The sequence below is a fragment of the Symphalangus syndactylus genome, chromosome 10 (genome assembly GCF_028878055.3).
Source record: "Symphalangus syndactylus isolate Jambi chromosome 10, NHGRI_mSymSyn1-v2.1_pri, whole genome shotgun sequence".
In the NCBI taxonomy this organism is placed as follows: domain Eukaryota; kingdom Metazoa; phylum Chordata; class Mammalia; order Primates; family Hylobatidae; genus Symphalangus; species Symphalangus syndactylus.
The window spans coordinates 122,670,764-122,742,852 of NC_072432.2; the positions used below are offsets into that span (position 1 = coordinate 122,670,764).

General features: G+C 42.0%; 1 protein-coding gene across 1 annotated transcript; it reads left to right on the plus strand.

Annotated features, from left to right (window-relative positions):
* The first annotated feature begins 3,509 nt into the window (after positions 1–3,509).
* Positions 3,510–52,113, plus strand: LOC129491797 (uncharacterized). The gene is made up of 4 exons (XM_055296334.2): positions 3,510–3,551; positions 48,324–48,444; positions 48,909–48,949; positions 49,485–52,113. The coding sequence occupies exons 1-4, from the start codon at positions 3,526–3,528 to the stop codon at positions 49,726–49,728; spliced, it is 432 nt and encodes a 143-aa protein (XP_055152309.2). The 5' UTR covers positions 3,510–3,525; the 3' UTR covers positions 49,729–52,113.
* Positions 52,114–72,089: the final 19,976 nt, after the last annotated feature.

Genomic DNA, 72,089 nt, shown 5'->3' on the forward strand with positions numbered 1-72,089 from the left:
TAAGTAGTGATTTTACTTGTTTTGTTAATCTTTCTGAAACGTATGTATAGCTCACATTTATTTAAATGTTTAATATTAGCAGTGTTTTCATCTTTATTTAGAATTTTGGTGATGTTTTTGTGACCAGAAATATACCATAGGAACTTCACTCATGTTTATATCAGTCCATGGGAAAATTGGTGTCAGCATATGTCATTTCACTTAAAGTCACAGTTTCCAAGAGCCTATCTATGATTTTAAGTGAGGACCTGGGGGACCTACCTTACTTTTCAACGATAACCTGGCTGTAAGGGCTGAAATGCAAGAGTGGACAGATATCCTCAAAGAAAGACCAAACCAAAACAAAAGAAAACAAAGAAACCCAAAACCAATTACTCTCAACAACAACAACAACAACAACAACAACAAAAGCCTGGTCACCCATCTGAGACAGAGATAAAGCCTTCAGGAATTTTTATCAAGGATGTTATTCAAATAAAAACATTTTGCACTAAAGAAATTATCATGGGAGAAAATCTTTTCCTGTGTCTGTCAGAATCTGACTCCCATTATGCAAAATGCCAATCTGAAGTTTTTCCATTTTATTTAATTTCTTGGTAAGTGACCTTCCCGCCAAATATGCATCTCAAATAAAAGAGAGTTATTTTCCACATTAATAAGGCAGTTTGCAACAAACAAGTATCCAATACTGGAAAGAAAATTATACAATAAATGCATTGTTTTAGTTTTGTATTTTCTTCTGGTTGTCTAATTACCTTAGCTGAGGTCCCTATTCTTGAAGACAATAGCAAAAACGGCAACTACTTTTACACCAACCTAACAATAGCTATCATTTTCAGTGTCCCTTCCAGGCCCTGGGTTAGATGATTTAGTGGATCATCTCCAGCCTTGTGGTTCTAAGGGATAGACACCATTATCCTCATTTCACAAATCCTGAGTGCCAGAGAATTTCGTATCTCACTCAGGGTCACACAGCTTTAAGAAAAAAAAAAAAAAAAAGGCAGTTCTGGAACCTAGATCTGCAGGAACTGGAAGCCCATTTTCTTTTCCTAACCAGGCTCTCTCCTAAGTGTTTTTAATTCATAAACAGGGCTGTTGACTCAGGCTCCCTGGTGTAAGATTCAAGACTCATAAATTTAAACCTAGTTGGGAATTGCAAACACACTTTCATTTATTGCTGCTATAATCAAAGAGGAGGCTTTTACTTAAATATTAAGGTTTGGGGATAGTAGCATAAATAGAAACAATTAATAAATATTCTAATTGTCCTTCTGTCCCCACTTACATTAACCTGCACTAAAGTTTTAGTTGAGCCATGTTCCCCCAAGTGCTATCCTTACACTTTACAGATGTTGCTTCTAATTTCAATAATAAGCTAATTTCCAACAATAACTACCCTTGGTTAAATGTCACCCCTAAAGAGCATCTAAAGTTCAAGTTAAGAAAAACAAAAAGTCACCCTGGGACTGCTTGTACGGTTCTTTTCACAATTGAGATTTACCAAATTGCACTGATACACTAAATTGTTCCCATCTCAAGAGGTATTTTTTAAAGTATGTATGTCCAAGAAGTATATTTAGATGTGATATAATTTCATTGGTTAAAGTGCCTATTAACTTCTCTGTGTCTGGATATTCTTCTCTGGGTCAAAGTGAGGATTTTGTTTTTGTTTTTGTTGTTGTTGTTGTTTGTTTGTTTTTCATAAAAAGTCAACTTCCCAAGTTCAGAAAAGACTACTTTTGCTACATGAGATTTTAACTTAACATTTAATTTATTTAAGATATATATTCAAAACCTTAGTCTTCTTTAGTCCTTGAATTTAATTTAAAATTATTACAATTCTATATCTAAATATAGCAAATTTCAACAGTCACTTTCAATATGGCCTTTGATTAATGTTTGATCAACTCAAGTTGAACAGCTAAAACTTATTCAAATAACTGGTACCTAAACTCTATATAAATTTAGTATATTCAATCTCCTTTATAGGCTCTTCAAATGTCTACCTTTTAGCCAAAATTGAAAGAATTGAGTTTCCACAAACTCAATTATTATAAATTTAATGAGTGAAGTTTATAAATATAATACATTTTAAATTATCTTAAACAATAAACACACAAAGATTATTTCAATTTTCTTAAACCTAACATGAAGGTAATAATACTGTGGATTTCATTTATTTTATTTCCTCTAACCTCAATTTTAAACCTTCCTGGAGTTAAAAGACTCTCAGCTTCATGTTCCCAGTGAATTGTAGCAATTGTCCCAAGAGAAATGAAGCAAGTAAAAGAAACGTAATGACTACAGATTCAAGACGAGGAAAAGAAACCTGGGGGCTTTGTACACCTAGGAAAGTTCTCTCCACCCACTGATAGATACATGGATTCATTTTTGTGTTGTTGCAGTAATAGAGGATTGAAAGTCATTACTATTCAAGTGAAGCTGGTTTTACTGATGTCTTCTGAGGCAAGGTACACTATTACCTAATTATTTCATCTACACTTATCTACACTGTTTGAGTACAATTTCTTTCAATAATGTCTTTACTGTCTCTTTGAATCCTGCTTTGATTTTTATTGTTTAAATTTTATTTTATCTGTCTTATCTGACAGGGCACAACTCCTTAGGTCAGATGCTACATATCTCTCATACCTTCAACTAGTCCTTTAGTTATGATGCCAAAGTCATGCTAATGACAATCTGACTACTTCAGTACCTCACTCACAGGACTATTTTGAGAGTCAAATAAGCTAACTGAATACTAAATTTTTTAGCACAGTGCCTAGAGCATAATAGGCACTAGACAAGCTACTATTATTTTGGGGTGTTTTCACTTACATGGACTTTTATCCAGTTGTTGAATTTTAGTTATAACAACATATAATTGTAGTTTAAAAAATTATATGTTCTATTACATCCACTTCCTGTCAAAGTCCCATTAAAGCAGCAGTTAAAAATATATTTAAAACATAATAAGCCTATAAGCACAGAAAAAAAAGTATAAGAGCTAGTAGCTCAGGAAACCAAGAAACAAAACAAAACAAACAAAAACAAGCAAACAAAAAAACAACCTGAACCTAAGCAGATGATGGGAAAAGCTGAGAAGCAACTTAATTTACACTGAATTTTCACTAAAGACACTGAAACTTTACCTGAAAAGGCTCAAGAATTGTCAGTGATAGTTGGGGTGACAATGGGGCAAAATAATAGAAGAATTAATTCAAAATTATCTTTAAGAAGCACTGATATAGTTTGGTTCTGTGTCCCCACCCAAAGCTCATGTCAAAATGTAATCCCCACCTATTGGAGAAGGAGCCTGGGGGGAGGTGATTCAATCATGGGGGCAGACTACCCCCTTGCTGTTCTCATGATAGTGAGTTCTCATGAGAACTGGTTGTTTGAAAGTGTGTAGCACTTCCCCTTTCACTCTCTGTCTCTCTCTCTCTCTCACTGGCCATGTGAAAATTTCCTTGCTTGCCCTTCACCTTCTGCTATGATTTTAAGTTTCCCGAGGCATCCCCAGCCATGGCTCCTGTACAGTCTGCCGAACTGTGAGTCTATTAAACCTCCTTCCTTCATAAATTATCCAGTCTCAGGTAGTTCTTTAGAGCAGTGTGAGAATGGACTGATACAGAAAATTGGCACCAGAGAAGTGGGGCATTGCTTTAAAGATACCTGAAAATGTGGAACTGGGTAATGGGCAGAGGTTGAAACAGTTTGGAGGACTCAGAAGGAGACAGGAAGATGAGGGAAAGAAAGACTGGCTAAATTGTTGTGACCAAAATGCTGATAGTGATATGGACAGTGAAGTCCAGGCTATGGTGGTCTCAGATGGAGATGAGAAACTTATTGGGAACTGGAGTAAACATCACTTGCTTTGCTTTAGCAAAGAGACTGGCAGCATTGTGCCCCTGCTTTAGGGATCTATTGAACTTTGAACTTGAGAAAGATGATTTAGGGTATCTGGCAAAAGAAATTTCTAAGCAGCAAAGTGTTCAAGGTGTGATCTGGCTGCTTCTAAAAGCCTGTGCTCATCTGCATAAGCAAAGAGATAATCTAAAACTGGAACTTACATTTAAAAGAGAAGAAGAACATAAAAGTTTGGAAAATTTGCAGCCTGACCATGTGGTAGAAAAGAAAAATCCATTTTCTGGGGAAGAATTCAAGCTCAAGCCAGCTGCAGAAATTTGCATAAGTAAAGAGGGACCAAATATTAATAGCCAAGACAATGGTGAAAATGCCTCAAGGGCATTTCAGAAACCTTTGCAGCAGCCCCTCCCATCATAGACCTGGAGACCTAGAAGGGAAAAAAAATGGTATCATGGTCTAGGCCTAGGGCCTCGCAGTTCTGTGCAGCTTCAGAACATGGCATGCTACATCCCTGCCACTCTAGCTCCAGCAGTGGTTAAAAGGGGCCAAGGTACAGCTAAGGCCATTGCTTCAGAGGGTGCAAGACCCAAGCCTTGGCAGTTTCCATGTGGTGTTAAGCCTACGGGTGCACAGAGTGTGATAGTTGAGGTTTGGGAGCCTCCACCTAGATTTCAGAGGATGTATACAAATGCCTGATATCCAGGCAGAAGTCTGCTGCAGGAGCAGAGCCCTCATGGAGAACCTCTACTAAGGCAGCACAGAGGGAAAATGTGCAGAGGGAAAATGTGGGGCTGGAGCCCCCACACAGAGTCCCCACTAGGGCAGTGCCTACTGGAGCTCTGAGAAGAGGGCCACTGTCCTTCAGACCCCAGAATTGTAGATCCACCCAACACCTTGCACCATGCACCTGGAAAAGTTGCAGGCACTCAATGTCAGCTAATGAAAGCAGCCACGGGGGATGTACCCTGCAAAGCCACAAGGGAAGAGCTGCCTAAAACCTTGAGGGTTCAGTCTTTGCATCAGCATGGCCCAGATGTGAGACATGGAGTCAAAGGAGGTTTTGGAGCTTTAAGGTTTAATGACTGCCCTGCTGGATTTTGGACTTGCATAGGGCTGTAGTCCCTTTGTTTTGGCCAGTTTCTTCCTTTTGGAACCAGAGCATTTACCCAATACCTGTACCCCCCTTTTATGTTGGCAATAACTAATTTGTCTTTGATTTTGCAGACTCATAGATGGAAGGGACTTGCCTTGTCTCTGGTGAGACTTTAGACTTGGACTTTTGAGTTAATGCTGGAATGAGTTAAGACTTTGGGGAACTGTTGGGAAGGTATGATTTTGTTTTGAAATGTGAAAAGGATGTGAGATTTGGGGGGGGCAGAGGCAAAATGATATAGATTGGCTCTATTTCTAAAACCAAATATCATGTTGAATCATAATCCCCATGTGTTGGAGGAGGAGCCTGGTAGGAAGTGATTGAATCATGGGGGCAGACTTTCCCCTTGCTGTTCTTGTAATAGCGAGTGAGTTCTCATGAGGTCTGGTTGTTTGAAAGTGTGTAGTACTTCCCTCTTTGCTCTCTCTCTCTCTCTCTCTCACTGGCCATGTGAATATGTTCTTGCTTCCCCTTCACTTTCCACCGTGATTTTAAGTTTCCTGAGGTCTCCCCAGGCATGCTTCCTGTACAACCTGTGGAACTATGAGTCAATTAAACTTCTTTTCTTCATAAATTACCCAGTCTCAGGTAGTTCTTTATAGCAGTGTGAGAATGGACTTATATGGCACTTAGACCTTTAGATCATTTCTCATTCTTTAAAGGTGAATAAAAGTCCTCTACCTCTGGCAGAAGACCAGCTGTTTATTCTGTCAAGAGGTAAATCACAAGAAGCCTATGAAATAGGGTTATCAGCTACAGGTGAAGGCATGGGTAACTTAATAAAATAGGGAGATTAATCAAAGCTTAAACACAAAAATTGACAGCCCCTGCCAAGACTCTTAACCTCCAGGGACAAGGCTGTGTGTTAACCTGTTCTTGCATTGCTATAAAGAAATACTGATGCTGGGTAGTTTATAAAGAAAAGATGTTCAATTGGCTCACAGTTCTGCAGGCGTAAAGGAAGCATAGCAGCATTGGTTTAGCTTCACTCATTGTGGAAGGTGAAGGGAAAGCTGACACTTCATGTGGCTGAAGAAGGAGGAAGGGGGGGGGAGGTGCTATACACTTTTAAATAACCAGATCTCATGAGAACTTAGTCACTATCATAAGAAAAGCAAGGGGGAAATCTACTCCCATGATCAAATCACCTCGCACCAGGCCCCTCCTCTGACATTGGGGATTACAATTCGACATAAGATTTGGGCAGGGACACAGACCCAAACCATACCAAGTTGTAAGGGTTTCTCTAAGGAAGCTGACTAAGCCCATAAAAAGAGACCGAAAGAATCTGACATTTGAGATTCTCCAATTGTCTTAGTTTGTTCAGGCTGCTATAACAAAATGCCTTAAACTGGGTAATTTGTAAGGAACAGAAATGTATTGCTTACAGTTCTGGAGGCTGAGAAGTCCAAGATCAAGGCCCTAGCAGATTCAGTGTCTGGTGAGGACCCATTCCTCATAGATGGTGACTTGTATGTGTCCTCACATGGCAAAAGGGCAAGGCAGCTCTCTCAGGCCTCTTTTATTTTTATTTATTCATTTTTATTTCAATAGTTTTGGGGGTGAAGGTCATTTTTGGTTACATGGATAAGTTCTTCAGTGGTGATTTCTGAGATATGGGGGCACCCATCACCTGAGCAGTGTACACAGTATCCAATGTGTAGTCTTTTATCCCCCACCCCCTCCCACTTTTCTCCCTGAGTCCCCAAAGTCCATTACAACATTCTTATGCCTTTGCATCCTCATGGCTTAGCTCCTACTTGTAAGCGAGAAAATGTAATTTTTGGGTTTCCATTCCTGAGTTACTTCACTTAGAATAATGGCCTCTAGCTCCATCCAAGTTGCTGCAAAGGCCATTATTTCATTCCGTTTTATGGCTGAGTAGTACTTCACAGTGTACATATACCACATTTTCTTTATCCACTTATTAGTTGATGTGCACTGGCACCTATTATTGTTTCTGAATTGATGGTGTCTTTAGCTCCAAGTTTGGGATATGTGAGGCAAACAAATAAATAACAACAACAAAACCAAAAGCAAACTGAGAACCTACCACCTTAGCATACCTAGGGTCTCAAGTTCTTAGCTGGTCTGCCTTCTTCTCTATACCTTTTATTCTTCTTATGTTTGTATGTTTATATACAAGGTCCAGGCTTTATAGTTGCACTTGGTGGGAAGAATAAGGAAATGTATGTTTACTTTATTTTCTCACAAACGAAAGTCCCAGGAAACATTTTTTTTTCTTTTTTTTGAGACAGAGTCTCCCTCTGTTGCCCAGACTGGAGCATATTGGCACAATCTCGGCTCACTGCAACCTCTGCCTCCCGGGTTCAAGCGATTTGCCTGCCTCAGCCTCCCTAATAGCTGGGATTACAGGCATGCGCCACCACCCCCGGATGATTTTTGTATTTTTAGTCGAGACAGGGTTTCACCATGTTGACCAGGCTGGTCTTGAACTCCTGACCTCAGGTGATCCACCCACCTCCACCTCCCAAAGTGCTGGGATTACAGGCATGGGCCACTGCACCCAGCCCCTGGAAACAATTTAAAATGTATTAAATTTAAAATAATTTTAAAATAATTTATTTCAATGAAAAAACAAAATAAAGAGGTTGGTGGGGCTAGGATGTAGAGCAAAGAAAAAATGAGAGATATGTGAATGGCCTCCCAAAGATTATTCCAATGATTTCCCATGAGGTACAAACAACCTGCTAGGTTTTGATCTCCTGGTGGGGATCAGGACAAGTTCACAAGAACATAGCCCACCTAAAGGCACCAGTAGCCTATGGCAGCATAGAAAATCTAATGGCTGGTGCAGTTCTTTACCTGACATATTTCATTGATGAGATTTGCCCTCCTCTTCACAGATTAATATCCTTCTCCCAGTGAACTCAAAAGTCTATGAGGGCAGGAACAATGTCTGTCAGATTAGCCATTGTGGGTGAGCTATTGTAGGTTCTCTGTGTGCCTATGTCTGCATTGAATTGAAATTCATTTGAAGAGTGTACAATCTTGTAGTGCATTCTTTTATGTTTTTTAACTTTTATTTTAGGTTGAAGGGTACATATGCAGGTTTGTTATGTAGGTAAATTGCATGTCACGGGGGTTTGGTGTACAGATTATTTTATCACTCAGGTAATAAGCATAGTACACAAAAGATAGTTTTTCAGTCCTCTCTCTCCTCCCATTCTCCACTCTCAAGTATGCCCTGATGACTGTGGTTCCCTTCTTTGTGTCCACGTGTTTATGTGTTTTCAGTGTTTAGCTCCTACTTACAAGTGACAACATGCAGTATTTGGTTTTCTGTCCTTGCGTTAGTTTGCTTGGGATAATGGTCTCCACCTTTATCCATGTTGCCGCAAAGGACATGATCTCATTCTTTGTTATGGCTGCATAATATTCCATAGTGTATATGTACCACATTTTCTTTATCCAGTCTACCACTGATGGGCATTTAGGCTGATTCCATAACTTTGGTATTGTGAGTAGTGCTGTGATGAACATATACGTGCATGTGTCTTTATGGCAGAATGATTTATATTCCTTTGGGTATAGAAATGTCTGCATAATGCATGCAATATGGTTGCATGCTTTTAAATAATGGGTGCATGGTTTTAAAGAAATATTTTAATATACTACTCTTTAGTAATTATCATTCTTATAAAGATTCTTGATCTTTTCTACACTTTCTCTTCACAGTCTCAAAGACAAAAACCCCCAATTTCTTATCCGACCCACTCTAGGCTTGTACATAGCTATCTTCAGCTTCATTCAGAACTCAAAGCTCTTAATTTCCTTCATGGCTCTAGACCATCTCCTCCACCTCAAGTTCTTCTGAGTTCAACAGCTTAAAATGGAACTCTAGATTCGAGAAGGAGCATTGGCTCCCACTTCCAGTCTTTTTTCTCTTCCTCCTACTTTCATGGATCTTCTAATTATGTGGTCTCAGGAGGCAGCATGGATGGCTGTGGCTTTCAGGCTTCAGGCCTCTCTCAGGCTGAATGTGCATCTCCCTGGCTTCTCCCAGTTGGAGAGATCATTCATTTTTTTCTTCTTACAGAGTGAATAGTCTCCCTCTAAGTGGGTATTTTCAGCTGTTAGTTGCACCTTGAAGCTTACGTATGATAGTACTCTCCCATCATTTGTGGATGCCCCAGGTTTCTGCAGATGTCATAGTGGTTTACTGATTGGCATCACCTTCTTCCAATTAGATCCCTATCTTATATTAGGGCATAGATTTTAAAATAACATTTCAGCAGAGTGTGTTACTGACTCTTAGCCAGTCAGGGTGCATTTAAGGCACCCAAGTCCTCAATCTGCTCCAAACCAGGGCACTCTTCATTTTTCACTGGAGGATTGGAGAGGCGGGCCAGGTGGAATCAATAATATGCTGTAAGCCTGAAAAATCCTGATAGCTAATAAAGTATTTCTTTTAAAGCTAGTTTTATTTTAAGGAAATCCAGTGCTTTAAAATTCTAACTTATGGAAAAGATAATTTAGAGAGCAAGTATCTCCAAAAAGTTTTTTGGGGACTATTGAACTATTCTAATCAATCACGCTGATTTCCATCAAATCTTTCTCTTCTTGAGAAATTTCTGTCTGAACTTCAGCATAGCACTAAGCACTTGTAAATATTTGGTAAATGTAAAATGAAGAAATAAATAACATGAATATATGAATCAATAAATGAACGAATAAGTACATAAATGAAGCAATGGCTAAGAAAATGAATCACATGTTGTGTGTATCTGCCCATCATAACTTTTGATTTCTGTGTTTAAAGACAAATCATTTCAGGTTCAGAGGGTACTTGTTGGATTATACTAGAGGAGATTACTAAACAAGCAAGTGATAACTGGGCATCCATTCCCTGCCAGGCAGTGTGCACTGCATTTTTATAGACAATTGGCTTCTTTGTGAAACTATCACTGGCAGTTTCCTCTAAAGAATAGGTCTAGGCCAGGCACGGTGGCTCATGCCTCTAATCCCCACACTTTGGGAGGCCAAGGCAGGTGGATCACCTGAGGTCAGGAGTTCGAGACCAGCCTGGCCAATATGGCAAAACCTCAGTCTCTCCTAAAGATACAAAAATTAGCCAGGTGTGGTGGTGCCCACCTGTAGTCCTAGCTACTCAAGGAGGCTGAGTTAGGAGGACTGCTTGAACCCAGGAGGCAGAGGTTGCAGTGAGCCGAGATTGCACCATTGCACTCCAGCCTGGGCAACAGAGTGAGACTCTATCTCAAACAAACAAAAAACAAAAGAATAGGGCTACGTCCTGAACATAAAACAACAACAACAATAATAATAAATTTTAAACATAAATTTTGAGCCATAGTTTATAAATCACATATTCTGGATGAGGCCAAGCCAGGTATGTGGCAGGCTCTGAACCAGGCACTGCACATGGAGTGATGGGAAAGATCAACAATGCTCTGCCCTCGGGGAACTTATATTCTAGCCAGAGAGACAAACCCAAAGAAAGGAAATACAATAATAGCAGATTGTGATGAATGCTGGGAAAGAAGCAAACACAGTACTGGAATCCAGGATAATAAGAGACTACAATTGACTGGCCTCTGAGGAGAAGACATTTAAACTGAAAAGCTCCATTATTAGATAGGTCAAAGGGGACATCCTGTTTAGCCTTTCAAAGTTCTGCTTCAGTGTCACTTGCTGAACTTAACCTTATAGGTCTTCCACTCACAATGGTCCCCCTGGACAATAGTTAAGACTCTGCAGAGGGTGTTGCCCTTCCAAAAGAGATCTACTCTGCATGACAGCATTTCTGCCTCTTTCCCTTGAGAAGCAGTTCATGAGTTTTACATGCACTCCCTTGAAGGCATGATTCTGTCCCCATTAATGAGCAGCTTTGCTTGGTTTTATTGAGTAACTGCCATCTATTGACTTTATATAAAATGTTAATTATAAGTTAATTTGGGGGCAACCGTTTAATGTATGAAAATACAAAGAAGAATGCACAGACCATGGACTATGTCCACTAAGTGCAGCAATATATTTATTCTTAATATAAGCACTGCGGCAAGTCAAAAGAAGTAAGGGAGCAGATCTAAGTGGTATTGGGTCCCCAGTTAAAACATGCTATTCCTTCCCTTTCCTTGATTTTTCTTTTGGCCTGAGATTGAATGAACTGAATGCCCATACTCAGAAAGATGCTTGAACTATGCCCGCCTATATAACATGTATAACTGATACTAAAAGTGAAGGTAAGTCACATAAATCTAAAGCCAATGTAGAATCTTTCTGGTTAAAGTTTTTAAAACAAACCACAAAACTAAAAATACCTATAAAACCATCTTTTGCTAAATATTTAGGCAAAGGACATAAACATATGCACATATATAGATATTTACGCAAAGAACCATAAAAAGATATGTCTGCATGTACAAAGAAACTATTTATTGACAAACCCTTTGTGTTAGCACAGTAGCTTGCCCTTGGGGCTAACAGCCAAAAACTATTAATTCTTGCCATGGGAAAAACAATTTTAAAACTCATTAATTATGCCAAAAATTTACATTTTTATTTTTATTCCAAGCCTTGATTACAGTCTATTAATAAATGAAAATGTGCTTGCATTTTTAAGTACTTCTGAATTTCTCAAGTTTTGTTTTCAAAGACAGCAAAACTTCATCAACATTTTAATTTACTCAGGGAGTAGTCAAGGGAAAGGCTTTATTAAATAAAGAAACTGTCTTTGAAGAAATAGTTGGAGTTCAATAATATATTAAATGCCTGCTGAGGACTTTTTCTCTTTAATTTATGTTTTTATCAAAGTAAAATGGAGTTTTTTAAAAAAAAAAATCAAAAGCCACTACAAAGCTTATAAAGCAAAAAGCAGTTTATTATGCCACTACTCCCTACTCCTGAATCATTTAATGTCTTATTTTTTTCTTTTTTAATTTCTAACTGTATTTCTAAGTAGTACACTTACAGTGTTTTAAATTTTTTCATTTTATATATTAATTCTTGAATTGCAAATAAAGACGGATTTACTTCATTCTTTACAATCTTTACACCTTTAATCTCTTATTTGTGGCTTATTTCAACTGGCTAGGATTTCCTGTAAGAAGCTGAAAGGACTTTTCCTTATTCTTGATCTTAGAAGTAAAGCATTCATTCTTCCATTATGAAGCATAATGTTAATTGTAGGGCTTTGTAGATTCCCTTGAATGTGTTCAGGAAGTCCATCTCCTTTCCTAGTTTTCTGAGTTGTGTCAGTGTTATTGTTTTATTTATTTTGCCTTTCTTATAATTTTTAAATTAAAAACATATCACTTTTGTACACTTTGTATAAAGAATGACATATATTATAATTTTTAACTCTTAGTAACCTTAAATTCTAGTGAAAACCTAAAAGCGAAATCTTGAATTGTCTGTCACACTCTGTTGCCAGGCTGGAGTGCAGTGCCATGACCTCAGCTCACTGCAACCTCCGCCTCTGGGGTTCAAGTGATTCTCCTGCCTCAGCCTCCCCAGTAGCTGGGACTATAGGCACGCACCACCACGCCCAGCTAATTTTTTTTTTTTTGTATTTTTAGTAGAGACAGAGTGTCACCATGTTGGCCAAAGATGGTCTCGATCTCTTGGCCTTGTGATCTGCCCGCCTTGGCCTCCCGAAGTGCTGGAATTACAGATGTGAGCCACTGTGCGTGGCCTGCTGTCATTTTTAATATAAAAAGAAATGATCTTTTAAATAATATTTTCTTGTTTAATGAGTGTGACATTTTCTTTCATTTCTCTGAAAATATTTTAGAGTCTTTAAAAATTCCTTTTTACTCTGCTTTTCTTTCTTTTTTTTTTTTTTTGTCTTTTAAAATCACCACTATTTATTCTAAGTCCTGTTTTTCTGGTTAAAATAATTTGGTCTCCTTCTTTCACATAGGGGATTTCCTCCGATGTCTGGTTTATTCCTAGCAATTCATTTGTAATTGGAATAAGGCATAAAAACACCAAGTGGGTGGGGCTTGCTGACTAGCAGGCCTTACTGTAGGGCATCCCTACTCATTTCTTAGGGGGATGTAGACATGTCAGTATTTCTGTGTACTTTCTTTCTGTTGGCCCAGAAAAGAAATACCTAATCTGCTGCCTGGTATAAATATAGACCTGGCTGCTAAAATCTGGCAACTGATTAAAGGATGTGGATAGTGGTAGTGTGTGCCTGTGGTCCTAGCTACTTGGGAGGCTGAGGTGGGAGGATCACTTGAGCCAGGAGGTTGGAGCTGAGTGTCTCACCATTCAGTAGAGAGACTTTTAGCTCACCCTTTGTTTTGCTTCTTCCCTCTTTTCCCTACTCAACTGTCTCTGATAACCCAAAGTCCATAGTCTGTCTGGATCTGTTGCTCAGGAAGATAAATCTCTATTGCCTGCTAGGTTGGGGGAGGAGATGCTACCTGAGTATGCAGGTGAGTGAGGGAATCTGGAAATCTAATTCCAAGTTCGTCATCTTCATATCCACCCCACCTCTTGTCTTGCCCTTCAAAGCTCACCAGCACCTCCAGTCCTTAGGCTCTCTTGGGTTCTAATGAGAATATCATCTTGGTTTTTATAGACATTCTTATTGACTGGCAATTAAACATTAGCTTTCTCTACTTTGCTAAGTTACCAATGGTCCATCCACTTTCAGTCATCCAAAATGTTCTCCCATCCCTCATCATTTCCACAGGATTTCAGAATGAAGCAAAGATAACGCATCTATTTAATCCATCATGTTTAACAAAATATTCTGATGTGATTTTTTTAAATGCTTTTAAAATATGCCTACAAAAACATTCACCTGTTTAAAGGGTACTTACTATATTAGATGAGTCTTGACAAATGCATATAGCTATGCAACCACCACTACAGTCAAGATATAGAACATATGCATCACTCCCAAAATGTTCATACATGGACTTTTGTAGCTGATGCCCTGTCTCTACCCTGAATCCCTGGCAAGCACTGAACATTTCTCTCCCTAGTTTTGCCTTTTCTAGGATGTCATATGCATTGAATCATAGTCACATAGGCAGTTGTGTCTGGCTTCTTTCACTTAACATAATAATTTTGATTTTCATCCATTTGTTTCATGTATCAGTAGTTCACCACTCTTTACTGTTGAATAGGATTCCATCGTATGGACAGACCACAGTTTGTTAATCCATTCATTAGAAGATGGATATTTGAGTTGTTTCCAGTCCTTGGCTATTATTAACAAAGTTGCTGTGAATATATGTTTAAAGGTCTTTGCATGTGAACACATGTCTTTACTTCTCTTAGGTAAATATCTAAGAATGGAATTGCTGGGTCGTGTAGTAAGTGTATGTGTTAAAATGTATAAGAAACTTCCAATCTGTTTCAAAGTGGTTGTAAGATTTTAAATTCTTTTCAGCAATATGTGAGCAATCCAGCTGCTCCACATTCTCACCAACAATCGCTATTATCATTTTAAAAAACATCAGCTAAATACGAGGTGTTAAATTATATCATATCATGATTTTAATTTGCATTTCCCTGATGACTAATATTGTTGAGTATCCTTCATATTCAATATATGGATGCCATGATTGAAAATTCAATACCACTCAAAATTGTTCTTTAAATAAATAAACAAATCACTTAGGTATTGCTACAGGTTGAATTATGCTTTGCCCCTCTCATCCCAAAAAGATATGCTGGAATCTTAAACCTCGTACCTCAAAATAAGGTCTTATTTAGAGATAGACTTTTTACCGGGGTAAAGTTAAAATATGGTTATTAGGGTAGGCTCTAATCCAATATGACAACACCATTATAAAATAGAGAAATTTGGACATGGAGACAGACATGCACAGAGGGAAGGTGATGTGAGGAGACATGGGGAGAAGACAGCCATCTACAAGCCAAGGAGAGGGCCCTGGAACAGATTCTCCCTCACAGCTCTAGGAAGGAACCAACCCTGCTGACATCTTGATTTCAGATTTCTAGCATCTGGAAATGTGAGAAAGTAAATTTCTGTTGTTTAAGCTATTCGGTTTGTAGTATTTTGTTACAGAAGCCGTCACAAACTAATATAGATGCAAATCTAATATATAAGCAGGACTTGTATGCTGAAAACACAAAATATTGCAAGAAATCAAAGATCTAAATAAGTGGAGAGACATACCATGTCATAAGACTCAGCACAGCAAACGGTTAATTCAGCCAAATTGATACACAGGTTTAATGAAATTCCTATTAAAATCCTAGCAAGATTTCATTGTAGATATAGACAAGACTACTCTAAAATTTATATGGACAGGCAAATGAACTAGAATAGCTGAAACCATTTTGAAAGGGAAGAACAAAATGAGAGGAATCGATCTACCTGATTTTCAACTTATTATATAGCTACAGTTAATTGGGACTGTTTGATGCTGGCGGAAGAATAGACACAACGATCAATAGAACAGAGGAACGAACCCAAAAATAGACCCACACAAGTATGCCCAAGTAATTTTCAATGAAGTTACGAAAACAATTCAATGGAAGAAAAATAGCCTTTCCAGCAAATTGTGCTGGAGCAATTGGACATTCACAGGCAAAAAACAAAACAAAACAAAACAAACAAACAAGCGAACAAAAATAAACCAGCTCAACCTAATTCTCACACCTAATTTTTTAAAAATTAACTCAAAATGTAAAGAGACTTAAATGTAAAATGTAAGACTAAAACATTTACAAGAAAACATAGTAAAAAATCCTGGGGATCTAGGGCTAGACAAAATGTTCACAGAGTTGATACCAAAGGTGTGATCCTTAAAAGAAAATCTTGATAAATTGGACTTCATCACCATTAAAAATTTTTGCTCTGTGAAAGACACTGTGAAGAGGATGAAAAGTCAAGCTATAGACTGAGAGAAAACATTTTCAAATCACATATTTGACAAAGAACTAGTATCTAGAATATACATAAAGAACTCTCAAAACTCAACCTTTAAAAAAACCAAACTGGCCGGGCATGGCGGCTCATGCCTGTAATCCCAACACTGGGAGACCAAAGCAGGCAGATCACCTGAGGTCAGGAGTTTGAGACCAGCCTGGCCAACATGGTGAAAACTCAACTCTACTAAAAATACAAGAAATTAGCCGGGCGTGGTGGCTGGTGCCTATAATCCCAACTACTCAGGAGACTGAGGCAGGAGAATCGCTTGAACTCTGGAGGCCAAGATTCCAGTGAGCCAAGATCGCGCCACTGCACTCCAGCCTGGGTGACAGAGTGAGACTCCATCTCAAAAGAAAAAACAAATTCAATATGCATTTATCATAAGACCCAGCAAATGCTCTTCTGGGCATTCATCTCAGAGAAATAAAGTAAAATCTTATGTTCTCAAAAATACCTGTATATCAATGTCCATAGCATCTTGCAATTGCCCAAACTGGAAGCAGCCCAGATATCCTTCAACAGGTGGATGGTTAAACAAACTGTAGTACGCCATACCCTGGAATACCATTCAGCAATAAAAATTAAAAAGCTATTGATACATACAACAACTTTCAGAGGATTATGCTGCAAATAAACAAACAGTGCAATCCCAAAAGGTTACATACTATATAATCCCATTTATATAACATTCCTGCAAAGACAAAATTATAGATATGGAGAACAGTGGTTGCCAAGGATTAAGGAAGGGGTGGGTGCAGGAGGGAAGTGGATGTGGAAGACTCTTGTAGCCAAGGAAATTGTCTGTATCTTGATGGTATCAATGTCAATGTCCTGGTATGAAATAGTACAATGGTTTGGCAAGATACTACCAAGCTGGAGGAACTGGGTGAAAGATAGAGGGATCTCTGTGTATTATTTCTTACAAGTGCATGTGAATCTACAATTATCTCAAAATGTTTAATTTTGAGATGAAAGCAAAAAAAAGAAAGCCAAACTAAACAAAAATAACATTTCTAGATAACTCAGAAATGTTATAGTTTCTATAAATATTTTTAAAGAAAATCAGTGCTAAATTCAGTTCATCTCCTCCTTCGGATTCTCCTGTTCTAGAACAGGTGCTAGAGCTTCAGCTATAAACTTAGATAGTTTGTGACTGAGTCAACTTCTAGTGAGTTAGGATGTCCACAGCAGAGTGCTGGGAGCTGTACCTGCCCGGCACCACCCCTGTGCTCAGTACGCTACAGTCCAGGTGACAGGCAGTCTCAAGGTCTACAATTAGAGAAGCAGGTGGATCTCCTTCGCCCTCAGGTCTAAGTCACTTTCTCCTCTCTGGCTCCCCCAGAAAGCCTCGGGGGTTAAGACACACCTGCCTACCCGTTAGGAAAACTGACAGTTTGTTTCCCATTTGGCTCTCAATTTTCTGTGAGTTGCACTAGCTTTAAGGAGAAGAAGGGTGAATTCAAATCAGCCTTACCTCTTGACTCCATTAGGAGATCCTGAGGTTGGAACAGCGGCATCTCCCAAGATGGGGTTGGGGTACTGGACTCCCACAAGGAGGCCAGAGCAAAGACACTTGAGATTACTTACACCTGCACCCCTGGCAGAGGCTGCTGGGACACCCAGAAATAATTAGAAAACCATCAGGCTTTTCTTACCTGGTAAATTATACATTTGGGTGATATCTACGTCTTTTCCTCATGTTCTCCTTGGGAATAAAGGAACAAATGTGCGAGCTGATTGTCCAGAGTTTGTGGTAGTTAAGAGAGACAGACAGAAACGAGGCTCAGAAGTGCGCTGTGGGTCCTCTAATACCTGGCTCAGTGGTGCAAAGACAACTCGAGGGACTTCGTGGAGTTCCACTGGACATTTCCCGTAAGGGGTTCTGGTTCCCCCTTCATTTTCACCACACACACCTCTATCTGACATAGGGAGTTTGCTTCTGGGCCCCTGCTGCCTCCCACTTCCCCTCTGACAAGCCTGCTAAGGTCTCTAGTTCACTTGCCTGTCCCTGTGTCTGTGCTAGGTGGCTTGGATCCTCAGATTGCCATGACCCTTAGCTTGTCTTGGCATCTCTGCCATTGATTCCCAATTGGAACCATCTCCATGAGACCTTTGATTTGGCATGCCACAGCCCCCTGCTCCCCATGAGCTGAGTCCTGGGATCCTGGGCCCAGGGTGCCAGGACAGGACCTGAGCAGCAGTCACTTTTCTGGCAAGATGACCTTTAAAAAATTTTGGCTTTTCCCCAGCATGTCAGCACGTCCTTGTGATTCAGTTGAACTTTCCAGTTGCCTTAGTCTCAATGCAGCCTGTGGGGTGAGGAGGTGACTGTTGCCCTCTATTAGGAGCTCTGCTGGTCATCTCCTCTGACCACAGCCAGCCTTCCTTCCTCCCTTCACTCTGAAGGCCCTGCTTCCTGAATAGCACTAGATCAGACACATTTCACATCCCTCACTATTCCAGCTGCCTGCAAATTTTTGATAACACTATCCTACTAGCAAAACAACTTTAATTATGTATCCCCAAGAAGTAAAATGCTCTACTAACCTGTACATTATAAAAGTAAGAAAAATGAAAATTTAAAAAGGATGGTGCATTAGAAAGCAGAAACCCTAGTATGATCTTCTTTCACCTGAGCAGCTCATTGTGTTCTGAGTCCCTGGCTCTACCCTGCTAAAACCAGTAGTGAAGCAGACTAAGTCTTTTCAGAAGGGTATCAAGCATGTGCCACCTGGATTTTGGTGGATATTGACCATTACCCCAAGGAAAAACTTTTATGGTAAAAAGCTTGACTCCCACCTTCAGAATGTGTGAACCTCACTCTCTTCATTTGTAAAATGACCATCCGAATTCTATGCTTTGAAGGACACTTTCAGGTCGAATACTTATTAGGTGTCTACATATCCATCAGTGAAGACTTAAAGGCTTTGGGCAAAGAAAAACAGTACCTGGGGAGAATTGTGAAACTTCAGAGTCTGAACACAAACAACTTTTTTTTTTTGAGATGGAGTCTCACTCTTCTGCCCAGGCTGGAGTGCAGTGGCACGATCTCGGCTCACTGCAACCTCTGCCTCCTGGGTTCAAGTGATTCTCCTGCTTCAGCCTCCCGAGTAGCTGGGATCACAAGCATTCGCCACCACGCCCAACTAATTTTTGTATTTTTAGTAAAGATGGGGCTTCACCATGTTGGCCAGGCTGGTCTCGAGCTCCTGACTTCAGGTGATCTGCCCACCTCTGCCTCCCAAAGTGCTGGGATTACAGGCATGAGCCAAACAACTTTTTACCAAGGAGGAACTTAAGAAACAAAAAAGATGGTGGATTTACACAGGATTTTCCCAGCAGAGGCTGGGATCTGTGTGCTTGGTTGTATTGTTCCTTTCACAGACAGTAATGTTGATTTGGAAAAGGATAAGTGAATTTCACATATTTTCTGGGAACTCATTACACAAAAGCAAGGACCTCTTTTGCTATAATTTTTAAAATCTTTGATACTTTGATTAGCACCTACAATATCTTGTTATCATATGAATTTCTTTTATTATCTGTGTGTTGAAAATTTTTTCATATTTTTTATCATGTGTCTTTCCTCCTTATGAATCATCTGTTTATGTCCTTTGCTCAATCATATATTGGAGTCTTATAATTTTGGGGGTCATTTTTGGTGATTGAGATTTTATATAATGAGGATATTAAGATGTGCATGTAAGTGTATGTGTGTGTGTGTGTGTGTGTGTGTGTGTTTGGTTAACCAACTGACTTGAGCTCTTACAAATTTTCAAGCTAAATAGCTATTCTATTTTGGTTTAGGGAAAAAGAAAATCAAACCAAGATAAGCTTTTAAATTCAACTTCCTTTCCAGCAGAAAGGGAAAGCAGGAATTGTAGAGCTGCTGAACAAGAGCAATTTTCATTCTCTCTTGGTTTGAATGAGCTTCTTTTTTCCTCATGAAATGGGAACTTCTTTTCTGTGTATCTATATAGTTGTTATTATCGTTGTAATAATGAACTTCTATTGAGAAGCAACTGTGCACTAGAAGCTGAAGCACTTCAGATCGGGACAATAAGCCCAATACAGCGGTTTGATTTAGACAGGGACCCTCACTTCTGTTTAGAAATACATTTTCAATCATTTTAATGAAAAGGGCGACAGCAGCCATGGTGTGTTCAGATACTCAGCATGACACCGCCTGCAAGCTCTATTGTCTTTCGCTGATTAAACTGGGCTGGTTGAGAACTACATTTCTGCACCCATGGTTCCACTGTGGTGAACACCGGGAGTAAGCAAGCTCTTATTCAGGTCCCAAGCAAGCCACAGCCAGCATGTCAGAAAGCAAGATTCAAGTCAGGGTCCCCTTGGCTTTGACTGGCTCTACTGGATCAAACAGCTCCAGCGGGGACAGAGGCAGCAGGAAAGAGCTTCCTCAATAACGAAATTGAAGAGCAGGAGGAAGGAAAAAATAACCTGAAACTCAGATGGGCAAGATTAGGGGGTGGGGAGTGAGAGCCAGAGATCATGTGTCAGCACCCAGAGCAGAGGAGAAACGATTCTGATTCCAGTCCACGCCACCCTAGACTGCAGCACTGAGCACCCCACGGCTGGCGTTCATCTCAACCCTGGAGAGGTGAGGTGACCTGCTTAGCATCATGCCACGTGTGTGGGAGAGAAGGGACGTGAACCCTGTCCCCAATAACCCATGCTGCCTCTCAAATATCACATTATTTTCCTTGCACTGTTTCCTTTTTGGGTTCTCGCTGTGGTTTGAAATGAGAGTGTCACACTTCAGGGACAGCTGAGTCCGTGGAAGGGTCTCAGTGCCTATTGATTGAATGGAGGTGTCATCCTGTGCTTTCGAGCAAAGCTTTCAGAACCAGAGAGATCCAGGCTCACTTTCCAGCTCAGCTCGGTATCATCTGGACAATCTTGGGAAATTCACTTGCCCTCTCTGGGCCTCAGTTTCCTTTTCTGTAAAATGGGGACAATGAGAATTATATTGACCTCTGAGGGCTGTTTCAAGGAATAAACAAAAGAATGCACAGAAAGTCTCTGTTCAGAAAAGAAGATGAAAGCCCAAAGAAGATTAAGTAATTTTGTCCAAAGTAACTTGTTCTTTAAGATGTGGCCAGAACTCAAAAATCAGTCCGTAGGTGCTGAGAAAGTCAGTGCTCTTTTGTTCTCTTTTATTATCTCCTGGACAAGATGGTTCATGTGTTAAGGGCCCAATGAACGTCATTCACTTAGAATTCAATATGTGTGAATTATTTGAAAAAACTGCAGCAGCCCCGAGTATATAAAAACTACCATAACCTAATGTCTATAGTAAAATATTACAAGGTCAGAGCTACAGTGAACCCTGTCAAGTCTGAAAAGACTTTAAATAAATCTTATCGACAAAAGACACTGTGGAAAGCTGGAAGAAGGTATTCGTAATGAAGACATAGACATCTAAGGACTGAAGTAATTTGAAATACGGCAGCAGAAGAGCTGCCCCTTTGTGCTGTGTGGTCTAGACACACTGTTCTACCTCTTTGTGCCTGTTTCGTTATTTGTGCAGTGAAGGGTTAGGATTTGGAAATGGCTGAGATCTCACAAGATTTAAAGTCACCAAATCAAACCTAGAATTCAACCTAGAAAGATTACAGGCCCAAAAGTTTGTGAAATTATTGAGAAGGATCCCTTGACTCCAGGTTGAATTTAGAGAGAGAAATTTGCTAGCTGGCACGTGGAGTAGGAAGGGATCTCCTAGAAGTCACTACATCAGGAATCCCACAGCAACCACAGCCACCACTGTTCATTGACATTATGTCTTCAATAGTAGGTGAATTTGCTGCTACAACCAAGTATTTTCTTTGCAATGGGCATATCCTTAATAATCTCCTTCCAGAGCTGTGCTCAGTAGCAACTATTTCCGAAAGGAAATCAACATTTCCATTGTTCCTGTTGCAGACTTCCAGTGAAGATAGAGTTTTTGACATTTAAAGGGAAGAGCGCCCCCTAGTGGAAGTATAATTCAATCAGACAGCCAAGACCACCATTAAAAGCTGATGCGTAACTTTCATGTTTGGGAGACCTGCCCTACAGTCCCCTTCCAGAAGTGATTTATGCCACCAAGAAAGTGCACATCAGGCTTAAATGTCTACCAAGAAAATGTACCCTGTTATAAACAAAAATAAGTTAGATCCTTTTTTTTCTTTTCTTTTCTTTTCTTTTTTTTTTGAGAAGGAGTCTCGCTCTGTCGCCAGGCTGGAGTGCAGTGGTGCGATCTCGGCTCACTGCAACCTCCGACTCCCCGGTTCAAGCGACTCTCCTGCCTCAGCCTCCCGAGTAGCTGGGATTACAGGCATGCACCACCACATCCAGCTAATTTTTGTATTTTTAGTAGAGACGGGGTTTCACCATGTTGGCCAGGATGGTCTCAATCTCCTGACCTCGTGATCCGCTCACCTCGGCCTCCCAAAATGCTGGGATTACAGGTGTGAGTCACCGCACCTGGCCTAGATTCATAGTTTTGGGTTATGATAAAGAGACAACAGACAGAGCGAGAAAAGGATTAAGAAAATTAGGAAAAGACAAGAGAAGTGGCATGAAAATGAGGAGACAGGACAGAGCAGACACAGGAAGAATGACATAAAAATATGGATTTCTTCTTGGTATTTTTCTTCCTTCATTTTAGATGAAGGGAAATAGCTTATTCTAGAATAATTCCCTCCAGAGACCCTGTTTTAAGTGGAACACCTTACGTAGTACATTAGACAGGCAATGACTCCATTCTTGACAATGAAACAAACCACCACAACTCAACACCTGATTGGACAGAAAGCAAGCACTTCTCACCCTTGTTCACGTGCTTGAGGCCTTTCAAAAGGGAAAAAAAAAATCTGTCTGATGCCAAATGAGAGCTTCAATGAATGAATGCCACAGCAACTACAGCCACTACTGTTAAATTGACATGTGAGTTGGGCAGGAGATGGGGAGGCGTTGATGAATTACAGACAGACAAATTCAGGTGCTTTCTGCAGTTTTGTTCTAAGTAACATCTGTCTGTGTCCACGGAGACCATTCCTCCCATCCAGGTGCAGCACAGGGACCCGCCATGACTTTGGGGATGGGTGCATAAAGAGTTTTCCATTTTAACAGTTATGCCATTATAGTCATATGTGTTAGAGAAACTAAAACTCACCTATCAAACCTATGATTTTAAGAGTTCTATTTTTAACATGAGGCTGAGTAGGTTTTTCTTTAAGTGAGCGATTTTAAAGACAATATTAAATAAATAGTAAAGTACATGGAAAGGAAGGAGAGGTGGCGGAAATTATGAGAGAGCGCTGAATATCACTAAAGCTCAGAAAACACTTCAGGAAGTGAGCAGAGGTTATTCAAGGGTTATCTTTCTATCATTCTCTCCCCTCTCTCGAGACTGGTCCTCCTTGCATTCATTTTATCTATTGTGCTTCTCTAGTTTGTCCTGTTCCTGTCTTCACCGAACACATTCCTACTGCTCTGAATCAATGACAATGTCAATAGGCAGGACAATCCTTCTGTGGTCCCATTCAGCCATGGCTCCAAATTCGCTATCTAGCAAAGGAGGGGTCTCTAGATTGCCCCGAGCATTGTATAATGAAGGAATGGCCTCCACATCAGCCGTTTTCCCAGGACCTTCCCACCCTCTCCACCAGCACTCCCCACTCCTCCTTACCCCAGCGAGAAGAGCAGTGCACAGTGACATGTGTCAAGGGCCCCAGCCATGGGAAAGATGGAATCCTGCTCCGAGGAGAGACAGTAGCTGAGATTTTGCAATCCTGAAGCCTCTTTTTGTCAGATGGATTCCCCAAGAAGACTGCCATCTACACCCTTGTTAGTCAGAGAAGGAAAGAGTTACATTAAGAAATTCTCTGAGCCTCAATGAGAAACTCCTTTCTTCCCAGCGACCTCAGGTGAGCTTTCCCGAAAGGACCCTGCCCATGTAGGCTTGGACCTGTCCTCCAGGGCTCCTTTCAGTGGAGTGAAAAAGCATTCCTCAGTCAATGACATGACCTAGGAGTTCTTGTGTCGTTTTCTCTTCAAATTGCCATTGCACGAATGCAACGTGATAACTAATTTACAGTATTGTGTAATCACCAAGAGCCCCCTCTGTGCAGCTGCCCTTCCCACTGTCCATGTTTGACATGCCACCACTCTTCCACTCTGATGTCAAGGTGAGCCTCTGATAAGAGAGTGTGTTACTCTGCTTGTGTTGCTATCAAGGAATACCTCAGACTGGGTAATTATACAGAAAAGAGGTTTATTTGGCTCACAGTTCTGCAGGATGTATAGGAAGCATAGTGTCAGTATCTGCTTCTGGGGAAGGCCTCAGGATGCTTCCAATCATGGCATAGCAGGAGCCAGCAGTCACATAGCAAGAGTAGGAGCAAGAGGGAGAGGAGGGAGGTGCCTGGCTTTTTTTAAACAACAGCTCTCTAGTGAACTCATAGAGTGAGAACTCATTCACTACGATGAGGACAGGGCACCAAGCCATTCATGTGGGATCCACCTCCATGACTTCCCAGTAAGACCATCGCCAACATTGGAAGTCACATTTCAATGTAAGATTTGGAGGGGACAAAACATCCAAATCTTATCAGAGGGCCAATCAAATCCCAGAACACTGAAAAGAACAGCAACCACTGATTCCCATGGGGCATGAAGAGTAGCCAGAGTGCTAGTCCTTCTTCCCTACCAAGACTCAAAACGGAAGACAGCTTAGCCTATTTTGGATGCTATCGACTGTTACTAATGATTTCATTCCTAGCTACACCCAGAGTTTGGGGGCATATATGCAATGTGGTACTAGTAAATGTTTTAGCCTTTGCCAATTCCTATGGTATAAATACTGTCATCATAGCTAATTTCAGTCTACAAACATGATGTCAACTGACCCACAAAATTCCAGAAAATTTAACAAGCAGCTCTTACAAGTTTGTTTAAGTCTGCTGCAGCATAGCACTTACATGTATGTTCTATAGAGTTCTTTAGCAGGACATGGTACTGTGTGGTTGGGGATGCCAGTGCTAGCATCTCTGACATATTCCTTCATCTTCACCTTCATCCTTACTTTTCCTTCCACCTTTCCTCAATTTTTAAAAACTCCTCACGTCCTCTGTTTTTCTCTAGACTGGCTCTCATTTTGTATGGACGTGCAGGCCATGGGGAAACTGAGATGATACATTTCCATTATACTACAAGGATCACTCATTCTGTGACAGCTGAAATTTGGGCAGAGCTGAAAACAAGCAAGTTAGACATAAAAGATTCCACAGTTGTTACAGATACTGTTCAAATATAATACATAATTGGGCACTAATAATTAGAGATCTGAAGTTGAATAACACACAGTCTTGCCTTCTAAGGGTCATGGATGAATGAGAAGATGCAAATAATGTCTCCATGGCAGACATTAGCAATTGATTCCAGAATTCACGTACCACTGTTTTTTCTTTCTCAGTACAGTGATACCTACTGATTAATCACAGTTGGTACTGAAAATGGAATGTATTTGCCATCCCTGGCCTATGTGTATCAAAGCACTAAGTGCAGGAGAGAAAGGACAGGAAAGGTGTAAAAGGCAGAAAGGTACCAATGGAGGGTGCCATAGACAAGTCTCACTGCAATTTATACCTAATACTGACCCTGTCTGTAGACTTACCTCTAGGTACATGTCATCTCAAGGTTGCCATGAAACACTACTTTTTTTGTCCCTAGGATTGTCCATGGCAAGAACCAACAAGAGGGCACAGGCATGCCTGTGGCTGTGGCTGTGGGAACAATGGAAGGGGCTGAGCTTATTGCTCTGAAAGGCTGCTGTTTGTGATTAAAAGGGATCATAAGAATGATGGAAGCCAAGCTGTGCTTTCAGAGAGGGTTCCAAGCTTGGAGTGCCAGCCATGATCCACTGCTTCCAAAGGCAGGTGGCTGCTGCTCTGGGGGTGGGAGGGGAGCTTAAGAAGGAGACTCACACTGCCCCTGTATGTAATCTGGTTCCTTTCCACATTGTCAGGGGTCTGAGAGATCCCTGATATTTTATCTTCAAATGTGATCTGGAGTCTACACTTGGACACATAGATGAGTTCTTTTTAATGGAAAAGAAGGGAACTTTCTTTTTTTTTTTTTTGAAACAGAGTCTCGCTCTGTTGTTCAGGCTGGAGTGCAGTGGCACAATCTCGGCTCACTACAACCTCCGCCTCCTGGGTTCAAGTGATTCTCCTGCCTCAGCCTCCTAAGTAGCCAGGATTACAGGCAGGCACCACCACACCCAGCTAATTTTTTTTGTTGTTAGTGGAGATAGGGTTTCACCATGTTGGCCAGGCTGATCTCAAATTCCTGATCTCAAATGATCTGCCCACCTCAGCCTCCCAAAGTGCTGGGATTACAGGTGTGAGCCACTGAGCCTCGATGGGAACTGATTTTTAATACATGCTCTATCATGAGCACCCATTCTAACCCTAATACTAAGCCTCGGTGAGGGAGGATGGTGTCCTAGAGCAAATGGGCAATAACAGCAGGGTTACAGGCACTGTCCTGTCCTGGGGTTGGTGTCTTTGCTGTTATCCACTGAGTTCCTAGACTCTGGAAGCTTCTTGTCTCAGACCTAATGTCTCTAGGAGCTAATGGCTCCCTGAGCCTCCTGACACCCATACCTCTGACCTAAAGTAACATAACCTTGCCACACCTTAGTTTACATTTGTGTGGCTCTTTCCAAAGCTTTGTATTCTTTTTAAAGAATCTTTTGAAAGGATCTTAGTGAGAAGTAGCCAATGGAAGGGATCTTTGAGGGTGAAATCCAGGCACTGTAGTCCCACCTGAAACTTCCCCCATAGCACTGCCTTAACTACTCCTTTGCTAAAAGACTGATCTTGTCCACACGCTGATTTGTAGAAAGCAAAGCTCAACATGAAATGAACAAGCTGAAAACGCTGGGCCAAACAGGGTCCTGAGCCCTTAACCCCTGGGGAGGACTGCAGCGAAGTTCAGAGAATAACATCACTTGCTCCACTTGCTTTTTCTAGATTCTGATCAAAAGGGAACAGACCGACAGCCTCGATATTTTGCTGGTAAAGTCATCACTCAATCACAGCATCCCCAGGGAATAGGAGAGGCATAGGATCTAACCCTTGCTATTTTTATTTTTGGAGACACAAATGAGGGAGTTGGTTCTGGAGGAAGTCACGAAAGAAGCTCTGAATCAGATGGTATTTCACCCACCATCGGAGACAGGATGACTTGTGCTATCATCTACGAAATCAAAGAGCTCTCCACACTTGCTAAATGGGACACGAAATGGCCTTGTGCAGCTCCAGCACAGAAAAGGCAAGGACTGGGGTACCAGCCAGGCTGCAGGCAGAGGCCCTCCCTCCTTGGGGCCTCAGCTTTCTAGAAGGGAGGGTGGGAGTGTGGGAGGAGAGAGAGAAATCCCATGTCTGCCACTGCCCAAAAGAGCCAAGGTCTTGGTGCCAGCAGGAAAGACAGTGTACGTCAGATGTTTTCCACTCAAAGTTAGAACTACAACCAGGAGTAGTAGAGGGTGTAGAAGATGTCTCTTTTTTTTTTTTTTTTTTTTTAAGAAAGAGTCTCACTCTGTTGCCTAGGCTGGAGTAGAATGCAGTCGCACAATCTTGGCTCACTGCAACCTCTGCTTCCTGGGTTCAAGACATTCTCCTGCCTCAGCCTCCTGAATAGCTGGGACTACAGGTGCCCACTACCAAGCCAGGCTAATTTTTGTATTTTTAGTAGAGACGGGGTTTTGCCATGTTGGCCAGGCTGGTTTCGAACTCCTGACCTTAAATGATCCAGAGGGCATCTCTTTCTATGAACCAGAGCCACCAGTGTCAGTTTTCACTCCCAGCACCCCCTGTGCTCCCTGGGACTCTCCCTTTTCTGTCTCCTCATGTTCAATTCCAGATTCTCCTCCCAGCTCTTCCTCTAACTCCCTGCGACCTGGGCAGGTAATTTTTCAGTATTACCATATTAGAGACAAGGAGAATGGGTTTGACCTCTCAATTCCCTATATCCCAAATAGCTATAAGCTCCCTTGGGGTGCTGGTTGTGTCTTATACCAGTGGTCCCCAACCTTTTTGGCACCAGGGACCAGTTTCATGGAAGACAACTTTTCTATGGACTGGTGGGCGGGGGGATGGTTTCAGGGTGATTCAAGCCCATTACATTTATTGTGCACTGTATTTCTATTATTATTACATTGTAATACATAATGAAATAATTATGCAACTCACCATCATGTAGAATCAATGAGAACTCTGAGCTTGTTTTCCTGAAACTAGCTGGTCCCCTCTTGGGGTGATGGGAGACAGTGACCGATCATCAGGCCTTAGATTCTCATAAGAAGCACGCACCCCAGATCCTTCACATGCGCAATTCACAATAGGGTTCATGCTCCTGTGAGAATCTAATGCCACTGCTGATCTGACAGGAGACAGAGCTCAAGCAGTAATGCAAGTGATAGGGAGGAGCCGAAAATACAGATGAAGCTTTCCTGGCTTGCCTGCTGTTCACGTCCTGTGTGGCTTAGTCTTGGTCCATGGCCCAGGGGATGGGGACCCCTGTCTTATGACACTTTATTTCCCTGAGCATCCAGAGCTGTTCTTGGAACATACGACATACTTGAGCATGACCTTTTGATGTGATCTGCTCACACAGGATTCACTCCCAGCTAACACAGACCCTTCCTTCATCTTAAAGATTCCCAAGGAGTTTTATCATGAACCAGGTGTTTGGGCAATTAAAACAAATTATGACAGCTATTTTGATTGAACACACCAGAGAGAGAGAGTATTCAGTGCTATTTTGGAAGGAGCCTATTTTATTACTGCAAAATTCTTATTTTAATTCTTGGATGGCCATTAAAATGGAACCCCTTTCCATGTGAAATGGTTACCCTGAATGTTGTGAAGCCTCCCCAGGAACTGGGACCTTATTTCCTCTAACGGCAGCCCATCGGTTCTTCCAGATTTTATGCCACTAAAAATTTCTACTTTACCAAATGCTGAAATCTATTTGTATAGCATATTTCCATTGGTGCTACTCTACTCCTTTGGGTATTTATGAGAATAAATAAAGTTATAGGTGAATATTTTATATTATAGGATATATAGGTTATATAGGTTATATTTGGTTTATTTTTGTTTACTGAATAATCTAAAGTTATTTCCTTATAATGAACATTTATTTTGATTGAAGGAAAAAATAATACAGGTCCTAACAAACCCCTCTCACCACTCCCACCCCAGCCTTCCAAGGACAGCAGCACTTTGGCTGGTTGGATGTGCAGGGACCCTCCCTGGCCACAGAGAGGAAGGACATGTTCCCTTCCTTTGCTCTAGGCCTCCTGAGGGTCAGCTGTAACCTAGCAAACTTTCAACTTGGGGATTGAGGGTAAGGGTCCCTCAGGATGTGGGTGTCATGAGGACTCTAGGACTGGAGTCTCTGGGGATGGTGCTTTGGTTGAAAAGGCCAGCCGTGTGTCCAGGGGTAGGACAGGATCCTTCCAGCATGATGAGAATACTGTGCACCCTTACAGCTGGCAGGACTGACAGTAAGATGAGCCAGGCCAGGCAAGATTCTAGATACTTCTACCATATCTGTTATGGATGCCCAAGGAGACTGGGCACAAGCTGATACTTAATTTTTTATTCAAATCTTTTCATTGATAAAATGAGATAATAGGCTGCTCTGTCTATGGAGTAGTCATTCTTTTATTCCTTTACTTTCTTAATAAACTTGCTTTCACTTTGAAAAAAAATGAGATAATAACAACCCATTACCTTGTGATTCCTTAAATGTCTGAGGAAATTAATGTCAGGATCTGAAGTTACTCTAAGAAGAAAGGCTGAATTATGATTAGAATTGTGGATCCTCAAAGAGCTGTGAAGAGACATTGTGTGAGCCTGTGAACTAATGGCCTATAGATAATAAGAACCGATGAGCAGTTCATAGTTTAAGTTTTTACTGTGTGCCAGGCACTGCTCTAAGCACCTCACATGAATTAGGACACTGTGTCTTCAAAACTACTCTTTCAGGTAGGTACTATTATTATCTCTACAGCAAGAAAACCAAAGCACAGAGGTTAATACTTCACCCACAATGCCACCTAGAAAGTGAGAGCTGGCCAGAGGTGGTGGCTCACACATGTAATCCCAACACTTTGGGAGGCTGAGGCAGGAGTTCAAGACCAGCCTGGGCAACACAGCAAGATCCTGTCTCCAAAACAAAAAAAAATAAACAGGTGTGGTGGCATGAGCCTGTAGTCCCAGCTACTCAGGAGGCTGAGGCAGGAGGATCCCTTGGGCCCAGCTGCATTGAGCTATGATCACACCACTGTACTCCAGTCTCGGTGACAGCAAGACCCTGTCTCCAAATAAAATTCTAAAAAAATAAAATAAAAGTTTATTAGTCCATTTTCACATTGCTATAAAGAAATACCTGAGACTGAGTAATTTATAAAGAGACGAGGTTTAATTGGCTCATGATTCTGCAGGCTGTACAGGAAGCATGGCAGCATCTGTTTCTGGGGAGGCCTCAGGAAACTTACAGTGAAGAGCCAGCACTTCACATGGTTGAAGCAGGAGGGAGAGAGTGGGGAGGTGCTACACACTTTTAAAAGACCAGATCTCACAATAACTCAGTCACTGACCATCATGAGAACAATGGGATGGTGCGAACCCATTCATGAGAACTCCACCCCCATGATCTAATCACCTCCCACCAGGCGCCACCTCCAACACTGGCGATTACAGTTCGATATGAGATTTGGTGGGGACAGAGATCCAAACCATATCAAAAAGAAAAGAAAGTGAGAGCCAGACAGTCAGCCCTGCTCCTCACCCCACCACAACCCTGGCAGGTGATTATGCTGAACATTCTCGTGGGCTCACAGCGAAGTGTGTTCATGAACTTGCATACAAATACGTATGTTCATATTGACATTGATAATTTTATCTTTCTTTAGTCTGGTTTCTCCTCTGCTACTGATCCTCTACAAGTACAGGGATTGAAATAGCAAGGACAGATCAGGGGAACGGACTGAAGAGTGACCTGTATTGCCCATGGGAGCTGCGGGCTGAAAAAACGCTAAAGAATGTCCCAGACAGCAAGCAAGCAAGGCAGTGCTTAAGGTGGTGCTGGCTTAAAAATAATAACTCCCCTCAACTAACAATCTGATGTGAACCCTGATAGCCTCTCTTTGGGCTCCCACCTGCCCATGATCTTGGAGACACAGAGCAAAATCATTTTCTGCAGCCAACTCTCTAACTACATCTGCCTGGAAGGCAACCAGCACCTCACCTCTTGCCCCAGATAGCTGCACCTAGAGGTTCACACAACCTAGACCCAGTTAGAGCCCAGGCAAAGGCTTCAGCCTTTTCCTGTGATAGAACAGGAGGATGCAGAGATCAATCCATAATGTGTGAAACGTAAGGACCTAGCAAATCATAGAATGGAGTCCCCTCTTTTTTATAGGGATAACACTAAAGCCAGAAATGTTAAGTCATTTGCTTCAGCTCACACAGCTAGTGCCTTATTCATCTTTGTTTCCCTGAAGTCAAGCATAGGAGGTATCCAGTAAATGTTTAATTAGTTATCTGCATGAGTTTCAGGAGGCTACTGAACCTCTCTGGTTTCAGTTCTATCGACCACAAAATATGGAAAATCATCCCCGCATGAAATATATGTTCCACAGAATTATTGTGAGATGAGGATCCAATAAGATTTATCATCTGCCCCTCACCTTCCCTCCAAATATAATCACTGGCAGACAAGAAAAGTGACATATTATCTTTTCCCTTTTCCCCTCTCCTCTGTCTTCTAGATTTGGAAGCAAAGCATCGTGATGCCAAGCCAAGCATCGTGATGTCCACTGAAGTAGGAGAGGACATTGACTTGGACATGGGTGGGAAACCAGAGAGGAAAACAATTGAGACTTGATGGGGTTTTGTCTTTGATATCTTTTTTATCAAAATTAACTACATTTTGTTTATTTCTCCTACCACAAGGAGAAAAACTGAGTGTATTGAGACACTCTGGAGATAACCTGGATCAATCACTTCATTTTAGAGATAAGGACCTGAAAGGAAAAGGAAACCTGCCCCAGGTCGCACAGCTGGTTCCCACCAAGTCTCCCAACTCCTGCTCCTCTCCTGAAACATTAGCCTTTACACGCAGCTTCCAGAAGGGAGGGTATCATTCTTGGCAAGGCTCAAAACTAAAGCAGTTGGTATCTATAGCCAAGGTATGCTTGGTTATATCTGGGCAGCTGACTCACTTCTGGACTCAGCCCCCTCCCCGACTACTTAACTGCATATCCTTGTATTAAAAAAAAAGTACCATATTTATTATCATATTCATGCATATCCTAAGCATTTCACACGCGTAAAACTGTGCTACCGTATTCGCTACCCCATCTATCTTGTGTTTTCTTATATTTTTGCGATCCCATTAATTGCTGTTTTTTGTTTTGTTTTTACATTTCAACTTTTATTTTAGATTCAGTGTGTAGATGTGCAGATTTGTTACCCTGGAATATTGTGTGATGCTGCAGTTTGGAGTACGGATCCCATCACCCTGGTAGTGAGCACAGTACCCGTGAGGTAGTTTTGTAACCCACTTCCCTCTCCCTTCACCCTCTGATGGTCCCATCTATTATTCCCACAGTTATGTCCATGTATACTCAATGCTTACTCCCACTTATAAGTGAGAACATGTGGTGTTCGGTTTTCTGTTCCTGCATTGATTTGCTTAGGATTATGGCCCTAGCTTCATCCATGTTGCTGCAAAGGACATGATTTCATTCCTTCCATTTCTTTAAAGGGGATGGCTTAGGGTTCTGAAGGGCATCCTCATTACAAATCCAGTCTCCTTGACTCTGGAGCCTCCCTTGACTCTTGCACCAAGTCTGGTTGGACAAGTCTTAATCCCTTTGATGTCTGTGATACTCCACTCTCCCCTTTTCACAGAAAGTGGTCTCTCTGACCACTCTTCCCCTGGGGTTGCTCCTCCCTCCTAGCCTGGATATGGGCAGAGAATCCCATGGCCTCAGCAGTAATCCTTAGGCAGAAGACCCCTCTACTTTAGCTCAAGCCCCACCCTCTTTTCTTTGCTCTAAACTGTATTTCTACATTCATGCCCCTTCACCAGCCCCTCCTCAAACCCAACAGTGCAGATGAACGGGGGCCTCCCCACCCTGACAGTCCTTCCTTGACTGCCCATCTTCACCCTGCCTGACCTAGAAACTTTCCACTCGCCATCACTCCTTTCTCTACCCTGACCCTGAGCTCCAAGTTTTTCCTGTAAGTCCTACATTTGCCATGCTTCTCGGCGTATCCTGTTCTCTCTGTTCTTATACTGCCATAAACTTATCTCTGGCAGCACAGCCATAATCTCCCAGCATCCAGACATCTTCCCCCTCAACTCATTCTGCATCCTCTTCTCAGAGTTGTCTTCCTAAAGCCTGGATATGATCTTCCACCTCTATGGCTCAGTAACCATTGATGGCACCACGTTGGTTATCAAATTCATTCCAAATTCCTGAGCCTGGCATTGCAGATGCTTACATGTTCTCATCCCATTCTTGTAAGTTTCCAAAACACTCATCATGTCCCATGCTGGGTACTGTGCCAAGTGCTTTTGCATTATGACATGTGTGCTAAGCACTGCAACTTTGAAGTCATCAGTGGAAATGGTGACAGATATGGGTGTCTTCTAATGTTTTCAACCTTCAGCAAAATGAACTCAGAGCTGAGTGATTTTTTCTAAGTTCCATATTTAAAAGAAACATTCAATGATAAGGAAACATCAATTGATTATGGGAATTATTAATAACCAACATTTTTGAGCACTTACTGTGTACCAGTCAGTGGATTAAGCATTTACATACATTGGTTTATTTAAATGTCACAGGAAACTCATGAGTCATTATTATGGCTCATTTACAAAAGACGAAACTGAAGATTAAAGAGGTTAAGTGACTTGCCTGATATCAGAGATCAGGAAGCACTGAAGCTCACCAGGAACCCAGGTGTGTCTGATTTCCAGGTCCTTGCACTTCATCTTTCTACTCTGCTGCCTTAGTAACAACAGCTTGCAGGAAGTGTCAGGGAGTGCCTCTCTCCCTCTCCCTCCCCCAACCCCGCCCCATTTATGACTTCATGCTCCTGGTTGCACGACAGCAAGGGATCTAGAAAGCACATACCTTAAGTATAATGTATGAGATTCTTATTTAAAATTCCACATTTTGGGCCAGGCATGGTGGCTCACACCTGTCTTTTTATCCCAGCACTGTGAGAGGCCGAGGCAGGTGGATCACCTGAGGTCAGGAGTTTGAGGCCAGCCTGACCAATATGGTGAAACCCCATCTCTACTAAAACAATACAAAAATTAGCCGGGCATGGTTGTGCATGCCTATATTCCCAGCTACTTGGGAGGCCGAGGCAGGGGAATTGCTTGAACCAGGGAGGCAGAGATTGCAGTGAGCTGAGATCACGCCACTGCACTCCAACCTGGGCGACAGAGCAAGAGTCCATCTCAAAAAAACTAAATAAATAAAATAAAATTACACATTTTAAGTGGGAGAAATGAGGAGATGTTGATCAACAGGTACAAACTTTCAGTTATGAGATGAATACGTTCTGGAGATCTAATGTACAGTATGATGACTATAGTTAATAATAATGCGTTGTATGCTTAAAATTTGCTGAGAGAGTAGATCTTAAGTGTTCTCACTGCAAAATAGAAATTAAAGGGTAACTGTGAGATTAATGCTAATTAACTTGATTATGGTAAGAATTCTACTATACATATATATAATCATTACACTGTACATGTTAGACACATACAATTTTTATTTGTCAGTCATACCTCAATAAAGCTAGAAAAAATTCCAGATTTTCTACTGATAGTATTCATGGAATAATGGAGGACATTACAATTCTCATGACAAGACAATGTCAACGTCCAGCATTTTGATGTACTTGTATTGGCTGGGATTCAAATCTCATCTGAAGCAATGGTAATAGCCTCTGTTGGAATGTTCCATCCCAGACCATGAAGCACTTTCCCACACTCTCCCTGAATTCTCACCAAGACCCTGAAAAGTGCTACTAGCCTCATCATTAAAAATAAATAAACTTATTAAAAATAAACTGAGGTCACAGAACTAAAGAGACTTGTCTAAGGTCACATTACTTGTAACTGGTCAATTTTTTAACTGCTTCATGTTGCTTCTTTTTTTTTTTTTTTTTTGAGATGGAGTCTCGCTCTGTCACCCAGGCTGAAGTGCAGTGGCACGATCTCGGCTCACTGCAAGCTCCGCTTCCTGGGTTCCCGCCATTCTCCTGCCTCAGCCTCCTGAATAGCTGGGACTACAGGCACCCGCCACCACGCCTGGCTAATTTTTTGTATTTTTAGTAGAGACGGGGTTTCACCGTGTTAGCCAGGATGGTCTGGATCTCCTGACCTTGTGATCTGCCCGCCTCGGCCTTCCAAAGTGCTGGGATTACAGGTGTGAGCCACCGTGCCCGGCCCCCATGTTGCCTCTTAATAACACCACTGCTTCTTGGATACAAGTTATTCTCAGACAGATCTCATTTTACAGACCTTTTCACAGTATGGGTAACAGTTACTGGACTAGAACCACATAAAATGGTCACTGCACAGGATCATTCATCACAGAGGATTCACTGAATCCCGAAGTCTTCCCAGGATATAGAATAGCTCTGCTGAGCCACTTCGGCCTGAAAGGATTTGCTGTAATGTGATTTCACCTGAATGTTTAGCCATGGCTGCAAATTCTGCTTCAAAGAAAGGGCCTCTCTTTACAAGTGACTGTTGTGGCTGTTTCTCTGCAGCTGGCATTCCAGAGCAAACCAGGGATTAGAGGAGTTTCTCTTTGGACTTAGAGATAAAAAAGGCAAGCTAGGGACCCACACAGTCTACACCCCCTTCCCCAGCTGGTGATGCCTTTTCTAATTCTGATTCAATGTGCCCACCTGGTTGTCATTACACAGGGCCAGACTTACAGCCTGGGAGGACAGACCAGACTTCCCAAAAACTAAAACCACCCTGGGGCTGCAGCAGTCTTTGTTTGATGAAGACAAACCACAGACCCCATCAGGAAAGCTGGGGAGGGGATGGAGAAGGAGGCTAGCAGAGCCTCTGATCATACTCTGGGTGCCCTTGGGCTACTGACAGACACTCTGTCCATCAAAACTGCTCACCCCAAGAAAATGATCAATGACAAGCAGCCCGTGGTCAGACCCTGCAACAGCAAAATGATTCCAGGTGCAAAAGGGCAATGTCTGTGAGTGCAGGGTCAGCTCATGGCACTCACAGGGTGAGGCACAGGATGGACGTGTGAAAGGATTCCCCACCAACACACACATACACACACACTCCCTCTTCTGACGTCATGGTTACCAAGGCAACCCGACATGAGTCATCATATCTCAAGGTGGATTAGCAGAGCAGGAGAAAGGCTTTTGTTTGTTCAAAGCTCTTCCCCTTCTTTCCTCTTAATAGCTCTCTCTGATGTTGATAATAGCCAAGTACCTTTCATACCCTCAGAAATCCTAAAATTTATGTGTTTAGCTCGTTTAATCTTAGAAAGCAATCAACTTTTTCTTGATATTAGGTTGGGGCAGGAATCCAGGGCTTAGTGATAATGTTGCAATTGGCAGAGATCTGAAATGATTTCTAAAACTGTGAGGGTGGTGACTTAGCAATCATATTCCCTCTGCACTGAGGCCCACCCCTGAGAGGTGCCTGGCCTTCTCGGAGAAGCCGGCCCTCCTAGCCCCACTCCCCTAGCATCTGAGCAAGCAGGCACAGACTAGGCCCCGGGGAGCAGTGTGCTTGCAGACTTTCTATTTTGAGCTCTGCAAGTGCTTCACAGCTCATTGGCTGTGTGTGCCAAACAGGAAGGTCCTCCCGGAAGGGCCACATACGGGAGGATTTCACCCAGAGCAGAAATAAATCAGCAGAGAAAAAGAGATGACCTGTCATGGGGACAAAGCACAATATCACAAAATAAGGCCATTCCCCTGTCCTGAGATTAGATAGAACATTCTCCTCGGAGATGCTGCCTGGATCTCTCATGGACGCCTTGAGAGGCATCCCGTAACTAATTTTGGGGTGGACCCTTTTCAACTGGAAATGCCAGGCAGTGATTACTGAATCTGTCTTCTCTCAGAAGCCTTATACCTAGTAGGCATGACCACCCGTTCAAATCACCTCCTAGTAATTAATTGGTAGGCAAAAACAAGTGCTTTGAGCTCAAGAAACGAAGAATGATGGTTTCTTGGGTGCCAGTAAAACCAACTTTAGGCCTCTGTCCTCCTTAGCTCAAGGTGCCCCTGGTTCTTCACTTCTGTTTTAATAGGAAGCCTGAGTTAGGTTTTATTAAAGTGGAATTACTTGACCTGGTAAAGTTCAACTGAAGGTAACTGTTATTCAATGTTTGCACAAAAGAAGCACAAACAATTCCATGTCAACTCACCTGTCCCCACCTACAATGCAAACTGCAGCTGTCAAGACTTTTCATCATTGACTGTTATGAAAAGCCTAACATGGACCAGGAAAAGTACTTCAGCAAAATGACTCCTGGTATGGAATCTGTGGTCACTAGAGCTGTTCAAAAATAATAATAATAAAAAAATAAGTGCTGGGGAGAGGACTAGGCTTTGTTTGAAAGAAAAATTTTTAGGCTGGGCATGGTGGTTCACGCCTGTAATCCCAGCACTTTGGGAGGCCAAGGTGGGCAGATGACGAGGTCAGGAGATCAAGACCATCTTGGCTAACACGGTGAAACCCCATCTCTACTAAAAATACAAAACATTAGCTGGGCATGGTGGCGGGTGCCTGTAGTCCCAGCTATTCGGGAGGCTGAGGTAGGAGAATGGTGTGAACCCAGGAGGCGGAGCTTGCAGTGAGCAGAGATCGTGCCACTGTATTCCAGCCTGGGTGACAGAGTGAGACTGTCTCAAAAAAAAAAAAAAGAAAGAAAGAAAGAGAGAGAAATTTTTAAATAGTGTTTACTTTCATAATCTTTTCTCTCTAACTTCCAAATAGGCCAGCAAATATTCCACTGGGCCCATGTGGAGCTGGGCGGCCTCCCAGGGTGCATGGCCATTCTTTTCCTGTTGCCTTCATCTCAATGAGTAGAGAATGCAAAAGTTTGCTCACATCAATGACCATGATGTCTGAAATCCTCGCTTCTGGCCACAGTCTCATGCAATCCAGGCCAGCGTGGTGGGCTGTGTAACGTTTCCCATTGGCTTTCCTGTCTCACTCTCAGGAAGAATGGGTTGTAGACATAATAGACATTGGCAAAGGCACTGCACACCCCCTGGGCTGTTCTGTGGAGTTAGACCCAAGACATGCTAACAGGCATGGCTTTCACTCACACGGAGCTCATAGAATTTAGAAGATTTTTGAAGCAGATTTTTAGAAATCATCCTTTCCTCCTCATTCTAGATGAGAAAAATGAGCCCCCTGAGAGGTGTCATGACTTGTTGAAGATCACACAGTGTCCTAAGTGGCAGAGGCTAGAAGTTGAGCTTCCTGGCTTTAAACCCAGAGTGATTACCACCGGAACTCAGTAGGGGTTGAAGGAAGAGGGAGGGCTCCATCACATCCCCTCCTGATACATTCATTGTCTTTTGTATCTAATTACTATTATTAACAAAAACAACAGCAGCAACAAAGATAGTTCTGGGGATAGGAAAGCGATACTTTAAATGAACAAACCTTGAGCATAAATTATTTGCCTTCTCAGCCAGCTCCATGAATGGAGGCCTTGCATGGTGACAGAGCCCAGTGTTTGGGGGTAGAAGTGGGTCCTGTTAGGAGCTGAAAGAGAAAGGGCAAAGAACCATGAAGACAAATGTCAGTGACACCATAGCCAGCACCCAATTTTGAGTGGAGAGAGTCATGGAAACCTTCCAGAACTCATAGGTGGATTGCATTCTCAGATCCAGCTCCTCATCAGCAAGGAGATTTAGTGATCAGCCTCCTTTTTACCTCCAGTCAGCCCATATGACCTTGACTAATTCCCCAGGAAGTGTGAGCTGCAAAGTCTCTGGTTGCTGAAAAGCTCACACCCCCACGGAGTGAGATTGGATGATCTTAGCCTTTTGAAATTACCTGCTGCAGCTCTTGGCTCAATTCTGTTTCATTTGCACTATCTCTGGTGTCCTGATATTTCCCATTCACAGTTGCTCTCACCGGCCTCATTTCCTACCTCTTTGAAAAGGTCTTTATGACCACCTCTGAATCAAATATAAAAATGCCAAATTATACTTATCCTGATGTGGCTCAATCACCTGAAGCTTTGAATAGGTGGATTTTGGTGGTTTTTCTCACATTCAGTTTTCAGAAGAGAAATCATTTTGCTTTGTAGAATCATTTGAAACTGTTTTGCTCTGCACAGACCCACAAAGTCACAAAAATGTCTTTGTCATCCTTTCCTACCTATGTCAGAATCATAACTGAGGTGCTTCCAGCTTCACTGATCTAGAACCTAAGTTTTCTAGAGCCAAATTTCCATGGCTACTAAATTTCTGAACTCACTGGTGATGTCCTTGACATTGGTATAGCTGGAATAGTTCTAACAGGGACGTTCTCTGGTTGGGTAACTTGCTTCTGCTTGCTGTAGGAGTGACTTCTTTTCCCTGCCTTTCCTCTTAGCTTTTCTGCTCCAAATCTCTAAGTATGAGGCTTGGAATTTGTACCTGGCACAGATATTCTTAGCTGTGCCCAAGGGCCCAAGCCTAATAGGTTCTTCCCAACTTCAATGACTTCTTTCACTTTTGTGGATTCCTCTAACTTCTAATTGTTGTTCTCTTCTATATCTTAATGTGCCCTTCTTCTGCTGAAACTGCCTTCAGGCTGCTCCTGGAATTATCTATTCCCTTTTCAACTCTGTTTATAGGCAGGCTGCTAAGTGATTCCTCCCCATACCTAAGCTTGGCTGGGAGCTCCTTTGTAAATGCCACCCTCCCAAAGCCAAGGCTGAAGAATAGGATGTTCAAATATCCCCCAGGGGATTGCAGGAACAGAGGAACCTCCAGTGCTTGGTGGAGCCTACAGGGAAGGTTGAATGAAGTTCTGTTAGTCCCTAAAGGAAGGCAGGTTGTGGCACTGGGTGCTGGGTTGAGAAATAATTGTAGTGTCACCTTCTTGGTGTTTACATGCTTGCTAATAAGCTGGCAAGCTGGCATTATAGGCTCCACTCTGCCACACAGCTCCTGCTTCTAGAAGGTCCTCTAGCAGCCAAAGTTATCTGCAGCTTGCACTCCAGAAAGAATGCCCCCGTGCTGATATCAGGCCACACAAACGTGCCTTTGTATGCATTAGCCATGATTTTTTTAAAGATAACATAAATTTGACTTTTGAGCAATTGAGGGATAGTGGAGCATAAAGTAAAATAATCAGGTGGTAGAGTCAGACTTAACTGGGCTCAAACTCTGACTCAGACACTTACCAAATATATGTGTGACCTTGGACAAATTAATTTTCTAAAAATCCCAATTTCCTCATCAGTGAAATGTGAATTCAAATAGGAAGTTATTTAAAGAGTTGGGTGGATTAAAGGTTAACATTTAATTTTTTAAAAAACCCTTAAAACATGGTGACGTGCACCTGTAGTCCCAGCTACTCAGGAGGCTGAGGCAGAGGAATCACTTGAACCCGGGAGGCGGAGGTTGCAGTGAGCCGAGATGGTGCCACTGCACTCCAGCCTGGTGACAGAACAAGACTAAAACAAAACAAACAAACAAACAAACAAACAAAAACCATAAAACAGAATTAATACTTTAAAAAGGCACTTATTTTATGCCAGGCTCTACTTTGGTTCTATACTTCCATTAACCCCAAGGAGTCATTGCTATTATAACCTCCATTCTACAGATGAGGAAAGAGACACACAGAGATTAAGGAATTGGTCCAACATCCAGAAACATCCTGAGACCCTGGCAAACTCAAGGGACTTGTGGGGGTGGGGCTGCTCTGCTTCATGTCTTAGGCCCTCCCATCCCTGAGGGGCAGTGGGACCCCTGGGGGCCTTGGTCTTCATGTGCCTCCAATACTCTATTTACCCCACTTCACTGGGGTGACCAGCTACCCAAGAAGCTTAAAGACCTGCACCTATGGGGTTGCCCCAGTGTCCTCAGTTGGGCCCAGACCCAAGAGGGTGTCCCATCAAGCAGATCATGCCTGCCGGCCGGCAGAGCATCCTTTCATGAGATTGTGTGAGGCACTAGAATGGTGCTGACACCATGATTTTAAGGTAACTCAAATTTCTGTGTAGAGATGAGACCCTGTAAAAATATTTTCCCAGGGCCACACACCCTAAGGCGGCCCCCACAAGGTCCCCCTGCCAAGAAACCATAAGCCGGGACTGGAACCATGCTCTCCATGTGCAGAACGGTCTCTCGGCAATCACACGAATGCAGTGAAGTTATTATTAGATTTTAAATGCCTTGGGGAGTTTGAGCTAAAAGAAATTCCATGGTAAAGCAAGTTTGCAAAACAAAATGTGACTTGGCCTCTGTTTTTAAGTCTCAATTCCAGTTTTGCCAAAGGAAGCCCATTTGTAACTGGTGAGGGATGAGAGCCGCTGGTTGAGGCTGATTGCTTCACAGCCCATCTGGCTTTGCAGAGAGGAGAAAGGCAGACGTTCTACAATAAAGAATGTGGCTGGTCTTTGACTAGGCTCCTGGGTGGGAATTTCTAAACCCTTGGAATGTTCTGAGCGATAGGAGTGTCTTTGGTACTCATGGTGGGCCCCTAAGGCCAGGCCTGAGTTTATGCTGGTGAGGTGAGGTGACTATGCCCTTGACAGTTTCAGGATAGGGATTTTCCAGGCCAGAAACGCCAATCATATGCTTAGAGGGGTTGGGGGAGTGGGGAAGGCTGCAGATGAGATCAATCATGTGGCCTGTATTTCAATCATGTGTGGGTGGCCTGGAAACCCCAGGGCTTGTGGCTGGGGTCTGAAGGGTAGGGAGTTTTTTGGGGGCCTGTGCTTTCAACCAGGAATGTCTGCACCAACTCTGGTAGTTGGTGTCAGAATTGCACTGTAGCAGGAAACGGGAAGAAGCCCTGTCCTGTGAAGCTATGCCCCAGCAGGGAAGGGGTAAAAAGGGCAATGGAACAGCCCGGCTTCACATTGTGTGTTTCAGGACCCTCTGTCTCCATCTGTACCTTCCCAAGCCTTGTCCTTTATCTTCCACCTAACACCTCTCCCCTGCCACAGCTGAGAGGACATGTCTGAAACACACGCTGTCCTCTTAAAAACCTTCAAGTGTCTTCCTTACTTGTATCCTGTTATTATCTGCTGACATGTGGAGAAGAGAAATTAGGCAGATTAACTTGATCACCATGATATATCCCATGCCTGAATTTAGACTCTCTTCCAAGGACCTCAGATAGTTGACACATGTGTCCTGAAGACATTTGAAGCACAATGAAGTCTTTTTCTCATGAGGTTGGATCAAGTAGGACTCTGTCTACTTGACTGTTTTGTCATTAGAGGCACAGGATGAAGTAGAAATAGTATCAAAGTGGAGATAAATGCCCTGAGTCTCGGTCATCTCAGGGACTGTGCTCTCCCAGGAAAATGGGGCAGGCAGGGCGGGATCAGGCTGGTTGTCGGTCCTCATCTAATTGCCCAGGGTACAAAACAAACCTTCAAGCCCAGTGGGGAAATGAATAGAGTGTGAAGTTGGAATTGGAGGAGAAACCCCGTCAAATAGCTGAAGGAAGACTCCGATCTGACGGACACACCACCAAGGCCCCCCCTTGGTGCCCAGAACAGCACATGATGTGAGATCTTACCATTCAGGGATTCTTGCATATGGCCCAACAGCACTCTCATTGTCTGGGAGGGCAGGGACAGGGTGGAGAGGGGCTTCAGCACATCCTACTGGGAGAGCCTGGGGGTGACCAAATCTCACAAGAAGGGCCTCATGCTGGACTCTGCAGCTCACAAGTCACTTTGTTAACTACTGCGCCATTTGCAATGCTAACAACCTGACACCTCAAACTTACCTGTTTCTTTAAATTTTTAAATTTTTTTTTTAGAGATGAGGTCTTGCTCTGTCACCCAGGCTGGAGTGCAGTGGTGCGATCATAGCACACTGCAGCTTCAACCTCCTGGGCTCAAGTGATCATCCCATCTCAGCCTCCCAAGTAGCTGGTACCACAGGCACACACCACCATGCCAAGCTAGTTTTTTTTTTATTTATTTATTTTTCACAGAGATGGAGTTTCACTGTGTTGCCCAAGCTGGTCTCAAAGTCCTGGCCTAAAGTGACCCTCCGGCATCTCCCTCCCAAAATGCTGAGATTAGAGGCATAAGCCACTGCACCTGGCCCCAAACTTACCTATTGATTTTAATCAGCTGAAGACATTTGGATGTCTGCAATGTAGGACAGCATACAGAAGTACCTCTAAGGAATCAAGCCACAATGATGTCTCTTGCTCTGCATGGAGAAGGAGAGAAGTGATAAAGTGGGGAAACCTAGTATCTCCTTTACCTACCTCCTCCTCTGTCAACACCTTCCTTTCTTGGCTACTTACTGTTATAGCTTACTATTATAACTAGTCTTTTCTCCACACTGTTTTCCAATAAACACGCACATCAGAGAGTTGCAGTCTTTGAATGCTCCACTCTGTACCTGTATTTCCCAACACAGATGGAGCCAATCAATGTTTAGTGACTCAGGTTTTGCTTTAGTCCTATCAATTAAGATTTACAATGAGCAAATCTCATTAAAATGTCACCACATCCCCAAATTTAGGCCAAATGGACACAATCCCAATGCTCTTATCCTACAAATCTAAGCCTTTTGTGGGAACAAACATGTATGTCAGCAGAAATTAAGGAAAAGCAAGAGATGGATGGCAGCTGCTGGACAGCACATGAATGTCATTTCCAAGTGCCCAGGATTGCCATTGGCCATATCGATTGGATAATGACAAGGAGAGCTGGTTCGATTCCAAAAAGAGAAACCATGCAAGGAGGCAAGAGGCAAAAGGAGTACTTAATTTTTATGAACCTGTTGGCGGGTGCTCCATATTAATATTTCATTTGTCAGTCTTGTCTTCTTTTTTATTTTAAACTCAAAATGAAGAGCAATGCCTAGCTCCTGACTGTAATCTCAGTAGGAGTGTGTGGTGTGTCCACGTCCTGCCCCATGCCTCAGACCATTGCAGTTAATGACCACACATACAGGAATTGTGGAACAGTCTTCTGGTTTTGTCAAACAGTTACAAGTTGAATTCTGGGAATATGTAATCATTTCAAGGATTTTTTTTTTAAATCATCCTACTGCTAAATAGCAGCCCTCTTATTCTCAGCCAACAGCATGTGGAGGGGGTCTAACTTAGGGGCCATAAATAAATCTGGACAATAACCCTGCGTAAAGCAATCTTATTCTTTCCCCCTCTAAGCTTCCACATCACCCCCAGCTTCTCTGCTGAGCTTATGATTTGGTTGCTAGGTCAGCCAGAAGGTAAATGGTTTCCTGCATGGGTGAGATAGAGTGGTTGCAAAATGCGTATCTTGCCTCAACTCAGCAAATGGTGCCCCAGCTGTCAGGGGCACGCAGCATATTGGAGGCTGTGATTCAGGAAGGAGTACAAGGTGAATTGTATTGTCAAGCACAGTAGTAAATGGCTGAAGCTGCCCAGCAGCTCCTTCCCTAACCTGTTTTCTTTTTAAAATGAATCTATTCCATTGGCAGGCACTAAACTGAGGTGTCCTCACAAAATCATGGAGTCTTAAGTTGAAAGGAAGCATTTGGACCAGCCCCTACTCTTCAGAGATGAGGAGTTTAATGTCCAGAGTATGAACTGCAATGGTTTTTGTTTTTGTTTTGGGGGTGGGGAACGAAGTGAAGAGGATCCTAATCTGGACAATGAAATAGTGCTAACACTTTCCAAGAAAATGGCTAACTGAATCATGAATGCAAAATAAAAACAGTTTTTATAGTGCATGAGGGGAAAAGATTTAAACCTGACAGTCCTAACCTCTGAGGAAATGCATGATATAGAAATAACTTGGACCAGTTCCCTGACAATGCCAATGATCCTACTCCAGTCATAAAGCAATGTGTGTGCCCGGGTTAGGGAAAGTGTTTGATGGCTCCCACTCTACCTAGAAGCTTGTACCCTTAGTTTATCTTGAATCATTAGTTCATGCAATCTTTAATTCATTCAGTGAACATATTATAATAATTACCTACTGTGTGATATGATCTGGGAGGGAAATGGCAAGTAAAGCATTTTATCTACCTTCAGAATCTTTCAGACAGGCAAATAATTTTTTTTTCAATATGAAGGACTCAAACAAATGTATTACAGCAAGGCAGTTTTACCTACAAGGCACTCTGTGCCTTCCACAGATAGCCCAGTTTCTACTTCCATGTTTGGTAAGAGTCAGCAGCCATCAAAGTCACATAAAATTATAATTGGTAGACATTTATTTTCAGACATTAAATGATAGGAAGTAGTAGTAAGGATTTGTCATGTAGCATTTTATGTCTGCAAAGTGCTTTATGGTCATATTTTACAGCTTATTCTACATAATAGTCATGTGTGAGATGGGCTGGAACAGGCTCTATTTTAGAGTGAGGAAGTGACAGCAGTCCTATGTATATCAGTGTCCTCTTTAAATACTATTTGCCTTGGGGTTTTAATAAAGATGATCACATTTTTTTTTATTTCTTAGAATTTGCATTCTGCATGTTTATATTTAGTTTATCCAGTCTTTTTATAAGGGTTCAGAGTCCAAACTCAGATTCTGAATAGTGCAGGCCATATCTGAGTGCAACTGCCAAGATGAGCCATGGCAGACATGACCCAACCCTTTTAGCCTCTGTCAAGATCAATAGCTGTTGCCACCATTCCACTGGAATTCCATTTCCCCACTTATCCTCCAAGGTCAGAGAAAGGATCCCTCTGGTTTCCACCTGCCTTTCCTTCCAAGAAAGTGATCTTTGTGGTGGCCCTTATTTGCCTCTCTCCACCCACCATTTCTGTCCAAGTTTCTTGGGAATTGTAGCCATAATGGAACCACCATAGACTAGCTTCAGCAAAGAATGATCAACACTTCCTTACTTCTTTCTTCTGACAACCTACAGCTGCAGTGGAATTTGAGGGAGGCAGGAGTGAAGATATTGTAAAATCTCACTCTTTTGTTTCCTCTTTCCATTCCTTCAAGGGAGTATCCTGGGTCACTGTAGTCACCCTGGGAATAAATTTGTGGTCCAAAAGGACTGGCCTCTGTCCATGAGAAGCACAATCTCATAGGGAACCCAGAAAAGCCAATGGGCAATTGCCAGTCACAGCTTCTGGTGCTATGACAGTGCTAGGGTTTGTGGAGCAGAAGGGATAGATGCCTGCCTCAGGTCTGGGGGCTCAAGAAGGGCTTCCCAGAGGAAGTAGCCTCAGGACTTTGGAGTTAGATTGGAAATGCTGGTGCATCTTTTGCTTCAGAGAGACTTTGAGTCTAGGAGCCAAGGAAGGCCAAGGGGGTGGCCCAGGGGAAATAAAATGGACAGTAGGCTGCTTGACATTGCCTTTAAGCTCTAGACAAGAAAGGAAGGGAGGGAGGGAAGAAGGCTTCCTTTTGCCTTGCCATGACTCAAGCATAAGTCTCCCTTCAAAAACCATTCTAGTTAATGACCACTCAGCATATTCAAGGACAAGGGGTGCCTTTGGGTCACTCCTGCATTATGACTCTTGACATACGACAAGCAGTTGGGCAAGGCTCAGACCCAGCCAAAACATCTTCTCTCACAAAGCCAAAAAGGACTGCATGAGCTTTTTTAAAAATCACTACTGACAAATCCTACAACCAGTCTCAGTGCTGAAAGGTGAATGAACTCAGGAATGGGAGACAGGAAACAGCTTTTGATTTAATGTAGTGTGTGGTCTTAGCCACTCATTTGACTGACTTGGGCCTTATTGCCTCATTTAATTTATAGGATTAATAATACCTGCCCTGCTTACTCAACAAGTTTGTTGGGAAGATAAGATCACATAATAAATATGAAAGGTTTAAGGCATATAAAAATAAAGCCCATGACTGTGTCCAGTGTTGTTTCAATGTGTTCATGGGCTTCTGCTTTGGAGTTAGGTATTCCTCTCATCCACCACTGAATAACTGGGCTGTCTTGTCTTTTACCCTCAACTGTCAGGCATTGATCCCCCTGCCCGCATTCACCATCCCATAACACTTGGTCAAAATCTGCTAGTCATATGGCCATGGCTGAGTCATTCCAAGCACTGAATCATGTCATCACTTAGCATCTTCAAAGTATTCATATGGCCCTTTCACTTTAAGACCTATAAGCCCATATTCCCCAAGTCTATTCTGAGTCCAACACCAGTGGAGTGTGCCCCCTACAGTGGCTCAAAGAGGAAGCCTTCATCTCTGGACACCATAGTCCTGGGTTTGTCCACTGTGTCTAACAGCAGTCTCCCAACCTGAGCATGTCTTTCTTATTTTCTTATTCCTGAAGATGATCTCCTGGTGCACCTACCACAAGTGCTTGGGGCTGCTTCAGCAAGAATGATGGAAGCATTACCCCACTTCTGCTACACTCTCTTGTCTGTCCTTGGGGAGGGTTATGCCAACTGGCTCATTAACATAATCAGTATAGTTTTGACTGTGCCCTGACCAGCTAGGCTAACTGCCTAGCTCATAGCAAGTACTCAGCAGGTGCTTGTCAAATAAACAATTAGATCTCATCATGGGCTGAGTTGTGTCCTCCCAACACAATGTTGAAGTCCTAACCTCCAGTACCTCAGAATATAGTTGTATTTGGAGATAAGGTCTTTGTATTAGTCCATTCTCACATTGCTATAAAGAACTACCTAAGACTGGGTACTTACGAAACAAAGAGATTTAATTGACTCACAGTTCAGCAGGATGTACAGAAAGCATGGCTAGGGAGGCCTCAGGAAATGTACAGTCACGGTGGAAGGCAAAGGGGAACTAGGCATATCTTCCCATGGCAGAGCAGGAGAAAGAGAAACAGAGAGAGAGAGAGAGAAAAGAGGGGAGGTGCTATACACTTTCAAACAATCATATCTCATGAGAATTCTATCACAAGATAGCACTAGGGGGATGGTGCTAAACCATTAGAAACCACACCTATGATCCAATCACCTCCTACCAGGCCCCACCTCCAACACTGGGAATTACAATTTGATATGAGATTTGGGAGATGACACAAAACCAAACCATATCAGTGTTTAAAGAGTTAAGTTAAAATAAGCTCTTTAGAGTGGGCCCTAATTTAATATGACTGGTGTTCTTATAAAAAGAGGAGATTTGGTCACAGACATGGTTGCATGCAGAATAAAGACCTTTCAAGGACACACTGAGAAGGCAGCCAGCCATCTGCAAGACAAGGAGAGAGTCCTCAGCAGAAACCAGTCCTGCAGACTCCTTGATCTTGGACTTCCAGCCACTGGAACTGTGAGTAAGTACATTTTCTTTTGTTGAAGCCACACAGTCTGTGGAATTTTGTTGTGCCAGCCATTGCAAATTAATACAGATCTGTTCAAGAACACATAAAAATACTAATCATCATCCAGACACCGTGGCTCATGCCTGTAATCCCAGCACTTTGGGAGGCCGAGGTGGGTGGATCACCTGAGGTCATGAGTTGGAGACCAGCCTGGACAACATGGTGAAGCCCCATCTCTACTAAAAATACAAAAAGTTAGCTGAGCCTAGTGGCAGGTGCCTGCAATCCCAGCTACTTGGGAGGCTGAGGCAGGAGAATCACTTGAATCTGGGAGGTGGAGGTTGCAGTGAGCCAAGATCGCACCACTGTACTCCAGCCTAGGTGACAGAGTAAGACTCCATCTCAACAACAACAACAACAACAACAATAACAACAACAAAATATATATATATATACATAAATCATGCCACAGACCAGCAGTCAGTTGCAATCTGGAAGTTGCAGTCTTAACTAGTAAGTAAATGTTGTGACCATCATAGTGGGGACTCTAGTGGAAAGCATTTTTGGCTCCATCATCATTTCTTGGACAGTCAGAAGCCCTTGGAGATAGATGACCACCAGTGTAGAAAACATAAGCCTTCATAACAGGGAGGCAGCGACTGCTCTCTGGGTGTTTACGGGATCTCTCTGTGTTAGATTAGAAGATATTATTTCTCCATTTTATGGAAAGGTGATTTGGATTCTGCAATGAATCTGTAGTAAATTTAGAATTGAATCACAGCTGGCATATTTTCCAACCACAATGTGCCCTAGCTGATCTTTGCTTCCTCTCCTTCCTCATCTGTACTTGCTTTTCGACAGATGGCAAACCCTAAAGGACATACATAAGTACAGTCTATAGATACTGGAAAGTGGGGGAAAATTTGAAGAGTAAACCAATATTTAACAATAGAAAAAACTTCAAAAGCATCTTTACCTAGGTAGCCTTGGCAGCTGGGACAAAAACTAAAAGCTCAGCTCATTAATTATACCATGTCTTTCCTTACAGCTCTGAAGCTGAATTAAAGAGAAGTAAAACCATAATGAGCAGCCAAGAGGATGTCCCCAGGGGTCCGGATGACAGAATGAAGCACGCATATTGGGGAGATGGTCAGAACAGGCACCTGGGCCCCTGTGGGGTCAAGGGCTCTGCTCTCCCCTACATGGGAGCTCTGCAGGCTGTTCTCCCCCCTGCACAGGGAGCTTGTGTTTGCAATCTGTCTCCCTCCTGGGCCTGCCCAACGCTGTCTTGACCAACAGTCTCCATCAGCAGGATCCTTTTTGTTCTCTCTTTCTTCTTCCATTTATCCACAAGCCTTGCTGAGAGCCCACATTATGCGCAGCTGCCAAGAGTCCAAACCCCATCCTCCAAGGTTGGTGGTGCAGGAGAATTACCGCGTGGGTAAAGGAGACTGGACTCCGTGGGTCCTGCTCTTGTCCCTGGAGATTCAGCTTCCCCAGTGGCTCCTCTCCCTGATTCTGATTGCCATCTCCAGCCTTGACGTCCCTATTTCTGGGGTCCTTCCATCTATGTTTACAGGCACTGCAGTCTGAAAACAGCTCCCAGAGTGACCCTAACTCAGATCATGGCGCCCTCTTGTCCAAAATCTTTTCAGTGTTTTCCCAAATCACTCAGGAGCTTACAAGACCCTACCAAGACTGGCTCCCCTGTTCTCGGCTGGTCTCATCTTCTCTGATTCTCTCTCTTCTATCTCGGGTACTAACACACTGGCAGCCTTTCTGAGCTGGATGCTGCCTTACATCCCTTGGATACTCTGAGCATGCCCTGACTTGGGCCTTCTGCACTTGCTATTCACTGCCTGCAATGTCATTGGCCAGTCAGCCACACGACCCACTCCCTCACTTCCTTTGGGTCTTTGCTCAAGCTCACATTCTCAGTGAGGCCTTTTCTGACCTCCAGTGTTTAAAATCTCACCCCTTATCACAGACAGCCCCAATCCCCTTCCCTACTTTATTTTCCCCATTATTCTCCTTACCATCTGACATACCACATATTTATTTCTTCTTTGCCTCCCCCTACTAGAAGGTAAGCTCCAAGAGGGTGGGAGTTTTTCTGCTTTGTTGCACTGTCACCAGCACCCAGAGCATCGTGTCTGCCATTTGTTGAATGAATATGCTCAAAGTACAGCTAGTGAATTAGAAAATGAACCCGTGATGAGGAGTAATTACAAAAAAAGATTCATGTGTTCTTTCCTAAGTGACTCATTTGTTCTTTAAAGACGGTCATGTGCTGCATAATGACATTTTGGTCAATAACAGACTGCAGATATGATGGTGGTTCCATAAGATTATAATGTGGTATTTTTACTGTATTTTTTCTATGTTTAGCTTCACAAATGCTTACCATTGTGTTACAATTGCCCACAGTATTCAGTACAGTCACAGGCTGTATGGGTTTGTAGTCTAGGAGCAATAAGCTATACCATAGAGCCTACGTGTGTCGTAGGCCATACCATCTAGGTTTGTGTAAGTGCACTCCATGATGTTTGCACAACATCATCTAATGATGCATTTCTCTGAGGCAATGCATGACTGTATCCAAAGCTGAAAACGAGTTTGTTGCCCTCCCCACTCTGGGAATGGATAATTCCTACAGTACCTGTATTAGGCCCACCCTGTTCACCTCATTCTTCTTCCTCGGTTCTGATGACAAATGGTTTCCAACTCACAGCTGTGGACCTATGAAACACTTGCATGGCTTTCTGTAAGGCTGGGCAAGTCAGCGAAGGTGAAATGTAAAGCCCACTCCCTACAAAGGACTAGTATTCACTCACCTTTCTCACCCCCAGTTACTGATATAGTTTAACAAATAGCTATGATTATCTCTGCAGAAAAGGGTTTTTAGAAAATTACATTGTTTGTTTTTATTATTGTTGCAAAAAAAGAGATAAAATCTTGGCATCTTTGAATTTACACTGCTTAAAGTTACCAAACAGAATGGGCAGTAGAATCCTATTTTTACAGTGTTTATATGTATAAATGTACATGTGTATATATGTATAAAGATTAAAGAATATAACAATAGGCTAATATTTGGGTATGATGAAAATAATATAATTTTTATTCAACTGTTTTTTCCATGATAAGTGTATATTATGTATAAGATATGAAGAACACCAATCTTTCTTCTTTTTTAAAAAAAAAAAGAATGGCTGGGTGCAGTGGCTCATGCCTGTAATCTCAGCACTTTGGGAGGCCGAGGCGGGTGGATCACCTGAGGTCGGGAGTTCGAGACCAGCCTGACCAACATGGAGAAACCCCGTCTCTAACAAAAATGCAAAATTAGCCAGGTGTGGTGGCGCATGTGCCTAATCCCAGCTACTCGGGAGGTTGAGACAGGAGAATCGCTTGAACCCGGGAGGCAGAGATTGTGGTGAGCTGAGATTGCGCCATTGCACTCCAGCCTGGGCAACAAGAGCGAAACTCCACCTCAATAAATAAATAAATAAATAAAAAGAAAAAAGAAAAAGCCCTTGTTTCAATTGGGCACATACTAAAGGTCGGTTTTCTAGTATAGGAAAACAAGAAAATGATCCTTTTGAATGGGACTATTATTTTTACTTTGTGATTTCAGCTTTTACGTTGGACTCAATAAACTAAAAAAAGGCAAACTGAAATCGTAGTACGAGGCTCTCATGTTTCCACTTACACTGAACATGAGCCAAGGCCTGAGGGCTAAAGTGGGCCTGATTGACTCATGATACCAGGTTGCTGCATCACTTCCTTGAGAAATTGTTCCTGGCTTCAAAACTAGCTGTGGAATCTTAGAAATCTTGTGATATTGGATCACATGCCTGGGCACAGCCACATTTTCTTCCATGGCTTCCTCTCCTTCCTCCTCTGGAGCAGATATCTATGTTTGCATCTGCCCTTCTTCCTGCTCCTTCTTCTAACATGACGCAGGATGCTCTTTAAGCCATATCCGCTTCTCCAAACCAGTGATCGAGCTCTTGAGTGCCAGGGCACAGCAGTCTCCTTCATCCATTGTATACTCTTTAGTATTGTGACTTTTGTCTAAAAGGTCTTTGCTTTTCTTTGCCTTGCTCTCTGTGTTTGTGGCACTGGCTTAGATGATTACTGATGGAGTTGACCATGGAGATCATAATGTGCAGGGACCAGCTCTTTGATAGGTGGGTGCCTCCCTGGTTCCCTGAGCTGACTGTCCTTAGCACTGGGAAGACAGATTCTTCTTTTTGGGGGTTGCCTCAATCCTTGTGGAACACATCTTTCAGCATATGAAATTTCTGCTTGTTATAATTTTTTTTTTTTTTTGAGACAGAGTCTCACTCTGTTGCCCAGGCTTGAATGCAGTGGCACGATATCTGCTCACTGCAACCTCCGCCTCCAAGATTCAAGCAATTCTTCTGCCTCAGCCTCCTGAGTAGCTAGGACTACAGGCGTGTGCCACCACACCCAGCTAATTTTTGTATTTTTAGTAGAGATGGGTTTTCACCGTGTTGGCCAGGCTGGTCTTGAACTCCCGACCTCAGGTGATCCACCCACCTCAGCCTCCCAAAGTGCTAGGATTATAGGCATGAGCCACCATGCCTGGCCTGCTTGTTATGATTTACAGAACATAAACTCACTTTTTTTGGTGCCCAGGACCCATGACTATCTGGTCCCTACCTATCTTTCAAAACAAATCTACCATGAATACTCCATATGAGAAAGGTGCTTCTCTTCATGACAAATACACCTTGTGCATTGTATCTCTGTGCTTGTGCCCAAGACTGGAACCTCCTCCAAAATCTACCCTCTCAATTTGAATCCCATTGATCCTTCAAGTCCTCACTCAGATGTAATTTATTCTGCGATTTCCTGTGACCATTCCAACTCATGGTGACCTTTCCCACTCAGGCAGAAATTCTCACATAATTTGCATATATCCAAAAATAAAAAAGTGATGATCTCACTCACACTGCCAGGTAAGAAGAGATAAACCCACATGTCTCACAGTCTGCTTTCTATGCCCCCCCAAAATATGACAAAATCAGGACTGTAATCTAGGCATAGATGTTATCTACATGACAGAACCATAGGGACTGTGTTATTGGCATCTGTACCAGACATTTGGTAGACAACAGAGCCAATCTGAAGAAAAACTGCTTCCCACCTTCCCCCACATTAGTCAGAGAGCAGCCTTGGAGGAGACATTAACAGAAACTCTTACTAGAAAAAGTAAGAGTTGATAATCATATAAATTTATATCAACCATCTCTTATAAGGAAGATATGAGAGGGGAATTCCAAGAGTAAGCCGATGGAGGGAATTCACCCACCCTGTGCATGAGGAAAACCAAACATATTTAGCCAAGGAAAGGATTCTGCAACTAAGAAGTAGAATATAACCCTCAAAAGAGACATCAAGATGATAACCTGTGGAAAAGATTCACTGCAGGAAAACAGAACTGAAATTTTAAAAAGATGTTTCTAGAACCCATATGACCACACTGGTTTTCCCAGACAATTGATGCAATTATATAAGAAGGAACCTCCCATTTTTCCTGGGCATGAATGTCTGGCCTTGGGCTCTTCTCCCTGTGGGCTTTTGGAAAGGACAGAGGAGTTATCTGTTCCACATACAGAATTTCAATGAATGCCCTGTTTTCAGCCCCACTGTTACTCCACCCTCTGAGACATCTGCCTTCTCCTAGTCTAGGGGTTCTCTGGGCCATCCCTGACACAAAGTGCAGGCTGCAGCTGCCTCCTCTTGTCCATCCTCCAGGGATTTGTTGCGATTTCATGTTCTTTGAATTCCCTTTCTGTTATCTGAATTGCTGTGGCCTCTAACTTTTCTAGTGCTTTACCATCAGCAATGCCCCAGTGAAGAGAACATCACAAATGAAAATAGATGTATGTCTTCTGTCTGTCAGTTTCTTCTGGAAGGCTCTCAAAGTTTTAAAGAGATCAATTTTTTCCAGGTTAATTTAAAATGTAATTAATGATGTTTCAATGCCATTACAAATGAAGTATTTTGTCTGGGTGCAGTAGCTCATACCTGTCATCCTGGCACTTTGGGAGGCAAAGGATGGTAGATCACTTGAGCCCAGTAGTTTGAGATTAGCCTGGGCAACATGGCAAAACCCTGTCTCTACAAAAAATACAAAAAAAATTAGCCAGCCATGGTGGCATGCACCTGTGGTCCAAGCTACTAGGGAGGCTGAGGCAGGAGAATTGCTTGAACTTGGGAGGTCGAGGCTACAAGTGACCCATGATTGCACCACTGCACCCCAGCCTGGGCAGCAGAGCAAAATGTTGTCTCAAAAAAGGGGGGTGGATATTTTAACAAAATGATTTAAAAGTGTATTTAGAATATCATACAGAAGACCAAACAAGAAATTCTGAAAGACAAGAATTGTGAGAGAATGGGCTCCTAAGGTCAGATATTAGAACACGTTATTTGGCTGCAAAAAATAAAACAGAATGATTTTAGCAAACTGGCAAATGAGTGGAACAGAAAAGAAAAACAAAAACACATGCCTAAGTCTATGCAACAATTTAACATGTGATTAAGATGCTATTTCAAACTGGCTGGAGGAAAAATTAAGAATGATGACGGCAAACTGGGTGAATCACTTGGAATGAAGACAAAGCCAAATTTTACTCTATGTATCATACTCTAAATTGCAAATAGACTAAAGAGTTACATGTTTGAGAGAGAATGAGAAACAATAACAGAACAAGATATAAATGTAAATTCAAACAGCTAATCTTGCTGTGGCAAAGTTATTGCTAACATAAAAGGGGAGAGGAATCCCATAGAAAAAACTTGATAGTACTGATTACATAAAAATTTAAAAACATCTGTAAGCTTAAAAAATTATAAAGATATAGACAAATCACGTAAAATATTTGCAATACACATGGCACACAAAGGACTATAGTATTAGTATATACAGACCTTTTAGAATTGTTAACTATGAAACTCCAGAAGAACAAGGGGCTAAACACATGAAAACACAATTTACAAAAGAAGAAATAGAGATGATCCATAAACAAGAACAGTTCAACTTCTCTAGGAAGCAAAAAGACAAAAATTAAAATGAGATATTATTTTTAGCTACCAAATTGTCAAATGAAAATGTCCAAGGTTAAAGCAAGTGGGTGTCCTCATTCATCGTTGGTATGTGTGTAAATTCCTACAGCATTTTGAACAGAATTTGGCCATGTGTATTTTTATTATTATTATTATTATTACTATTATTATTTTTTGAGATGGTGTCTCACTCTGTTGCACAGGCTGCAGTGCAGTGGCACCGTCATAGCCCTCTGAAGCCTAGAACTCCTGGCCTCAAGCAATTTTCCCAACTCCACCTCCCAAAGTGCTGGAATTATAGGCATGAGCCACTGCATCCAACTATTTTTTAAAACCCTATATTACATTTATATTTTTCAGACCATTAAATCAACATCTAGGAAATTCTCCTGGAGAAATACTTATTGATGTACATAAAAATGTATTTACAAAGATATATACTTCAGTATTATTTGTAATAGCCAATGGTTTCAATCAACATAATTCCTAAAAAAGATTTGTTAAATTAATTATTGTGCATCCAAATGATGGAATACTTCCTATCCATAAGATAGATTTAAATAATATTTAGTGACTTTGGGAAATGTTACAACTATAGTAGGTGAAAAGGCACATTTAAATGTGTATAATATAATCTCAGCTTTGCAAAAAGAAATTTAAACACATACACATTTCTTTTAAAAGCTACACCAAATGTTAATGGTGATTATTGGTGGTGGGATATGGGTGATTTGAATTTTCTTTCTTACATTTTTATATATTTTCCAAATTTCTTACAACAAACATAAGTCATCTTTATAAACAGAAAACACATTTTTTTAAAAAATATGATTTTCTTGACTAGATTTTAAGTTTCTCGAGGGCATTTTATATAACTGAACACATCATCCACAACTTTGCAACTTCCTTCCAGGGTTTGGGCCCAGCCTGTTTTAAATGTAATTTTTTTAAATGCCATAGATAATACAGAAATATTTATCTGAATAACAAACTTCCTTTTTGGGTTTTTTGTTGTTGTTGTTTTTCCAAAAGCATATGTGAAATATTTTAAAATATTGAATCATCATCTAATATCTGTTTTTCATGTGGGCATGTGATAAATACTGCTGCCTGCCCTGGTGAGAGCAGAGAAGAAACCCACTACCTGAAAGGGTTAATTTGGGGCAGTTAAGGACACCTGTTCCAAGTCTGCCATGGGCCTTCATTTCCAGGCCTCCAAGCTCACCAGCTCAGCAGTGGATATATACACAAAGGCAGGGCCAATGCAAATAAGAAATTCCCGGTCCACAAATAAACATTTCTTGAGCAACCCAGACAATGAAATGGATGACAGCCTTTTCTACCCGAACTTTTCTCTAATTACGTTTTTATTGACTTTTCAGAGGAAGTGAAAAAGGCTAACATATAATTGACTAAAAGAAATAGAGGTAATAAACCAAGCCAGAAAAAGACTTGAGGAAATGTGTATCTAAGGTAAAATACCTCCAATATGAAAATCTGTGCCATGATGTTGAAGTTACAAAATTGCCTACACATGCTGCTTTGGTTGTGAGAGAGCTCGGTGCAGTGCTGTGACAGAGTGCTATGTTAAGGTCTAGCCTCTTTCCAAGTCTGAATATCCTCTGTATTTGAATTCTAAATTTCAAAAGCACTGAATTTCAAATGCTCTGAATTTCGACTTGTACATGAAAGAACTTTGGATCAGGAGCCGGGTGTGTATGTAGATCTTAACAAGGCATTTAACAAGTTGTCTCATGATAACCTACTAGCCAAAAAGATTAATTATGAATGATTATACATACACAAATAGAGACATATATATATACACATACATATATATATATACACATACTCTCTCTATATATATAGAGAGAGAGTATGTGTATATATATATATACACCATACACGCACACACACACACATATTTTTCAAATGGTGAGTAGATCATTTTTCAAATGATCAGGTGGAGGCCAACCTGGAGTGAAGTGATTCATAATGTACCATTGTATTTTCAACATAATTATTAGTATAGCATGAATCAGCTATTCTAAGAAGCTAATCAGAAAACTATGAGCACGAATCTGGGGAGGAAGGGGATGAGCTTCACTTTATGCATGCCTTGCAACCTAATATTTAGGTAGTCTTGCCTCTCGATCCTCTCACCCCAATGCCTTGAGTAATCAGCCAGTGTTATTGAAGGAAGAGTATCCCTCAGTTGCTAGGGAAGAAAAAGGTTAAGAATTGCTGACATTGACAAAAACAGAAAAGGCAAGCTCATCCAATCTATGAGCAAATTATAGCTACTATTTTGATGACAGAATCATGTTTTAAACTCCTCTTGACAGGTTGAAGTGAAAAGATGAATGTAACAAGAAGATATTTAATAGGAATACATGTTAGACCCTGCCCTTGGGCCCAAAGAGCAATTGCACAAACACAGCAGGAGGTGGACCTGGCTAAATGGTGGTTTTTGTGAAAAGTTCTGAGGGAGTTCAGGTACCACCATGGGTGCCAACCAGAAATTCGGTCCTAAGCTCTATTTACAGACTTACAGAATTTAGAATGAAGAGATTGTCTACTCTCTTAGCATAATGCCTTCCATGTTCGTCCAGGTTCTCACAAATGATAGAAGTTCCTTCTTTGTTAAGGCTGAATAGTTGTTCCATTTTGAATATATACCATACTTTCTTTATCCATTCATCTGCAGATGGACACTTAGGTTGACTTCATATCTTAGTTCTTGTGAATAGTGCCACAACGAGCCTGAGGGGGCAAATATTTCTTCAACACACTAATTTCAGTTCCTTTGGATATACACCTAGAATTGGGATTGTTGGATCATATAACAGTTCTATTTTTAGTTTTTTGAGGAACCTCCATACTCTTTTCCATACTAGCTGTACTAATCTACATTCTCACCAGCAGTTTACAAAGGTTCTCTTTCTCCACACCCTCACCAACGTTTGTTATTTTTCATATTTTTGAAAACAGCCACTCTAACAGGTGTAAGGTGACATCTCGTTGTGGTATTAACTTGCCTTTGCCTGATGATTTGTGATACTAAGCATTTTTTATATGTCTGTTGGCTATTTGTATGTCTTCATCTGAGGAATGTCTGCTCAGGTCCTTGGCTCATTTTTTAATCAGGTTATTTATTTTCTTGCTATTGAGTTTCTCACATGTTTTGGGTAGCTGCTCCTTATCTATGAATGGTTTGCAAATATTTCTCCCAATTTACGGGTCGTCTCTTCATTCTATTTTCTTTGCTGTATAGAAGCTTTTTAGTTCGATGCAATCCCATGTGTCTATTTTTACTTATGTTGCCTGTGTTTTTCGAGTCATAGCCAAGGAGTCAATGCACAGATCAATGTCGTGGACCATTTCCCCTGTTTTCTTCTTGTAGTTTTACAGTTTCAGGTCTTATGTTTATGTTTTCCATCAATTTTGAGTTCGTTGTTGTATATGCTATGATATGAAAGTCCAATTTTGTTCTTCTGCATGTGGATATTCAGTTGACCCAACAGCACTTACTGAAGAGACTATCCTTTCCCCATTGTGTGTTCCTGGCATCTTTGTCAAAAATCAATTGGCCATAAATGCATGAGTTTATTTCTGGGCTCTCTATTTTGTTACATAGGCCTATGTGTCTGTGCATATCAGTATCATGCTGTTTTGATTACTGTAACTTTGTAATATATTTTAAGATCAGGTAATGTGGTTCCTCCAGCTTTGTTCTTTTAGCTCAGAATGTCTTTGGCTATTCAGTCTTTTGTGGTTCCATACTAATTTTAAGATGTTTTGTAGTTGTTCTGTGAGAAATGTCATTGGAATTTTAAAAGGGATTGCATTAAATCTGTAAATTGCTTTGGGTAGTGTGGACATTTTGACAATATTAATTATTGCAGTCTATGAACCCAGAATATCTTTCCACTTATTTATGTCTTCAATTTCTTTCATCAATGTTTTATCATTTTCAATACACAGATCTTTCAACTCCTTGGTTAAATTTACTCCTAAGTATTTTTTTGGTGCTATTGTAAAAGGAATTGTTTTCTTAATTTCTTCTTCAGATAGTTCATTGATAGGATATAGAAATTAAACCGATTTTTGCTAAGGGACTTTCAGATTAGCTCCTGTATTCTGTGCCAGGGAGGCTTTGGGATTCACAAGGGGACTGAAGCCTTATAAACATAGTAATGGATTAGTGCTTGCTGAAGGAAAAATTTCTAGATTAGCTGGAGGAGAGCATATAGGCTGGGAATCCAGGTGGGAAGAAAATTAATTGCTCAGTTCTCACACTGTAATGCTATCAGTTGCCTTCTGAAGACATCTATTCTCTCTGCACAGACCTATCAAAAAATTCCATCACCCAATTCCTGAATGATCCAAATGCTTCTCAGCCAGCTCACAGACTGCTAACCCTCTCCTTCTCCATATCAAGGGGAAAAAGTACTATGTGAATGATCTGCTTCAGGCCCAGATGAACAGCAGAGATAAACCCAGACTCATTTTAAACAGGAGGCAGGAGCATTCACAGACAGATAGCAGCCAGACACAGGAGCAGTGTGTGCGTGTGCCTGTTTGCGTGTGCACGCATGGGTGCATGTGTATACGAAAATGCCTTTGGCAGAGATCAAGAGGGTTTAGGAGTTTCTAAAAGAATATGCCAAGCCATTTACTGTGATCTGTGCTGCTCTCCTAACAGCTGCTAGAACCAGGTAACCTCCCAACCTTGGGCTTCCTCACTACCCAGAACCATCTTTTCGTTGAGTGGCAGGGACGAATTACAGAGATAACAGGCAGCATGCTGTTCTAAGTCACTAAAAGAGGAAGACTGTGTCTACATTGATCTGTAGTGATGTCAACTATAAAAGGATCCATCTGATGAGAGCCAACTCCATCTCTCCCAGCACACACCTGGGGGCCCACGCATGTCTTGGAGGCAGCATGGTGGCCTGCAGAGACCTTGGGCTTAGTAGTTTAACAGACCCAGCTCTGTGACTGATGTAAAGTAGGCATTGTAACATCCATCTCAGAGGGCTGCTGTATACATGAGATAACATTTACACTGCCTACCACATAGTAAGCACTCCATTTTCCCTCCAGGGTGGGGACAGATGTCTAAGATCCTACAGGCCCACAGTATATTCCCATTTTTTAAAATAATTTCTCTTTAGGAAACATAGGCTTTGAACCTGGGAAAATTTAGTTTTCTGGCCATCTGAACTTCTCCCAAATTTAAGTGAATCACCTTTTGTCTCCTGGGATGTAATAATAGGAAGCAAATGAACTGATTGCCTTGTACGTGTTTGGTTGCTGGTATTATTTTATGCATTTTCATATGCATTATTTTATTTAGACTCATGGGTCCCAGAAATCCATATGGATTTTCCTCAACTATGCATTTTTCTTTCCTCGTTGAAATCAGACTTCATTCTATGTTAATCTTGGGGGAAGAATTGTTGATGCATTTATTCGCTTACTTGCTCTAAAGATGCTCATTGAGCAAAAATGGCTAAGGTGCACCATATATTTATAGAATAATATACAAATAAAGGTTGTGCAGCCACCACATAATATCCACTTACAATGTGCCATGCACATATACGGGACCAGTTAGGTCCCACCACAAACCTGCAAACTAGCTCTTACTCTGCCTTCACCAATACACACATTTTACAGCTGACTTTCCCCCTGTCACCCAGATAGTTCTTTCACAGCCTCTCCATTGGAAGCAGGTGCATGCATTTGTGTTTGCGCTGTCTTTGAAACGCAGGTTTTTCTGCTTATGTAAGCTGATGCCAGAACACACAGCTTCAAGCAAAATACCATTGTGGTTCTGCTCAACAAGGCCAAGGTGAATTAAACAGCATTCAGTTTGCTCAGACAGAAGCAAAAAAAGATTAGAACGGGATTTTTGTATGCAGAGGAGAAAACGTGCAACTTCAATAATGAACCCCAATGAGCAAATTTGGGCCGACGATTAAATTCCCATTCAAAATAACACATTTCTCATGATAATAGAAAAGCATCTTCTCTTAGGTTTCCTGCAGAGCAAACCAGCTATGCAATGAGAACATCTGAGTTCTTTGAAAATATCAAGGGCAACTCTGAAATTAACAAAGTCAACTTCAAAATATTCACTTGCCTGAAAAGGTTGATGTCAGAAAGGTATTTATTTATTTATTTATTTAGATATGGAAACTTAATTATGTTGCCTAGAATGGATTCAAGCTCCTGGGCTCAAGCAATCTTTCAGCCTCAGCCATTTGAGTAGCTGGGATTATATACATGGACCATTGTGCCCAGCGAGATAGATATTTTACCTGTACCTCTCATTGATATGGATGGAACAGGTGCAGGCATATTTATTCAGGAAAGAAATACAGGCTATAGAACTAAACAGGAATCCTGAGGCCTCTAAATGGATGATGAGTGCCTGTCTGCTCCATGGATGGCCAAGAATGTTGAAAATTTATGAGACCCAGAAGGTCGTACCTTAGGACTTATCTGGAACATTTGACTCTTCAGTCATAACAAGGTGCAGAGGCTAACAGCCAAGATAGGGCACTGGGTATACCACCATGCAAGGCCCAGTACCAGGAAATGGGCCCAACTGACCATGAAGATCCAACAAGGCATGGCTACCAAGGGGCAGATAAAACTCAGCTACAGCTCAAAAGAACTCCCAGAACCAAGTGTTTCCAGAGGAAATTGTGGGTTTTATTAAGCAAAGCCAATAGATGGGCAATTGAGATGGTAACACTTTCATAACTCCATCGCACATGGGATGCTCCAACCCCACAAAAACTAAACACGTTTGTTTGAACACTATTCTGTGAACCATCAAAGCCATCTCAAGTATTTTAGAGCATTCCTAGGAGGGTCATGCTGTCAGGTAACCACTGCCTAGGGTCCTTCCCTCCATGGCATACTATTTTTTTATTGGCCCCCCAGATCTGTGTCCCATCCTTCCCCACCCTGGTACGTGTCCTAGGCGGTTAACAGGCACAAGCCTGCTTGCCTTTTGGTGTCCCTTTGGGTTTGACCAATGAGAACGACTAGCAGGAGATCAGAGAGGGAGAGAGGATGAGGTCAAGGCAGCCTCCTCCTTCCACCCCTAGGAGCCCTCTCTCAATGGCTGCCAGCCGACAGCTCCAGCAACCACTTTCTGGTTTTAGGAACTGTTCCCTCCCCTTTCCCCTTCACACCCATCAGGGAAACAGCTCCCCATTGCTGGCTCCAAGTACTTTGTCTTCCTGCATTTTTTCCCCCTAATTCTGTCCACCTCCATGAAAATATTCCCTTTGTTACACTTTCTTCCATTTCCTAGTTCCAGTGGGTCATCTGAGAGGAAACCTCTCTGTTTTCTCCTAAAGAATACAAGCAGTGTTGTCTCCTTTTGTGTAACTCAGTCCTTTCTTGATTTTTGTTTTAAAAAAAAGCACTCACACAAGGCAGTTACCCAGGTAGTAAATGTTGTTGACTTGAGAAGGGACCTCACACATTGCACAGAGAGAACACAAAACCACTTGCCTGTGGGGTTCCTCGTCCACATATACCTCTTCTTGGCAGGGCTCCTTTCTTCTCCCTCCCCCTGCACCTGTTCCCTGTACAGACTGGTTTGCCTACTTTATTTCAAGTGTCTTGAGATCCTGGTGACATTTTCGTCTCCCTCTGTCACCTTCTGCCTTCTGCTTCAAGTGATTTATCAAGGAATTTTCCTCAACAAAGACATTTCTCTCCCTAAGAGAAAACCCAGTACCACCTCTTAAAATAATAACACCCTTAATAGTGTGGAAACATAGACACAATACTTCTTAGCAGGTTGACTCACAGGTGACCCAGACCGGCCCAGGGGCAGGGCTTCAGGCCCCAGGGAAGAGCGCTGAGAGGAGCTCTTCACTTAGCTCTCAGACCAAAGCAGAAACCGAATCACACGCTTTGGTTTGAAAACCAAGGCACAAGAAAAGGCCAGTTTGAGGAAAGTATTGCTGAGGGGGAGTGGAAGGTGCAACTGTCAAGCCAGCCTTCAGCATCAGAGCACTCGAGCCAGCCCCTGCTCCAGTAGCTGAAGGCAAGAGAGGGCTGAGAACTTGAGCCTGAAAATGGGCCACCCATTGTGGGAGCTGGAGAAGCCAAGATGGAAAAAGTAAAGTTAGGGCTAACCCACAGCACTCTTCCATTAATACATGAAATTGTTTATGTTCCTATTATCAAAGAAATGAAACTATATAATCCAAGACTAAAGTAAAAGTCAATCATGACCAAAATATCTTTAACACAAACAGGCAGGGAGTGTTGAAAAATAAAAAAGCTTTGATATTAACAAACCACCACAAATTTCCTAAGTTTCCCATTGTAACATTACCATTAAATACAAAAGAAACAAAAGAGAGGTAAATGCATTTATTGCTTTGAAAACTGTAATTGAAGGAAAACTTCCGTGGATGTTAACAATATGGAGAATGACAAAATAAATATTTGTGTAGTACCTTACTTTTCTAAAATTCTTTCAAATATATGACATTATTTCAAATATATTACGAGGCAAAATCAAGGACTGGCCAGGTTGTGTAACTCACTTAAAGCACAGAAATAAAAATTGGTGTCGTGAAGACAAACATCCCAGTCTCTGACACCAGAGCTATGATTTGAACACTGCATCACACGCTCCCCTATCTGGGAGTAAAAGCCTGAGCTCTCGTTGAAGTTTATTTTGTCAGTCAGGAGAGAACTAAGGTGGAACTGCCCCCAAATCCCCACTTCCTACCATCCAATCCTCCTCAGCCTTTCTCAGTAGAACCATCCACAATGATGAGGGAGACTCTCTCCAAATGATAAGGGATTAAAATTGAAAATATATCACACATGATTAACCTACTGGCTGATCACTTATCAAACTTGCCATGAGGGGAAAAAAGACTTGTATAAATGGTGTAATTATTTGCTAGCAAATATCAGCCTTCAAACTTAACGAAACCAAATGAATTGTTGTAGTCATGCATCTAGGTAATGTCCTACTCTATTCAACCTTTCCAAATTTAAATTAAACCAATGAGAGATTCTTGGTTGACCACAGGGAATAAATATGCATTTATTAATTTCTAACTTGATCACAGACAATTAAAGAAAATAATATTATGCAATTTAAAAACAACCTTTTACATTTGTCAGCTCTCTATACATAATGGCTGGCAAATATTCAGATAATGAACATGCTTAGGTTGCCATAATTTTTATTTCTCTATCATTAATAAACTCCATATTAATTAATGGCAAACAAGCAAAGATATTTGAGTAAGTGAACAGCAAAGTAGCAGAATGACGTGGATATTTTGTCTGTGCACAAATAAAAAGGAATGAAGAGCTGAGACTCAATATAATACCTCTTTTGAGCTATATTCCTTTATTACAACATTTTGCCTGAACCAGTCCTGAGCTTCAGCTTGGTAGGGAGTTGGTGATTCATAGCTTCTAACCCACAGGGGCGTTGGTATAAGCAGCTTAGAATATGCTGAGAAGTGATTAGACAGTTGTTTGGGGGAGCAGAGTGGACACATGTGAGAAGAAGTCTGAGAACCCAAACTCTTTCTTTTAGGATTCAAAATTACTAAGGCTGTTAGACATAGTAGGGTAACTGTCGGCAAGGTAGAAATTAGGGAAAGGCTGTGTGAAGTTGCTTAGATGGTGTGCTGGTTTGAATTTTGGAGATTCACTCCTCACTGCCTCTCAGGTGAAATTTCGTAAGATGCTTCCCCTTGCCATTGCTCTTCGGCTTGGCCATGTGATTTGCAGTGTTGACGCAATGTTAGCAAAAGCTGGAACGTGTTCTCCCACCTGCACTTCTGCATGAAAAGACTGTGCTCCAGGTGATTTGCCAACTCCAAAGGGATGAGAGACATGTGGAGCAGACCTAAAAGCAACCTGCACCCAGGCCCCACTGTGCCATGCCTAGATCAATCAAACCACAGTTGGCTTGTAGACTTATGAGCAATAAATAAACATCAGGATTATATGTCACCAAGATTTTCTGGTTGTTGACTACACATCAATGTGTTTCTGAAAAATAAATAATTCACCATATGGAGAAAGAGACAGTACCTGTGAACAATAAGGGCCAAGCATTAAGAGGGAATGGTGGTTCCAGGATTTAAGGCCCCCTCAGCAGCTGATTCTGTCCCCAGTGGTGATCCATCATGGAAACAGACTTGCACCCTAAGGAAATGGCTGAGTGAGTGAAAGAAAAGAAGAACTGCAACCCCAAAGAGTTGTAATGCTGCAAATCCACACCCTCACGAGGCTCCCCTTGACCGAGCATTACATAGGACATTATAAATCTGCAGGCAGCACTGAAACCAGTCAGGATGGCTGCCAGAGGGAGAGGGCAAAACAAGCCATATCGCCTCCAGGAGCAGGGCAGCAGCACCTTCAAAGGTGAAACAGAATTCTGGCACCAACCAAGAAATGAGAATAATTAGAACTAATCTTTTGACATGGCACACAACCCAAAAATTGTAGAATACGCCATTGGAGGAAGTTCGAAGGATGGGGTGGAGTAAGATGTGTCTCCTGCTAATCTGTGAGGTCTAGACCTCTCATTGTTTTGCTTTGAGATGCTACTTTGGAATGATGTTTATGCTCCAAGTTGGTGGTATAGGGCTTAACAGTAATCTTGCTCCAAAGGGATAGACAGCCTGAGCTCTGATGGAAGCCCTGACAGACCACACACCCATACCACATCACCAATTCTGGGCCCTTCCCCTTCCCCTCCTGGAATCCCCATCCTAGAATCCTCTCACCCGCAGATGCTCCATCACTAGTTCTTTCTCTTTCTATTGTGGAAGGACTATTTAAGAGTTCATATACTCAACACATTGACTCTGAGACCCTGTATATATACATAGTCCTCAAACACTGGGAGACAGGGTTTCCTTTTAAAAATCCACTTCACTGTGATTTGGAGCTTTGGGTTTTAGCTAATCACTAGAAATCTTGTTTCGATGAAGTAGTTCTACTCTGCATGTTGTCACCATGGAGAACAGGGCTCCTTGCAAATTTTCCCTTAAATATTATGCCCGATTTTTGAGGGAACACATTTCTTGAAAAGTGAAAATACATTTTTCACAAAGAATGTGCTACTCCAAATTTGCTGAAATGATTTGAATTTTCTTCATTTCCTTTGGCAACTACCAGTGTGAAAATAACTTTCAGTGTCATCAATAATATATGGACTATTGGACCCAACATGGTATGCATACTGCAAGGAATAATACTCATAGAACCAACAGAATGTGTGTGGTATGTGTCTATATATATATATATATATATATATATATATATATATATATATAGAGAGAGAGAGAGAGAGAGAGAGAGAGAGAGAGGGATTTAAGGAATTGGCTCACATAGTTATAGGGGCTGGCAAGTCCAAAGTCTACAGAACAAACAGCCAGGCTGAAGACTCAGGAAAGAGTTGGTGTTGCAGCTCAAGTCTGAAGGCAGACTGGATCAGAATCTCTCCATCCTTGGGGTACCTCAGTCTTTTACTTCTTAAAATCTTCAATTGACTGGATGAGGCCCACTCATGTAATGAAAAATAATCTGCCTTCTCAAAGTCTACTGATTCAAAAGTTCATCATGTCTAAAAAGTACCTTTACAGCAATATCTAGACTAGTATTTAACCAAAAGCTTGAAGCCATGGTCTAGCCAAGTTGGCACATAAAATTCACCATCACAGAAGCAAATAAATTTTTTAAATAGTAAAATTGACAAAAGCTGCAAAATTGGTGTAAAATATAAGATATATTATAACCAATACATTTCCTATATAATGTACATATTTTGTGGCTGAAATTTTTTTAAATAAAAAGCATTCAGCTTTTGGTTGAAATAATCTGACAACCCTAAGAAATGTTTTGTTCCTCACAAAAGTGAATGTACATACATTTTCACATATGCAAGTTTGTTTATAACAGTCAATCCATCAATCTCCCACACTACAAAATCTTGACTTAAAGAAGTCAAGGCAATGCAAAAATAAGACATACACTTTGATAATATCAGGAAAAACACTTCTTACAGGAACACTAAATTCTTGGGGAAACAACCAAACCTTTTAATGGATATTCCTGTGACAGAAATGGTTCTAATCTGATTCGATATACTTTTAAATTTGCAGGGGGTGAAAATTATTACTTTATCAAAAGGTGAAAAAATGGTACATTGATTAAAGAAGAGGCTATTAGAAACTCTGGCAGGCAAAGGACACCTTTTGATTTAGGCACAACCTAAAATTTCTCCCTCACTTCAAGGAGTTATTCTGCCCAGGTTCTGGAATCTGGCTAGATGTGATACAGAATCCCAACCCCACTATTCACCTGCTCTGTGACCTTGAGCAGTGATTTAGCATTTTCTTCATCTCATTTTCCTCTTCAGCGAAATGGAGACCATAATGCCTACTTCATAGGGTTTGTGAAGAATTAAATGATCTACTTTATGAAAATGACTAACAGTTCCAGGTACATAATGAGTATTTGATAAATGCTAGCTATCATTGGATTCATTTTGTTCTCATAAGATATTAATTATTTGGACATATTGACAAGCAGGAGAGGAAAATCATGTTCATTTACCCACCACTCTGATAGTGCAAAATCAGACAACACTGATCCTGTTCACTGGAGATGAGTCATACAGCCAGAATCTGTTAGCAACTGGTAATGCCTTCTCCAGAACTTTGCCTGCATTTGGGACATGCCAGCATTATACAAGCAACAATGCCTTGCTGATGTCTGTGTGGCTTTCCTAATCGTTTTGGTATGGTTAAGAGTAGAAAATAATCACATGCTTTTCTATCCTATTATCCTTTTACAAACAAAATTGAGATATTTAAACATGAGATCTTAAAAACAGTGGGATTAATAGTTTCACCGAAGAATATATTGAAACAATACAAGTAGAATAAGGTTTAAAGAAATATGCACAAGTCAGGCTCAGTGGCTCAAGCTTGTAATCCCAGCACTTCAGGAGGCCGAGGAGGGTGGATCACGAGGTCAGGAGTTTGAGACCACCCTGACCAACATGGTGAAACCCCGTCTCTACTAAAAATACAAAAAAATTGCTGGGCATGGTGGCACACACTTATAATCCCAGCTACTCAGGAGGCTGAGGCAGGAGAATCACTTGAACCCGGGAGGTGGAGGTTGCAGTGAGCTGAGATTGTGCCACTACACTCCAGCCTGGTGACAGAGCAAAACTCCATTTCAAAAGAGAAGGAAGGAAGGAAGGAAGGAAGGAAGGAAGGAAGGAAGGAAGGAAAGAAAGAAAGAAAGAAAGAAAGAAAGAAAGAAAGAAAGAAAGAAAGAAAGAAAGAAGCACACAGGAACAATTGTATAGCTTTCTTATTGCTATGGCTTAAATGTTTGTCCCCTCTGAAACTCATGTTGAAATTTAATCCCAATTATAATAGTATTAAGAAGTAGGGCCTTTAAGAGGTGATTTGGTCATGAAGGCTCTTCCCTCATCAATGGATTAATCTATTAATTGACTAATGGATTAGTGAGTTAATTAATTAATGGGTTATCACAGGAGTGGGTTAGTTATTATGAGAGTGGGTCTCTAGTAAAAGCCAGTTTGGTGTGCTCAAGCTCCCCCACCATGTGATGCCCTGCAATGCTTCAGGATTCTGCAGAGTCCCCACCAGCAAGAAGGCCCTCACTAGATGTGGCTCTTTGACCTTGGACTTCAACCTCCAGAACTGTAAAAAATAAATATCTTTTCTTCAGAAATTACCTAGTCTATGGTAGTCTGTTATACAAACAGAAAATGATGAAGACACTTAACAACCCTTGCACTTAGTTAAACCTCTTTAACCTTAATTTTTCCCCTGACCTAATTAGAATGCTCTTTCCATCTCACCCAAATACTTCTGGCATCCAAGGCTTCCAAGGATGACTCTGGGATTTCAGGCCAGCTGTCCCCACCTCTTGAAAATGTGGCTCATGTACGCTTTGATGGCTCTGTGTCCTATCAGTTGATAAGCTAATTAAAAGAGAGTCTTATTCTGTTTAACCTTCTGGGTCTCCATCCCTCTTCATCACATAATAGAAGCAGAGATAATGATAAAGCTATGCAACAACATAACCCTAAATTTGGTGATTATTTTTCTTTTACTCATAAAGGAAGCATTTTCCAAGTTCTAAAGGAGTCAGGAAACCTCCCCAAACAAGAAGAATCTACTCATCGTCTTCTCTGTAGTTTTTTATTTCATATGTACTCAAGAGTTTTTCTGTAGTTTGACTGAGAACTTGGTCCACAGGGATAGGTCAGCCGTGGTTTTATTTCCACAGTCTAAAGAACCACCGAGGCTGGTAAGCTACCGCTGTCCCTCAAGCCCTGGGGCAAGGGACGAAATAGGAGGACACTTCACTTGCAGGCACCAAGAGTCAGTGAGTGTAAGCTCGGTCCTAGGGCACTGGCTGTGGGTCTGAGGAAGGAGCAATGAAGAGGGAGCAGAACCTGGTGTCAGCCACGTCCTCGTTGGGCCATCCACCCAGACGTTCTGCCACAAACCTCAGCAGAGGGAAGGCAGGAGGAGAGGAAGACTGGGGAAAGTGGACAGAAAGAGTCCTGAGGAAAGAGCACTTCCTCCGTGGGCATTAAGTTCTATGGCTTAGAGCTGGAGCGTAATCAGGGAAGGAGAAGGCATTTCTCCCTCCTCCTCTCAGCACTGCGTCTATTGAAGAAGCCACAAAGGCAGCTACAACCTCGCCAACAGAAAGCAACAGGAAGACCACCCCCAGCCAGGAGAGCCAGGGGAGTGGGACCAACCCACCTACACCCCCGTGGCAGAAAAAGGGGTTGCAGGAAGTGATGCCTTCTGGTGACCCACAGAAACCTCCAGGAGAACTGCCGCTAGGGCCCATGAGAGACAGAGAACACCACGGAGACATCTCCAAGGAGAAAGGAGGGATGCATGTGCCTGAGGCTGGAATGCCAAGATTTTGCTGTTGGGAGCAAAGCCTGACACTGATGCTCAGTTTCCCTTCCTTTGACTCAGATTCCTTGCCTGCTACCCCAGGGCAATGGAGCTTACGAAAGCACTCGTAGACCAAGGAGACCACGACCAGCAAGAAGCCCAGACTTTGGGAGGATTTCAGGGGACGGAGTGTTGGGCAGAGCAAATGTTTCATCTGAACACTCCCCTGTTCCAGGTGACTGCCCCTTTAAGGAAAAGTTGAAGATGAGGAACTCTGGGGGCCTTGAGTATTGTGTGCAGGATCAACATATCCACATAACCTGGGAAATTCCTGATAGGATTGTGGTGAGAAAAGTAAACACCCACGCCATTGCCGGGCTGGGCACTAGGCTTCCTGTTTGAGATTTTTCCTTATCCCATTCCTTGTCCTGTTTCTTGCACCCCTATTTCCTGCTTCAGCAGACAGGGAAGTCCATTTCTTCAACTGAAAGGAGGAGAGACAGTTGACGAGACTTGTAGTCTGATTACTGTTACTGCAGGGTCCTCTTGCCACTCCCCCACCACCCACCCTGCCAAATGCTCACAGAGGCCAATGTCAGGTGGTGCAAAGTGCACGAGAGCAGGCAGCTGGGACAGCTGTGCTCTGGGCTCTCAGCCGGCCCCATCCATCTGTTCCTCTGTTTGTCTTGCAAAATGGAAGAGAGGCTTCTGTGGGCCACTCCACAGCGGGCAGCCGCAGAGCAGGTGGTCAGATACATGGGGCCATCCATGTGGCCCCGGGAAGATGGGACCTGGGGCAGAGAGAGGGAGTGGGAGCCAGGGTCTCAGCACTAGAGGAGAGGGGCTCCCAGCTGAACCCAGCCCACCCATATCACAGTGGGTAGAGCTGCACCCTGGCTCACTCCTCACATCACCCCTGGGCCTTCAGGGGTTTCAAGGGGTGGAGTTCAGTGACTTTTGCTTGAGAGGAAGGAGAGTGGGCAGTCAAAAAGCCACAAGCAAAGAAGGTCCTGCAACATCCATCTCTTAAATTCGCTTTCTGTGATCTATGCTCACTTTTTATGCCTACCTACCTACACTTCATCTCTAAAGTCCCCTCCCCAACCAAACCATGCACTGTCTAGAAGGTTGAGAAATACCTTGTGGTCTGGCCTCATCCCCATGAAACTTTCCTTGGTCTCAGTGTTGAGGAAGCTGCCAGATGGTGGTGATGTTAACTGCACCCCTTGGTTTTTTGTTATATTGAAACTGAAGATCCCCTCCCTCCCCGGATGCCCACAGGCCCCACTCAGCTGCCTCACCCTGGTGCTAAGCCCAGACATTTGCTTTCTCTTGAGCTGTTTATTTTGCCAACAGGCAGTGTCACCTGTCCAATTGCCTGCTAATGAACTGTACAGTCTTAACTGCCAACCCACTCCCGCCCGAGAGGAGAGGGAAAGGAATGTGAGTGGCTCAGGCTGCACTGCCAGGATTGGGTTAGCTGGGCAGGAGTAGGGGCCATGGTTACAGCTGGAAGCAAAGACAAAAAATTTTAAAACCTTTCTTATCCATCAGTAATGCACAAAGCTCTGTGGTGG

What these genes read in the sequence shown, in the direction of transcription:
- LOC129491797 (XM_055296334.2), top strand. Translation starts at nt 3,526, where the DNA reads ATGGCTCCTGTACAGTCTGCCGAACT. An exon ending in CCTGTACAGTCTGCCGAACT is followed by an intron (nt 3,552 to 48,323) that starts GTGAGTCTATTA and finishes GGTTGCATGCAG; the next exon opens with AATAAAGACCTTTCAAGGAC. An exon ending in GGAAGTTGCAGTCTTAACTA is followed by an intron (nt 48,950 to 49,484) that starts GTAAGTAAATGT and finishes CTTTCCTTACAG; the next exon opens with CTCTGAAGCTGAATTAAAGA.